Source organism: Triturus cristatus, chromosome 10, assembly GCF_964204655.1.
Source record: "Triturus cristatus chromosome 10, aTriCri1.1, whole genome shotgun sequence".
NCBI lineage: Eukaryota > Metazoa > Chordata > Amphibia > Caudata > Salamandridae > Triturus > Triturus cristatus.
Genome location: NC_140593.1, coordinates 179311701 through 179383789, shown reverse-complemented (window position 1 = coordinate 179383789; position 72089 = coordinate 179311701).

Here is a 72089-nt window from a genome sequence, read left to right as displayed (position 1 = left end):
CCTGACACCCCAGGACTTCGAATTTATTCGTTGCAACAAATAGTCCCCCACCCCAGTAATGAGGAATTACATATATATTTTAGAACTTAATGTATTAAAATCTCCATGGCACAGAGTAATTTCCAAGCATTTTTGTCACAACTGCACCACAACTGCACTTAGTTGGAAATCCATGCCCAATAGAGCAATGTAGGTATCTATAATTCCCTTAAGCCACTGTTGACTATTCAAAGATATATATGCTGGTCTGCATTTATCGGTCTGAGAAATTGGGTTGTTGGTTGACTGGGGTGTGAGGCCTGGTCAAGCAACAGCCAGAATCCCTTGCAGGTTGAACCATAGAAAATCATTAAATTAACCTGTGCTCCACCCTGGGTAGCTTGGCACAAAAAAGGGCAGTCAGGCTTAACTTGGAGGCAATACTAAGAGTTTTTATGCAGCACACAAACAGTGATGAAGTGAAAACACAACACAATAAAAATTCCGAACCAATTTAGAAAAATAGAGTAAATTGTAATACATTGTTTGACATCAAACAACAAAAATCCAATAGGTAGAACCGGAGTTATGAATTTTTAAAGTTTTAGGTTCAAAATAGCACGTAAAAGATCAAAGCTCCAACCATCGACATCTTGTCACATGCAACCAGGTTAAAGTCAAAAGTTAAAGCTAACCGTGATGGAGTGCAGTTCAGATATAAGAAGTGGATTTTGCGCGGTCAACGCTTACCTTCGGACTTCGAAACGTCTTGAAGAAAAATGTCTGAATAGGTAAAGTTCAGCACGGAATGGCTGCAGGAGGTGACCGAGGAAGGAACTTCATCATTGGATGGCCCTCTGTCAAAGCCACGGTGAAGATCCCTGTGTACAGACTTAGTCACCAAATTGGAAGTCAAAAAACTCCAGATGGACAAAGCAGAGGGCTGTAGCTGAAGACAGTTCCACGAGGTTGGATACCACTTTGGCGAAGGACCACTGAAACAGATTTGCTGCTGTGGAGAAGAATGTAGCAGGAGAAGCAGCAAAGTCAATGCAACTGGCGATGCAACCTGGGCGGACAATGCGAGCAGGTTGGTGTTAGTCTCCTCCTGGTTCTCAGTGCACTTTTTGGCCTAATTTTGTCAGTTTGGGAAATTGGTCATCTGAGCACTTTTAGCACCACAACCAAGGGTCCAGAACTGGTGGGGCACCACTTCGTGATTCAGGACTCACTCAGGCTGGGTCCAGGTGCGGGTTCAAGATGGTGGGAGCCTGTTACATCCCCGTGGCTCTGAACAGGAGGCCAGCAAACTAGCCCTTGAAGTCACTTCTAGTGGTCCTGGGTGCAAGTGTTGATGCAGGACTCAACAGGAGGGCTGGCCTCTGATGGTTCCAGGTAGGCTCCATGCAGCAAATTAGTCCTTCCAGGTACAGCAGCAGTCTGGCAGAGTGCACAGCAGGTCACAGCAGCAGGTAGTCCTATGAGAGGTTTTCAGCAGGTCCAGTAGTGAACTGAAGAGTGGGTCTGAAGGTCTTATTTTTATACCCTGATGCGCTTCTTCTGGAAGGTGGAATAAGCTTATGGAAAAGGTTTTTGAAGTGCATGGAATTTCCTGACTCCCCTTCCCTGCCTCCAAGCTGACTGCAGTGAAACTACAGGGTCGTTAAGCCATTTGTGTGAAGGCAGAGCACAGGCTATTCAGGTGTAAGTGGGGCTTTGCTCAGCTCTCTACATCCATCCTGCCAGCAGATGGCCCATTGAGGCACACCTAATCCCTCAATTGTGTCACTGTCTGGGAGAAATTCAGAAAGTCTGTCTGCTACAACCAACCTTGGCCCTAGACAGATGGTAATGAAAAATCTGACTTTACCATTAAAGAAGCTTTATCACTACAATTTCATAGGTACCAAACATGAGATATTTACCTGCTCCTAGTTAGGAATTACAGCTTAATAAATGCAATTTATCTATAATGTATATTTGATGAGAGGCCGGTAAAATATACTACTGTTTTCCACTTGTATCGGAGTAAGACACTCGTTTTATCTGTAAAAACTAAAAATACATTTTAAAAAGTTATCCAGCAGCATGTGAGATGCATATTCTTTTGGTATGGTGGGACGCACATCTGTTGTTAAAGTATTGTTATTAATCAGAGAACTGAAGGTTTATCTGTAAACAGGTGAGCAAGAGAAAAACACCAATGGTTAGAAGTCCATTTTGTAAGAGCATATTCATTCTCAGTTGACTGAACAACCAAATTAATAACAATACTGCACTTCAGTATGAAGTCTTTTATTATATATGTACAAGCAGAACTGCACATTTCAAAATAGATATTGTAATGAACACTCAAACTATTGGCATTTTCTGTCTTTGGTCTGTGCTTCTGTTCCAATAAAGCAATCTTTTTGGAGGAGGTCTAGAGTTTTGATTGGTTCTCTGAGATAAGGGTTTCTATTGGGCCTAGGGCTTAGGATAAGATCTCTGATTGGCTGCTAGGAATCGGGCTGTGATTGGCTATAAGGGGCTGGTCTCCTATTGGTCCTAGGGCTTAGGGCTAGTGAGCTGACTGGTCAGGGTTAGGGCTAGGCTTTCCATTGGTTGAAGGGGTCACCTGATCATTAGGGCTATTTAAGGTCTGGGTTCAGGGCGTCTCAGCTCGGGTGTCGAGGCTAAGGGTGGAGAGGACAAGGACAGTTGTCTGTTTGGGCCTGGTTGGGCCTAGGGCCAGAAATGCTGCCCTTTTTCCCATTTGCCAGCACCCACCTTATCCCACCCATACCCACAAACATATTAACACACTGAACACAAATGTACTCCACACATTTACTACAAACAAACCCTACACACATTTCAATGTCTCAACTCCCACTACAAAACCCCACAAACCACACGTTTACATCATTCTACCCCAACTAACACATAATGGAACCTTCACTCACACACAAAACACAACTCTATCCCATACCACTAACCAGTCCACTCATTACCAATGCACCCAAATCCACACCATACATAACTATATCCCATCCAGGCTCACACTCCCTGCTCATACAAAGCACCAGCTCTAACCTCTAATTAGTCCCAACAGACCCCTACTCAACCTTCCATCTTTTCATCAACCAACACCCTCCTCCTCTTTTTACGAAAATAACACAACTACACAGCTCTTACACTCCATTCAACTACTCATATTTCCTCTTCCAACAATTAAATCTAACAAAAACACTCTGAACTCTTGTCTATTCCCCTCACACTCCACATACACTTGTTTCCAAAACACATCACCACCTCCTTTACCTTGCTCTTTCCACTCACCAACAATACTTGCATACAAATACTTCTCAGAAAATAAATACATCATTATCTCCTCTGACTACTACTCAAAACAAAATATAGCACACACACCAGCACAACAAAATCTCACACAAACACTACCTCATAATACTTTTCATAACAAACCAGAAACATATACCCACTCCACCCTGCTGGCTACAAAAACAATACACATCCTAAACCAACTCTACTGCCAAGCTTTCTCTCTACCTCCACACCTAACACATATACAGCAACTCTCTTTAAACTGCCTCTCATCGATATGACAGTTTAGAACATTAAAAAATAAGATACATGCTGCTGCACCACCACCTTTCACCATAAACAGACGCAGACAAAATAAACAACATACCACTCTTCACAACTTTGCATCTCCATGTCTACTTCACAAAAAGACAATTCTACAAAAACAACACAGCTCAGCAGCTGACTCTCAACCACCATCTCCACCAATTAAACAGGCAGACCCATCAAAATGCCTTCTTCGCCTGGTGGTTGAGGACTACGATACAGTACAGCAACATTATTGCTATCCTCACACAGCTAATACCAGCACTAAGGATACATCTGCTATAAGTCCATAAAGCACTGCTTCCTCTTCTACAAAACAAAGTCACACCATCACTAAAAGACATTCTCTTAACTGCCTTCTAATAAATGTTCGATCTCTGTCACAAAACAAGCATCACATCTATCACACAAAATCGTATAGGCAAAAGTGGAGGTGGCCATGCTGTTGTGTTGAAACAAACATTAAATATCACCTAAAGCTGACAACTTCTCCATACAAGGTTGTCAAGACCTCTTTACCAGATGTAACCCTACACCATCTTCCTCCTATAACTTCTTACTCCTTATAGACCTCCACCTAGCAATGAAACTTTCCCAGACACACTTCTAGACAAGGTTTCAAACCTGATAACACTACACTCCAACCTATGCATTCTTGGTGACCTAAACATTTGGTTTGCAAACAAAATGTGCCACATCCAAAAACAAGCATTACTGGCCTAAATGCACCAAACCTACATCAGATCATCCTCAAACCCAAATACATTGCTTGGCACATCCTAGATGCTATTTTTGCAAATCCAGAAATAGTTACCTTTCAAATGATTTCTCCAGTCACATGGTCAGACCACCATTTGCTTGCTTTCCAATATATTATACCACAAAGCAACACATCTAAAACCACTGTACATGCATCCACCTATTGACCATGGAACAAACTCAATTTGTAACAGTCAGAAACACAACTAACATCCAATACAAATCTAGAAAATAAATTCAGTTTAAGAACTATATGAGTGGCTACAGGAAGCTTTTGATGTCCGAATAGCACTCACAATAACACAAAAGAACAAATGAAAACAGGCACCTTGGAGAAATACAGAGCTAAAAGAGGTAAAACTGCAAATTAGAAAGCTATAACTTGCCTGGCTCAAAACAAATACCAATCAAGACAAGCTCTACATACAGAAACTTAACAGATTTTATAAGTCAATAATCAAAAAAGCTAAGAAAATGGGAAACGGCCACTACAACGCGGCCGTTTCCACGCATATCCATAACCACGCATGCATTACAACGCATGCGTGGTTACAACGAAAAGCCTTTACCACGCATACCTTTACTACGAAATTCATAGTAAAGGCATGTGTGCAAAAGTTAAAATAAAATAAAAAGGGGGGCTGTGGGGGTTTCCCCCCCCAAAAAAAAGTGGGATTATAAAAGAGGGCTGAGGGGGGGGGGGCACCCAAAAAAATAAAATATAAAAAACCGTACCTGATTCCGTCAATTAAAGAGAGATATGGAGGCAATCCACATTGTTAGAGGAAACGGAAGGACACTTCCGCTTCCTCTTAACGACGTGGAACGTCACCAAGGAAGATCGAGGAGAGGAGAGGTGAGGGGGAATTAGGGGCTGGTGTCACGCAAGGGAAAAATGTAAAGAGTAGATAATAAGTGCGATATCCTTTAACAAGAAAATGCCATTAACATGCATAATTTAACAACGAAAACCGTTGTAAAAATATGCGTGTTAAAGGCATTTTCGTGGTAAAGGATGTTCGTGGTGATGGCATTCGCGTTGTAATGCATGCGTGGTAAAGACATGCGTTACAACGGAAAGCGTTGTAAGGTCATACATTCTAAGAAAATACAGTATTTAGATAGAAATCAAAATGCTCAATGCACAAGTAAGGATTCTATCAAATTCTCACTCAATTTTGTAACCCAATTTGCCTACAAGTAGCTCATCCCATTACTTAATAATTCATAGACAAACTGCCAATTCATTACACAACCAAAGCAGACACTTTTGACTCCTATATCAAACAAAGAAAAGCCACCAGCACCAACCCTTTCCAAAAAAAAACCTCCAAGAGTAGGCTAACACAGCCTCTGCATTCCTTCCAAAGAATATCACACAATTAATTTATGGACCTGTGGACAAAATGATATATGGAACAGGGACACTCTTCATCAGGAATAAAATCAGGAAATACATTCAACAAAGGAACCTCTGCTCTAGATTGGCACCTTATCTCGCAAAATCGCACTATGCAAGAAAAAACCCATAGGTGGCACAACATTCTCTGTTCAAGCAGCCAAATTACGGAAATCTTTACCCCGAACATAAGATCCATGGATAACTACCTTATCCTCAGAAGATTACTCAAGAGTTAGCTGTTCTCCACATATTCACGATACTCAAACATAAATATACAGCATATCCCTGTGTATATAGGCAGTTATTTTGGTTGATATATGTGTACCTAGATATTTGTATTTCTTTGTATAAATTTGTATAATAATCATGTTCATAAATATACAGATTTTCATTAGTCTGCTTAAAAAATGTACATATTACTTATGGTTACATTATTCTATGTGTAACATGTTTTTAGGTAACTGCATTAATATTCATTTACAATTGCTTCACTATTGAACAAATTAGCTTAAAGTAGAGCATCACTTGAAAGTCTGAGTTTTTTTATTCCAACTTAAATCTAGATATATTACCTTACTTAAACATACATACCTTCCATGTGCTTATGTATCTTTATATTTATTACTTTAGTCCTAATTCAGCATCTCCAAAGCACTACCCTATATCTCACCCTATTCCTCTCTCAGTATATCCTCTACCTCAACTCTTTGACTCATCCCAAACCTCAATCTACTACTCTCTCCAATGCAATACCCTATTTCTCACCTTATTCCTCTCTCAATATACTCTCTACCTCCACTCTGACTACTATGAACCCCAAGACAACCCTTTCTAAACTCTTCCCTCCCCTACCCCTACTATGACCCACACAATAACCCTTTCTAGACTCTTCTCTCCTCTACCCCTCCTTGCATCATCTCAAACCTCTTTTACTATTCATATCTCCCAAACAAGCCTTTCTAAACCCTTCCCTTTGATTCTCCCCCCTCCCCTCTACTCATACCGAACCGCCTCCTGCTGCTACGATCTTCAAATAAACACTTTCTAGACAATTCTCTCTTCTATCTCGCCACTATTCTTATCAATCCAACTAACAGCCTCAAATTATTTTCATATTTCCCTACACTAATTCACCACCAAACCTGTTTGGGTTCCAGAGTGGCATGCTACTTTCCGAAAAGCACTTTCCTGCTTTATCAAGGGGTACCAAGAGCTATATAAATACCAACCCCTCCCTCTTCTATCACTCCACTATTTTTTTCAACCCAAATAACAGACTCGTATATCCACCGCTCAAATTAATTTCATAGTCCTGTATAGTAATTCACCACAAATCCTTTTTGGGTTCCGTAGGAGCATGCTACTTGCCAAAAAGTGCTTTAACGCCTCTATAAGTATAGTAAGCGCTATATACATGCAATTATGATTTCAATAAGGAACACCCCAATGTTATCTTACGGGAGGGGTAGGCCTCACAGTAGTGAAAAAAGAATTAGGAAGTTTTCCACAACCAGGTCATATAAAACTTAAAAGTACATGTCCTTGCATGGCTTAGTAAATACCAGCTGATGCACGGTGACGCAGGGCAGCTCTAAGTGCTCCCATGCGTTACATTTTTTTTTACAAATCCACAGAAATCGGGCTGTGCCTGACTTTGTAAATCCCCAAAAAGGTTTGCCTCGGGGCGGCGCCCAAAAAAATTAGGTAACCCTACATACAATCTTAGTAAATCTGTGCCTCGATGTGTGAAAACTGTTTTGGAGCCTTGACAAGCAGTGAAGAAACGCATCCCTTTCTTTGGAGGTTGGCGTGCCTCCCCATAATGTCTTCTATTAGCTTCTAACCTGTGCATCCAAAAAACATGCACAGGGCCTCCCATTCATTTATTTCTCGTTTAGCTGCTCTCGATGCTTCGAACTGTTTGGCTGGTGAATGTAGGACAGCCGCAACTGCTAAACCCGTCCTGCTAGTCATCGGTGGCTCCGGCATACATCATGTCAGCATGTTCACTTAAATGATAGATTGCCTGTTAAGTCGGGGATTTGCAGTCATATTCGGGCTGCACTCGCCGCCGAGGCAGCTGCCGCACGGGCTTTTTCCAAACAGCATTTATTGGAAATGAGAGAAGACAGTCGAGTCTGACGACTGTGTCCAAGGCGCCTGGAAATGACTCGCTGCTGACAAGGAAATAACGGCGCTCCTTGAGCGGGAGAGGCTGCGCCGCCTTCAGTGTATCAAGCACTAAAGTAATTCCCAGAGCAAAGATTACCCGCTATTTTTCAATTGTGACACAAATTCACAGCCTCCTGCTCTCCCCAAGCTGCTTCGGAAAAAACGAAAATCTTGGAACGGATATTCTCTACAACTCGAGGTCAGCTGGTTTCCTCGTTTGACGGGAGCGCAACGCTTGTTAAAAACTGCTATGGCACGACAACAAATACCAAAACAAAGAGTTTCTCTACTTCTTAAATGCCTCGACGTATTTGTGTCAATAATGGGATGACACGATTTGGGAGATGCCGTTCGATGACTGGCGCTTTTCCATCATTGGTTTAAAATGTGTCAACCTGTTTGGGTTTAACATATTCAATGCATCCAAAATTTGCAGTTCGATTCTCTGTTCAGTTTCTAATAAGGATTTCCCAGACAACATGAGGTTAACCGCTAGCAAGTCATGTGGTAGGGTCGCAGTAATGAAATGCCAGTGATTCGTCAGTGTGAGGTTGTCTGTACCTTGAAAATATGCAGGCTCGATGCCCCTGACAAGGTGTCTCAACTATTCTCTCATGGCCTACCCAATGGACTGGGATCACGATTATTTTTTTTTTTTAAATTCTTAACATAATGCACGCATCTTCACCAATGGACAATTGGCATACAAAAAATACAAAAAAACACCCTTCAATCTAAAAGACGATATTGCAATTGTGACATTGGCGCCGTAGTTATGGTGCTGATGCAGGGCTGGACTGAAAAGCAACATCAGCCCTGGCAAAAATGTTCAAAATCAGAATAGAGCTATGACAACTTTCATGGTTGCGTTCTAGCAAATCACCCAGCTTTAAAAGCAGTCTACTAGCTTGCAGCCCATCAGCGAGAGCTGTGGTCTGTCCTTAGGGCCGAAGGGCCACACCCCCCACCGTTTTCCCCAACAAGAAGAGTGTCTGTCAGGCTGAACAAAGGTCAGCCTGACAGACACTATTCTTGTTCAGGTCAGGCAGCCAGGAGATGTAAATGTGTCAAATGCGCAGGCTCTTGTCTGCCTGAGCTGAACTTTGACACGCTTAGTATTTTGCAGCGCTGTGGGTGGGACTTCCTCAGCCTGGAAAATGTGCCTCAAGGCCCTTGTGACAAAGGGGAGCGTCACTGATAGACTTGGACCTGGGCGCTTCAGTTTTAAGCCCTGAAGTGCCCAAGGCAGAGTGTTGTTCAGTGATGGGTGAGGGACTGCTGCCTACCCTTATTGGCTAACTGAAGTTCAGCCAATGCGAGGAAGCAGCAGTCCCAACCATCCTGGGACCTCCGAGGCTTCCCTCCCAAAGATCTGCAGTGAAGGTAAGTATCAAGTTTTTTTTGTTTGGTGCGTGCGTGCATGGATGTATGAATATACGTATGCATGTGTGAATATTTGTGAGTGAATGTAGTGAAAGGGTATGTGTTTGCGAGTTTGTAAATGCATGGGTGTGAGTGTGTATGTGTGGTCACCCTGCCCCCATCCCCACTTTGCATGCTAAAATTGGGGAACAACCTTTACAACGCAACTTTTACAACGCACTACACTTACAACACATTTTTTACAACGCAAAATCCATTACAACGCATGACATTACAACGCATGACACTACAACGCATTTTTAAAAACTACCTTTACAACGCATTCCATTACAACGCATACTACCTTTACAACGCATACCATTACAACGCATAATATTACACTACACTATCCAACACTTACCCTACTGTTGCACCCCCTGGAGTTAGAATAGTAATTTTTACCCCTATACTATCCAACACTTACCCTACTGTTGCACCCCCTGGAGTTAGAATAGTAATTTTTACCCCTATACTATCCAACACTTACCCTACTGTTGCACCCCCTGGAGTTAGAATAGTAATTTTTACCCCTATACTATCCAACACTTACTCTACTGTTGCACCCCCTGGAGTTAGAATAGTAATTTTTACCCCTATACTATCCAACACTTACCCTACTGTTGCACCCCCTGGAGTTAGAATAGTAATTTTTACCCCTATACTATCCAACACTTACCCTACTGTTGCACCCCCTGGAGTTAGAATGGTAATGTTTACCCCTATACTATCCAACACTTACCCTACTGTTGCACCCCCTGGAGTTAGAATAGTAATTTTTACCCCTATACTATCCAACACTTACCCTACTGTTGCACCCCCTGGAGTTAGAATAGTAATTTTTACCCCTATACTATCCAACACTTACCCTACTGTTGCACCCCCTGGAGTTAGAATAGTAATTTTTACCCCTATACTATCCAACACTTACCCTACTGTTGCACCCATGGAGTTAGAATATTAATTTTAACCCCTATACTATCCAATACTTTCCCTACTGTTGCACCCCCTGGAGTTAGAATAGTAATTTTTACCCCTATACTATCCAACACTTACCCTACTGTTGCACCCCCTGGAGTTAGAAAAGTAATTTTTACCCCTATACTATCTAATACTTACCTTAAATGCAATTTAATATTATGTGTTGTAATGGTATGCGTTGTAAAGGTAGTATGCGTTGTAATGGAATGCGTTGTAAAGGTAGTTTTTAAAAATGCGTTGTAGTGTCATGCGTTGTAAAAGTGTGCGTTGTAACGACATACATCCTCTAAAATTACTAGCTGCCACTGAAGGCCAGAGGGACAGAATAGCTTATTGGGTGCTGTTCAGATGCAATTTGTATTGGAAAGGCATTTTTTGGTTTGTTAATATATTTCGCAGCATTTGAAGAAGCTCCTAAAGCCATTTTGGAAAGTCATGTTTTGTGCAGATCAATTAAGAGAGAAAAAACCCTTAATGAGCAGGTTAATAGAAAAAAACATATTCCATTTTAGCTTTCATAGACAATTCAGCTTTCTTTTATAGCAAACAAACATTGAACATTTTTACGCCAAGCTTGGCATGAAAATAAAAATGTAGTCAGAATGTGTGCCTTTTGCAGTTGCACAGGTACCAGAAGTGGGTAAGATTGGTGGAGGCATGCAAGGTAAATAACAGCAAGTTTGTCATGTAGTTCCTACCAATCTATATAGGATCTGCCCGTTTAGACTACATAAACTAATTGATTGGTGTCCAGCCTTATTCCAGACACCCCCAGAGGATATGTTAGGCTGTAGACCAGCTAGCTCACAGTGCCACTATAAGTCCCCTAACCTTACCAAGGACCGAATAGTTTCTGACAGCTATCGAACATGACAACCCTGACCCCTCAGGGATCGTGGAAACAGTACAGTACTTTTCGCTCAGTCACTCGTGCTCACTTATTCTCATAGATATACACAGAATAAACGGTGGGGAAGTTTTCAATAAGCATTTATTGAACCAGCGTCATTCTATTATAAAATGCGTGTGCTGCAACAACCATGAGACAGAAAATTATAGAAACATATATATACGGTTATAAGCACCAGCAGAGTAAAGAAAAGGTAGAATTCTACCATAGTGCTAAAACAATGAATATATGCAAGCATATAGATACATGACAATAATAACACTTACTCCTATGATGCAAACCCTAACTAGATGTACCCAAGTGTACGTAGCATGTATGTGGGTGGATAGAACCAACCCCATTACCTGATGTGGGAGAGTGAAGGACCCCGTCTTGGCCTCGAGATGGACACCCCGTGAGGGATGTCAGACCACAGCGTACTGGAGTGTCGGTGTGCAGAGACCTCAGTGTCTCACGTCAGTGTGTCAGCAAGGAAGTCTTTTCTGCTAGGATTTGCCCAGCACAGATGTGGTGCTTATATACCCAAAAGGTACCCTCAGGGTTTCTATGTAGATGTGTACTATGGGCATGTCAGCCAAGATTGATGATAATGGTGACCCTTATACAGAGTTATTATGCAGAAGATGGTAATCCTGCTGTGCTACTAAGAGTTCTCATGCATAATGAATGAGGCTAGATTTCGGAGAAAACCACACAACATTTATTCAGCACCTAACTAGTAAAAGGTCAGCGCCAGACCCGTTATGTAGAACAAGGGCAGGACAAATGTAGGTAAAGGGTCTTGCAACTGCCTAGGCCTATATTGGGGTACATTGGGGTTCATAACAAGCTACTATGATCCATCATTAACTAACTCGAGTGAGGACTCACTTGATCCCTAGGAAACACAGTGCCCGAAGAAAAGTGGGTAGAGTGCATCTCTATACTGTATCAGAATCCAAATATAAATGAACCATTACCAAGCACACTCAGTGGAAGACCCCCCTAATTTTTGTGGGACAAAATATCGAAGCAAGATTATGGGCCTGCAGAAGCAGAGCCTCTCCAGGCCTAAATGACCTGCCAACAGCAGTATTTAGAAACAATCATGCTTTTTGAAGCAGCAAACTAAGTAGAATATACAATACCTACCGAAAGGATAACAGGGTCCCAGACTCATGGAAAGGAGCAATCATACATCCTATTTGCAAGAAAGGGCAATATGGAAACCCTGACAGCTACCACATGATCGTACTCCTTGACATCGATGGAAAGATATTCTCAAGCCTATTACTTGAGGAACTGGAAACTTGGGCAATACATTCAAGTTTAATACCGCTTAACCAAATAGGTTTCTGCCCAACATCGAGCACCGTTGACAATTTTGCAGCCTTGGCCATGTTAACAGAAAAATATACAAGGAAAAAACTACCCTCATGCACCTGCTTTCTAGGGGAAACGGTACAAAAGGGGGTGGTGATGGACGGATGGATTCAAGCAAGCCTGGCTGAAGACGGCTGAAATGCCAGAAACCGGTCCTAGGAAGCTTGTTTCCGGTCCAGGGAAGACATGGCTTGGCAGTTCGGGCTGGACTGTTCCCATGAGGCACAGGGTCAGACTGATTTGCATATGGCCATGTCTGAACTGGGGTGGCAGAGTGGGCTAAAGAACAGTGATGGATTAAACCCAGATCAGTTGACTGGGGGTGAGTGCTTGCAATGTTCAACACTCCGTCCATCATTTCCTTTGGTTTTTGCTTTCTAGGGGAAACAGCATTTACAATGCTGGTAATACCCTGTGGGTAGGTTACAACGCGGACGTTACATCGTCTGCATTGTTACCACGCATGGCATTACATCGCAAGTCGTATCAACGACTTGTGCTAGATGGCGCGAGACACCAGGGAATGTGTTGGATTTTAAATCCAACACATTCCCTGCTGTTGCGCTAACTGAAGTAGGACTATTAATTTATACTATTCCTAAGTCTAGTGTGCCATCTAGCGCAAGTCGTAGAAACGACTTGCGATACAAAGTCATGCGTTGTAACAACGCGGACAATGTAACATCCGCGTTGTAACCTACTGTGGGGTAATGGATGGCATAGTTACGTAGTACATTCGTTTTCTAGACCTGTCAAGAGCATTTGACTCGGTTGACAGAAACCGCATGTGAAGAAAGTTAGCAGAATGGAATATTCCTTCAAACCTGCTAAAAGGAATTCTGATTCTACACTCGGGGAACTGGGCCAGGGTCACACTTGGGTGTAATAGGAGTGTAAGATCCCAAATCCATATAGATAGAGGTAAAAAACAAGGGTGCGTGTTTGCCCTGACGTTATTTAACTTACACTTGGCAGTCTTGTGCTCTCAACTGCATTCCACCAGCTCCCATCCTCAAAAGCTGGGTCAACAACTAATCACTTCACTAATATATGTAGACAACATTGTTTTACTGAAACCTTCTGCCATAGCCTTGCAAAATCACTTAACCTCCCTCTACCAATATTGCCCACCCAATAAGATATCTATCAACCTTGAGAAATCAAAGGTTATCATATTTGGTAAAAGGATAATGAAGAAAAAGACATGGCATTGTTGGGGAAATCTAGTGGGCAGAAGTGGAAACTGCAAGACCTAGGTGTATGGCTCGAGGACTGCTGTTCCCATCGACTGCACCTAAATACACTGAAAGCAAGGGTGGTGTCACAAATCTTAGCACTCCAAGTCCTGGCAACCAAATTGCAAAGTCCAACCTGGCACCCACTGCTTACAGAGATAAAGGCAAAGTTCCTACTAACGCTAACATACGGCTTGAAATCTTACCCTGAAAGTTTGCAAGCTACTTGATCATGGCACAGAGCGAAGTCTTCCGCCTCATCTTTCTACTGTCACAAAGCCCCTTTTCAGCTCAAATTAGACTAGAATTTGGCCTCCAGGATCAAGAACTGGTAGAAGAGGGTTCTTTTCTCAAACATGAATCCCTGCTGAGGTAGGCACAACCAAACTCACTAAGAGCCTTGTTATGATAAGAAATTGCATCCAACACGCACCCAAATCCAAATTATTGGTCAGAGGAAATAGCGGTGTCAGTTAAACACCTGCGGGCAGAGCAACTTTGGCAAAAAAGCCTACCTAACCAGGCTTTAAAGCTAGCATTCAACAAACAAATCAAGCAACTCTCCGACGCAAAGACAAAGCAAACTTTAGACTGCATAGCCATGTATGGACGACCATCAGTACATACAAGGCACTGACCGTGCGGTCCTACGTGGATGCCTGCTTAGGAAATCACATAAAAATAAAAGTGCTCCACACCAGATTTGGGCTTCTTCCCCCACTCAACACCGTTACAATATGGCTCCAACCTACAGAGGAAAACAACTGCAGGTTTTGCCAATATCCCAGGGAAGACTTCTGGCACATGCTCTGCATTATCCCAGTTTTATTACCTTGGCGCAAAATCTATCTTCAAAACTTCTTCAATTCAAATGGCATCCTATCTCACCGCTAATCAATTTTGTTCTACCTGAAGGGTTCAGCGCCACAAACCATGGCATGCTTTGTAAAATTTCTTATAAAGGCGGACTCCTGCATCAAACAATCCGCAACCAAATCTTTGGAACCCAAATAGAGCACACTTATAACCCACTTATATGACTGGCCTACCACCCCCATTTGTTACTGGATCAACACTTGACAAATGACAAATGCACTGCACTTTAGCAGCTTATTGTGCATTAGGCACGTCATATATTTTGCACTTTGGCCCTTGCAACAAAACAAAGGGGCGATTTCAGAATGCATACTGCAAGGACTCACTAGCATACACCCCTCCGTCGCATACGATCTCAAGTGGAAGCACGGCACTGTAACACTTTATTATTATTGGTTTTTGACCTAAGACATTTTAGGGCATTGGCAAAATGGGTTCTGGCCCAGAGCCCCAGACTTTAAAAGGGGCCCCTAATAGAGTTAGGTCTGTTCTGCAGAGAGTCTTGCTCAGATGAACTTGATTAATGAATAAATATAGTGTTTTAAATACAGTTTTACTTTAATTAATTTTTAATGTGGGTGATGTGTGAGAGTCTATTACAGTCATTTGCAGAGAAATGTTGAGGCTTATTTACAAGCCCCTTGCACCGCCGGTATGTCACGTTTTCCCATATTAAAAGTGATGCACTCTCGACCATTACTTTAGTTCTCACAAACCGCCATGAACCTCGTTACCTATGCTCACGGTCCCGCTCTATACTGGTCTTCTGGATACCCCTCCTGCTATCGCTAGCGGATGCCACCATCTGAGGGGCATTGCACTGATACTACATATGTTCGATACTACATATGTTTTATTTGTTTAATTTGGGATGTAACACTATGTCATTTTGGTTATCAATCCCTTCTGCTGACCATTTAATCATTGTTTTACCCTCATTGCTTATTTTTGTATGTCTATTTTGTATGCTCCTATTTTACCGCATAGTATGTATTGCCTTATTTGGAAACAGCCAATAAAAATCTTTTTGAAATCAAAAGTGATGCACCGACGCTGCAATGGCCTAATCCTCGTAGGGTTTATGCTCCACATCCACAGGACAGATGCCAATGAAGGCGCTACGTAAAGATCTAATTAACAGGCAAACTCTGTGTTAAGTTCTACACTCGCAATGAGGTTTTTCTAACTCATGTATAGAGTTACAGTTGCAAATTTCATATCGACTGATGCTCCATATTAAATAAAGCAACAAGCGATTTAATATTAGAGTGACCTTTGCAATAGTGATGTCGCTTGGTGGAATTGTCTCCATACCAAGACTCGTTTGTGTCCCATTTTATTATCGGACCGCTACAAAGGGTCTCTGTTTTATGCAAATCAATTGAATGTCCTGAAGATGGTCTGATGGACTAATGCCACGACAGACCGAAACGTCGTCTCCCTCATCTATTTCTGTAACATTTATTGTGTATTAGTAACTGTACTGTGCATCTTTAGACATGTTACTCTATCTTTTTTGGAATAGATGTTTACATTCATGAATTGTAGGTTGATTGGGACATTCCTCTGAATTTTAATCTATATGAAATTTTTGCATTTTTTGAAAAAAGATATTTCCGTGTTTTCGATATTATTTTCTCAATTAATTGAGTGTTAACATTATCTAATTTGACATATGCTCTGATGGTTTAAAGGTCCAGGATCAATTTGGATTGAACCACTAAGCAATTTTGTGTATAGTACACTAAAGTAATAAATTTGAAACAAAATCCTTTGTAGGCAACCCTTACTTATCATTAACTTGACTGCCCAAGCCTCCAAGGCTATGTTGGGTTTCCCCACATCTTTATCCTGCCTTGTAAATAAGGCCCCCTTTCACTTTATGCTTAGCGTGGAAGAGATGGGTGATGGGTGCTGCGGTGGGCATTCCAACGCAACACACATTGATTTTGACGCTGTCCCCTATTTACAAGGGCAGCGTAAATAGGAGGCAGCGCCAAAACGAGGACCAGGGAAATCCTGATCGTAACTTGTAAAACGAGGAGAAATGCATTATTTCTCTTCATTTTTGCTTTTTCCATGTGTGCTGCCTTGTGCCGCACACATGGAAAAAGCAAAATGCCTTGGATTGTTTAAGTACAGGAAGGACCCCTTCCTGTAAATAAACAATCTTAAAATGAAAATGCTATTTTATGACTTCCATGTGTGCTGCATTAAGCAGCACACATAGAAGTGACAAAATGGCATTTAAAGATTGTTTATGTACAGGAAAGGGGACCTTCCTGTACATAAACAATCTTTCCCCTGCACACAGACACACTTGGACTATGGTGCAACGGTGCCTGCGATGGCGCTACACTGCTAAGTGTAGCGCCAGTGCAGGGGGAAACTCAAGGCTGCACCATATTTTTGTAAATATGGTGCAGCCTTGCGTTTCTGAAGTGGCGGAGTGAGCTGTTAAGCCATGACGGCTAACGCCTCACTCTGCCACTTCCTTGAACATATGCCCCTGAGTTTGAAGCAACTGACTATTGCAACCTGGGCGCATGTGGAGGGCCCAAAAAATTGAGAAGAAAAATAAAAATCACAAAAAAGCAAGACTGGGCTAAAAAACTGATACAACAAGAGGTGATACTGATATAGGAAACAACTCCTTGCAATGAGAAACACTGTTAAAAACAACTAACACAAATGTGTCTAGTTATGCGGCACTACTGTGGCATCACACCATCTGCCCAAAGCATAAGCTGACAGGGGAATGATTGATGTTGCAAGAGCTGTGCCACCATTTACTTAGTGGGCGTCAGGTGTGGATACAACAAAAGGATGTAGAATAGGTGCTACAGGTGATAAAGCTGCAGTGGATGCAGCCTATCTTGTCTCATGATTTGAGACAGGCATTTGGACCTTAAGGAGGTGTTTGGACAGGGTATTAGTGGTGGTGAAATACTTAGCTGCCTTTTAGTGCTTGAGGAAAGGCTGTCAGTGTTATGCCAGAAAATATAAAAGAACATCATGTTAAATAGAGAAAACAGTACATTTTGCAAAGGATTGACTGGATAAATACAGATCAGCATCATGCCAGTTTCACAATTACAAAATGAATGTAGCTAAACTATTAAGAAAAGAAAACAGAGCAGAGATCAAAGGTTGACATAGCAACCCTTTCTCTCCAGCAGGACCCTGATGTCCAGAAGATGAAGACATCATCAGGATCATATAGGCACTCTTTTACGAAGAGAAAACTAAAGAAATAGCACATCAGTTAAAGGACCAAGAAGGGAACCACCAAACGGGTTGGATTGTTAGCAACGTAAATGAATAAACAAAAGAGATGATAGGCTAGACGTTTTGAACATGTAACTGTATTTAAGCAAGTCATTAGAGAAAACGTAAATTTGAAAGTGAAAGCAGCAAAATAAACAAAAGGAGAACCATTTTATGGACAAATCTATTTAGAAACGGCTGTGATATAATAGACAATAAACATCTTCATTTAAAAAATAAAACAGAGAAGTGTATAATCTAAAATGGATGTGACTCAGTCCTTGCTTGCTTTTATTGTTTTCAATTAAATTGAACAATGGGGAATGCAGCATAGTCTATGCCACATGACCTACAAAGAAGTCCAACATGGAGACAGGGTACACACAAGTGGTACTTACAAGAGAGCACTTGAAGCCTATGTTTATAACATCTGCATAAGCCACCCAAGTTTAATGACTTGGAAGGTTTACTGTGACACGGAGTGTAATTGATACTTGAGGGGAGTAGTCACCCTCCTCAACTTACAAACCTTGTAGATGAGGAGAGTGACTGCCACTCCAAGCCACTAAACTATCCTGAGCTCAAACCGCTGGAAGCTATGCCACAGAGCAGACAGACTTAACTTAGGGCAATGTGCAGAATATCTATGCAGTATCAAAACAGTAATAAAGTCAAAACACAACACAATAAAAATCCCAACTTGAATAAGAACATTAAGGTAAATCTAAATAAACAAAATGACACTTAAACAACAAAAATTCAATAAGGGGGACCAGAAATCATTAACTGTTTAAATAAATATATTGCCAAAAAAGCTATCAGTGCTAACCATGGTCAACTGATCACAATAGACTGGTTACTAGGTACAATTTGAGGTTGACTGAGATGCAGTGCAGGTAGGATAGAGGAACCATGTTTGACTTGGTTGGAAGATTTGCCTTGGGACTAGCCTAAAAAATAAAAGTCCAAAATCTTCAGCAGGGCAAAGCAGCAGTATGTAGCTGAGAAAGCCTTCATGAGATCAGATAGCCATTGAATATGGTCCCAGTGACGCTGTTTTTGGCAAGAAATCTCGATGCGGGACAAATTTGAAAGACTGGTTCACTCGCTGGCTGGATACTTTTGGCGTGCTCGGTCAAGATCTCTATGTTTCTCCTTGAGGCTGGATATCTTCTTGAAGTCCCACTGAATCAGATTTGCTGCTGCAGAGAGGCTCCAAGCAGGAGAAACCAGAATCTTCAGAACATCAGCAAGCACCTTGGTCAGATCAGCATGGTAGGTTTGTCCTGGTCCTCTGGAGATCTTGAAGTTGAATAGGTTTCTATGTCCCAGGTTTTAAGAGGTGGTAGTTGAAGTCCAGCCAGACAGAGCCAAGAGTTCCAGGAGCTCAGGATCAGCACTTGAGGGTCAGGACTTGCTCCAGCAGGACCCAATAGCAGGGTCCAGGGAAGGTCTAGTTGGAAATGGTCAGCCTGGCAGTTGCGGGAAAGGCCTCTTGTAGCTTTTTGTATCCCTGTAGCTTGAACTGGAGGTCAGCCTTAAGTCCCTTGCAATCCACTCATTTGTCCTGGGTAAATGAAGGAACTGGCCCAGTCCTTCAGGGATACTTTCAGGCCACAGACTGCAGGTCCAGTCCATCTTTTTCTGTTGTTCCTCTTCTGAATACAGGCTGCCAGAGAATGCCACATTTATGCCTCGTAGTAACTTGAGACTTGGGGGTGACGCCTAGCCCCACCTTGAGTAATTGGCAAAAGGTCCCAAGAAAATCCCTGCCCACATTTGTAGTAGTTCCTGTCTGCACTATTGGAAAAAAATCCATAGTGCCCCTCTCTGGTGAAATCCTTCTCTCCTTGTGCAGACCCTGTGTGGCCACCCAGAGGTGTGGTCAAGGTAATGAGCAACCCACCTCTGTGGTCACTCCAAACCAGTCTTGGGGTCAGCTCTCCTCCCATTAGGATTGGTGCCTGCATGCATGGGGAAAAAAGAAGGGCTCAGTCCAGGTGTCATCTGATATCTGCCTGTGATGGGGAGGCCCCTTTGAAGTAATTTAAGTTCTTAGACACACCCAAAATGGTCATTCTTCCAGAGGAACAAAAACACCTCCCCACACCCAGGTCTGCTCTGGGATCAGTATTAATATGCCATCAGGGTTTGAACATTCAGAGGGATGCAGTTGGAGGCTAATGTAACCCCCAGATGCTTCAGGCAGGAAAAGGGAAACTTTCTAAAAGTTACTTTTCTTTAATATTTATCAACAAATTCATTTCACTATTAAATTAGTCTTTTGATAACTATTAAAGATCATTCCGAATCGTACTGCTAGCTGGTCCCTACACTGAGATAGTAAACATTTTATTTTTATTTTGCTTCCCACTGTTTATCTATGGGCCATTCGGCCTTCCTAACGTGAAAATAGGTTTTTAGTGATAGCCACTGTAAGCTCATGCTAGCATTACATTTCTACGTTTTCTGTTTTCAAATGCTTTGCACCCAGCCTCGTGTGTTCCAAGGCCTACTTGGAGTTCACTTATTAATATTTCAATGGAAGGTCTAGACCTGTCAAAATGGTTTATTTTTCAAAGGCAGGGACGCACTGTTTGCTGGACACCAACTTTGCCAAAGGGGACTCATAGTCCTAGGTTCCTTTGCTCCCTGGAGGGAGAAGACTGCTGCTGCCGTGCTTAAAAAGCGCCATCATCTACTGCAGCGCGGGACGTGCTCTTTGCTGGACACCAACTTTGCCAAAGGGGACTCCTAGTCCCAGGTTCCATTGCTCCCTGGAGGGAGGAGACTACTGCTGCCACACTTAAAAAGCGCTGTCATCTACAGTAGCGTGCGATGCGCTGTTTGCTGTACACCAACTTTGCCAAAGGGGACTCCTAGTCCCAGGTTCCTTTACTTCTTGGAGGGAGGAGATTGCTGCTGCTGCGCTTAAAAAGTGCTGTCATCTACCGCAGCGCAGGACGTGCTGTTTGCTGAACACCAACTTTGCTAAAGGGGACCCATAGTCCCAGGTTCCTTTGCTCCCTGGAGGGAGGAGGCTGCTGCTGCCGTGCTTAAAAAGCGCCATCATCTTCCGCAGCGCGGACTGCGCACGGGCTGTGCCCGGGCTAAGCCCGGGCCAAGGGCAAGCCCATCCTTGCCTATCATCGCCAGGAAGAGGCAGGGCAAGGCCACCTTCCTTGGCTTGCCATTTTCCGAAGATATAGTGGAACCCTGTGAGACTCGTGGACTTGTGGATTGTAGCTGCTCATAAACTGTGAGTTATATATGCATAAACATGCACAAACTCTGTATAGGTGGTATTATTCCATATCTGCCCACGAAAAGCTGGATATATTGGGCAATTAAAGATCTATCCCAGTCTCTGACCCAATAGCTACCTGTTGTTATGGGGAAAAGGAAAACAATTGTGAGCGACAACAAGGAGGGTGGGTCAACTGAGGGGGGGTGCAGGAAAATTAGTAAAGCCAAAATTGCTCGCAAATCTGCAGCCCAAAACTGTGTCTTGGATCGCATTGACGATTTATTGGTAGAATTTCAAGACATCCTAGCTCCACCGTCTAAGCCCTCCTATTATCACATCTATGTTAGGGGAACAGCACTCTACCATTGAACCAGCCCAATCACGCTAGTAAAACTAAGCGAATTCCGTCTATATTCACTAAGTGCACTACACAAAGCACTGTCCCCAAGGTTCTTGGGCATAATACTGACATGTAAGGCGCATCTGAGGAGCGTGATAGGGAGTTAGGAGCTTTTCCTCCTTCCACCCTAGGGGCAAGCATTAATGCCGATAATAGTAGGAATGACATTTATATAGACACTACTATTCCCTTATCTAACCGATTTTTGCTACTCCAAGACCAGACAGAACTAGCGGTGGATCGGCAGGAAGAAGTGCAGGGAGATACCCCGCAGTTCAGTTAAGGTGTTGTATGCACGAATAGCCAGAACGAGGTCCTTGGGGAGAGGGGGGAGGTTTCCCGACTACAGCATCCAACCGAAGAAAGTAACACCTGTAAGATAATTACTGAACTAAGGGATGACGTTAATTCGTTGAAATCGCAAATTTTAGTGCTCTCAAATCAAGTGAAGCTCCTTGTAACAAATGAGCAATTGAGAGCAAACCCTAGTGACCTGCCCACTAGTCCTTTATTAAATCATGTTCCAGCAATAGATAGTAACTCCTCTGTAAGGCTTATAAGTAATCCAGTTCCCCTAATGTCCATCCAAACATGTCGCCCATTAGAATATAGAAATACAAGTCCTCCCAGAATAATGTGGGTGGTGAATAGAGGCCACCATACTCCAAGGCAGATCCAGGATCATGAAATAAAATGAAATGAAAAGTGCGGCTTGTATAGCGCGACTGTCACTCCTAATGGAGTCTCCTGGGGCTGCAGATAACTAAGAACGATTGTAACAATATAGGCTAAATCAGGGTCAAGGAGCAAACATCTGTTAATCCGAATATCCAAGTCTTTAGGGCTCTTCTAAACTGCTCTTCCTGTTGAATCGCTCTCAGTTCCTTTGGCAGGCTATTCCACGCCTTTGCACCCAAGACCGTTCCTGATTTCCCTCCTCTAGTTGACAATTTGAACCTAGTTATTGTAAGTAGATTTGCAGAGCTAGATCTGAGCGTCCTTGTTGTGGTATATGATTTGAATCTAGTCGAAAGATAAGCAGGGCCCAAACAGCGAGATGCTCTAAAGGTTGTCAACAATAGTTTGAACAAGCAGCAGAGGCAGACGCTCTATGTGGAAGCCCTAGGACCAATCTGGCCGCCGCATGCTGAACTACTTGAAGTTTCCTCAGGGAGGCTTTATTCATCCCTGCAAGGAGGCTATTACAGTAGTCTAGCCGTGATAATATAAGAGCTACTGTTACCGTTTTCCTTGCTGCAAGCGGGATTAGATTGAAAACATTTTTTTCAATGTTTTAATGAGGCCAAAGCAAGTCCCTGTTAGTTTTGAGACATGAGGTTTGAATGAAAGGGAAGAGTCAAACAGTACTCCCAGAATTTTTGCGACCTCTACCGTTGAAGGGGGGCTGCAGTATCATCTGGCCACCAGGCCTCAGGCTGGAAAAAAATATTTTTTCCAATAGGAAGGATTTCTGTTTTATCAGTGTTACAGCAGAGATGGTTGTTGTTCATCCATTTGATGACTGCCGTAAAACAAGCCTTAAAATTTCCTTCGGCTTTCGTCGATCTCTCTTCCAATGACAGAATTAGTTGGGTATCGTCAGCATAAGATGGGATTTCGATCCCAAAGGACGAGATCAATGAGATGCGTGGAGCCATATATATATTAAACAGGAGAGGACTAAGAGAAGCCCCCTGTGGGACACCCGTAGATACGTTACGTTCAGATGATAGACAGGAGCCCAAAGAGACAACCTGCTCTCTATTTGACAGGAAGGATATAATCCATGCCAATGCAAGGTCAGAAATGCCACATGATCTTAATCTGGCTAGCAGGATGTCATGGGAGATGGTATCAAAAGCGGCAGACAGATCCAAAAGGATCAGGACTGCCTTCCTGCCACTAGCCGTTATGAATTTTAGGGTGTCTGATATCTCAAGTAATGCTGATTCTGTTGAGTATTTTGGGCGAAATCCAGACTGGCGGGGATGAAAAACAGATGTAGACTCAGAAAACCTGGAGAGTTGTTTGTAGACTATTCTCTCTGTTATCTTACCCAAAATTGGTAGAAGGGATATATGCCTATAATTAGACCGATTAGATGGTTCAACATTCTGTTTTTTCTTGAGGGGCTTCACGATAGCAAATTTCCATTCATCAGGTACCATGCCCAAGGGTAGGGAGGAATTCACTATTCTATTGATCAGCGGATTCACAATATCAATGATATGATGTAAAAAAGTTGGGGGACATGCGTCCAGTGGAGAACCTGATTTACAGGCTAATATAGCCTCTTTCGTTTGAGCTAATGAGGCAATTTGAAATGCTTGAGGGGCGGGACTGTCTATTCTATGGTCTAATACCTTTCCATCGGAGAGGTCCTGAGGTCTATACGTCTCAAAATTCCTTTGAATGCTCTTAACCTTGTTTTCAAAGTAGAGTGCAATTTGATTACAAAGTGTAGGTGACGGAGGGATCACGGAGTGTAAAACTTTAGGATCTGTGAAAGATTTTACAATTTTAAATATTTCTTTTTGATTATGCTTTGCTATGGTGATTCGATTGTGTAAATATTCTTTTTTTGCAACTTTGATAGGCAAATGATATTGTTTCCTAAATGATGTAAAAATGTGTAGGTTAGTTACTTCATATCCCCTTCGCCACTTGCGTTCAAGCTGTTTACAATGCAGATGGAGATCCGCCAGGTCTTTTGAGAACCAGGGATCATTGTGGTTTTTCCTTTTGGACGCACGAATACCGCACTTGGGAGGATCTGGTAGGATCATGGTCCCACTAAGAGTTCTAAGAGTATTTATATGATTAATGTGCCTAAAGTCCAATCGGTAGGCAGACAAGAGGACCACCATTCATTACTCAACAAATCAATCCATTGGATTCATAAAATAAGGGGGTGAAGGTCCATTATTAGGGACGCTATTATCTGGGCAAAAAGAATTTCATATGGTGCCTCCCTTACAGATTCCATCGAACTCCACCTAAGAGATGAAAACCTAGTCCACAATTTAATTGCTCTAGAGGCAAGAACCTGCTCCCGACAACCACTAATATTCAGATGAAATATAGCCCCTCTGTCTCAGCACAGCCACAAGTACACAGAAGAGTTAATGCCTTGATTGGGTCTCACTCCTCTTTATCTTAGAACGACTGACTGAGGTGTTACAATATTACACGCTGTAAGACCCCCAGCCACTATGATAAAAACACCAATTGGGCTCCGAAGTTACACCAACTTGGAGCCTCTTCAACTGTCTCCCTCACTACAATGCCGCCTCCTTGTTCTGAGCCCCTTGATCCATCTCATTCTATTGTTGGAACTCAAATATTGGCAAGGCCAGACCAGCAAATCACTCCCCGAGTTCTACAGATGTGCAATGTATCAGAGAGATGTCCTCATTCCATCCATCGAGGACTAGAAGAAATTAATTCAACATTTCGTGTACTGACGTGGAATGTGGCTGGAGCAAGATCTAAGATGGTACTCCCCCACTGGATTGCATATATTGAACAATTCGATGTCTGCATTTTTCAAGAAACGTGGGCGACAACCCCGGTCTACATTCCTGGGTATGTTACTTTGTATCGACCAGCTGTCACTGGTACCCCAGGAAGACCAGCGGGGGGCTACTGACCTGGATTGGAATGGATCTGCTATGCACAATTAGAGAGATTAAAACCAATAGTCCCAACATACATGCAACTAGCCTCAGGGGTAGAAATAGTAGGATGATTGACATATTCAATGTCTATGCTCATGGGACCAAGGCATTAGTTCAGAAAGACAGTGGTCTGGTGAGGTCAAGGATCCTCAGGTAGCAAGGCTACATTTGTTAAGTTTAAGAATAATTCAATTACATTCATTGATATATTGAACCCAGTCGGATCGAGTTCAGAAATGTATGCAAGGACACAGAAGAATAGAGGAAGGCATCACATTTTATTTAACATCATAAAATGGAGTAGCTTCCGTTTCTGTAATTTTTGCATTTCAAGAGTATACATTATATACAGTGCTCACAGATACATAAGTGAGGGTGCGTGAAGTGAAGTGTTTAGTGACAATAAAAACTTTGCATCGCATTGAAAAAAACAGATCAAAAGAACCCAGATGGTTTAGACAGTTTGAGGGAACTTTGAAATTGTAGTCGACGGGGTTTCGATCTTAGTAATTCAAGATCATCATCAGGACAATGTAAAGTGCGAGCACGTAAGATTACGTGAATATTAGCAAGGGTAAGGTCCGAAGAGCCAGACTTATTTGGCCGAGGGATCCTGAACGGGAGATAAGGGCCCATGTTGACATAGGGACACGTAGGACCACCTCGCCTTCAGGAAGCAACTCAAGACCTGGCTGTTCGAGCAGTAGCGGACCCCCCTCCCCTAGCGCCTTGAGACCCTCTGGGTGAGTAGTGTGCTATATAAATGCTTTGATTGATTGATTGATTGATAGGAAGAGTCAATAGTCCCGGTGATGTTGGAAGAGGGATTATTCCGGAGTGATCAAATCCCGGAGTGAGACGCGCTGGCAGCAGTCCGTAGCGTGTCTCCGCTCAGGATCCCCAGGTCACAAACGTGTGGGGTCCCCTTGTTTTTGAAACGCATGGGACCAAGGCAGGCACATGTTCACCAACCCTCAGTTAGAAAACACTCTTGAGGAGAGGGAGTCATCATTACTTCTGATAGTTGCAGGATATTTTAATTGTACGTACGAACCATTATGCACAATAGATGTATCCAACAGCGACCGGTTAGAGGCATATTGGCATGTTCCCCCCTCGATTTATCACCAATTGGAAAATGGACACAAACTGCCCTGCAGCTCCAGGCCATAACTCTTGGTTACAGGCCTAGGGCAGCAAATGGCCGTACTAACTCTGATAAGATGGGAGCCAATACTTTTAATAGGACATCTAATATAAACCAAATCGATATGTTTTGATAGATATTAGGTTGTGGCCAGAAGTACTGGATATGGTGATGGGGGAAACAATTGATAGCGGTCATAACCCGCTTGAGCTCTCCATGACCTCATTCTGAGTAAATCCAATGATACGTCAGAGATCATGCTCTTGTCTAAGGATCTATATCCCACGAATGATAATAGATGATTAAAGTGGGCACGGGTAGCGATGGACACTGTTAAGACTGAAACTATAAACCAAACCCTTCAAGAAAGCATCAAAATGCTTCATAATAGAGGCGAACAGCAAGATGAGCTTAAAACAGTTACAGGCATACACTCGTCCTTTTTTATACAGTTAGATTCCCATTTTACCTGGCTGAGATCTCATTGTAAGAAGACATTAGTCAATTCACAGCACTCCTGGTTTAACCAAAAATGCAAGGAAGCACGGTCATATCTGGCAGCTGAGATTAAAGCCAAGATTCCTATCAATATAAGATCAGCTAGAAGAGTAAATAAGAAAAAGGGAAGCAAAAAAGGAGTGGGTGGAGGATCGTTGGTTGCAGATCAATGTCGCTTGTAAACAGAAAGATCAAAAGATCACCCACTAACAATATCACAGAGGCTGCCTGGTTGGACCATATTTTCGGTATTTTTTCTGGACCAGGTGCGACCATCACTGGAGGCTCTTCCCTAGAGTTAACCAATTTGCAGCCAAATGTTGATTTTTTTTTTCTGTAGCTGATATTACAGAAAGTATTAACTCTATACTTAAAAACAAAGCATCAGGTCTGGATGAAATACCTGGAGACGTCTTTCTAGCTGATATTCCTAAATTGTCTAATTATATGTGGTTACTAGCAAATGGTATCGCTGCTGGGACCCTATACCTCCTTCATGGCAAGGAGCGGAGAGCATCCCGGTTTACATGAAGGGGGACCAATCGTTGCCTTCAAATTACAGGCCGATAAGTTTAGTAGATGGGGTGCAGAAAGTTTTATTCCATGCCCTGCTTACCAAAATCACCGATGGGATGGAGGAGAACAACATACTACCCCCTTTCCAAGCAGGGTTCAGGAGAAAAATTAGTACTATCGACCAAGTCTTCCGCTTCACCCTATTGGCCTGGAAGTCTGTGATATTAGAGCAGGGCAATCTTTATACTGCTTTTATTGATCTGAAGTCAGCCTTTGATCTTATCCCTAGGGCCACACTTTGGCAAGTCCTACAAGATCTGGGGCTCCCTCATAACATTCTGGCACTTCTAATGCGACTCCATGAGGGACATTTGCTAAAGTATGATGGGGAGATCAAATGCAACTGACGGACCAATAAAGGTCGTAAGAGGGGTGAGGCAGGGCTGCGTTCTAGCCCCCACCTTATTTTTGCTTTTTATAAATGGGGTGGTGAAACCCCTCGTGGAATTCCATACAGATCCCTCATTGGAGAGTGTAAAAATAACTACCCTGCTGTTTGCGGATGATACGCTATTAGTGTCTAAAACACTCAGTGGCCTTCAACTGCTTCTTGATCGCTTCATGTCTTTCTGATGAGAAGATTAAAAGTCAACTCCTCCAAGACAAAACTCCTGCTAATGAATCCCCACAAATCTTTTAAAGGGAAATTATCATTGGGGGGATTCCACTGGAAAGGGTGGATTCCATTGTATATCTCGGTGTAACTCTCACAGAGAAAATTGCATGGAAACAACATTTTTCGAAGCAAATCCTACAGCAAAGGAAGACGTCAGGGGCCCTAATTCTAGAACATAGGATATCACAAATGAGACCGACTGCAGCCCCGCTACAGATATATGACCAGAAGGTGGTTGGCTCGGCCCTGTACAGGGCTGAAATCTGGGGGTCGCCTCACGATAGCATTTATGGAGTTTAAGGTGCTTAGTGTGTATGAACCTTATATGGATTTCATCACTGTCCCGCAAGAGAGGAAGTTATTTATCCAATTTAGATTTGGATGTCTCTCCTTGAACTCTTTTACTGCGTCATAGAACAGGGGCTCTTTAGACACACTTTGCTACTGTCCATGCTGCTTTAAGACAGAGGAGACGACCAAGCATATTCTTTTTGCATGCCCTCTGTATAAAAACCCAAGATCTAAATGGTTAGCTCCTGCCTGTAGACAACTAGGAACCCATAGTCATTTAGAGGCACTACGTATCCTCAGAACAGATGCAAGGCCACTAATAGTATGTGCAGTGGCTAAATTCCTGGGGAGAATGTGGTTTATCAGGAGGCAGATGCAAAAAATGAACTAAGCACACCCTCAGATCAAATATCAATCCTCATTTAGTATTTAGTCCACATCCGATATCTTTTGTACATATTAATACATGACTCATGCCTAAATTACTGAGAACTTGTGCAATATTGTATTCTAGCACGTTATGCACTAGCACTTTATGTATATCTATGGCTCCATTTTTTTGTTTTTTTCTATCCTGTACTAAAACTGTGTCCCCTTCAGTGATTTATATGAACTGTTGTTTCAGGAATTCTTTTATGTATTTTTTTCTTTTTTTTTACCCTCTCAAACACAGACATGGTTGGTTGCATGTATTGCTCTCATGGTTTTACCTTGTCGAAGTTGTCATTTTAACCTGTTTCTCAGTTTTTAATGGTTTGGTTTTACTATGTTCTGCTTTTGTGTAAATAATGTCATCCATCTTGGCCCACAATACCTAACATGAAAGTCTTTGTCTTATCTAATGTACTGTATTGCCCGCCTATGCACTTTGATGGTCGAAATGACGGAATAAAGTTTGATGATGATGAGAATTGCAGTTTTTACATTGTTCCCATCGGGCTACAATAATAGGTCTGAAGTTTGCATGTGCTGCACTACACTAGGAGCATTTAACCTTCAGGCCTTGGCTACTCTTTGTACCACATACTATAGAAGTGAAATGTGCCAATTAGGAGTATACCAATTTAGCAAAGTTAAAAGCGACTTTACTGCTGGTAAGCAGCGGTAAATTGCACAGAGCTCTACAGTCAGCAAAAAAAAAAAAGGCAAATATCTGGGGGGAGACCACACAAAAGATGGTCATTTACTACAATGTGATATTATTGCAATTTTTAAGACACTAAATAATAAATTAGCACAAGAAGCATATGGGTATAATACATTTAAAGGCAGCGTGAGGGAGGGCATGAGACAAAATGAGAGTAAAATTATTTCTATCTTCTGAAAAGGTGGTATAAACAACCTTTGATCACAACTTTTGTTGAATTTGTCATATTTTCAAAGTCACACTGTTAAAAATAAAACATAACAAGCTAAAAGGGGGCCTGCGGAAAAGAGGACTTGGTGGATAGGAACAAGGCTAAGCCAAGTGTTGCTCGAATGTGAATTTAACTTGAAAGAAACAAAAGACTAGAAATCTTTGGCAAAACAGGAAAAGTTGGTTTAATTAAACACTTTGGCTGGGAGCACAGGTACAGAAGCGGGTCCGAGGACTGTCTCAAAGTACAATCAATCGTTTTTATACATTTCTGTGAGTATCATAAATCACTTCCTTTTATCCTTTTTTTGGTAAACGAATGCAGGCCTTGTCTGTGGAGTCATAAATAAGGATCTATCAATAAATAGGAGAAGGGGGGACTAGGAGCTATTAAAGGTCCAGTGGCTGTGCTCTTGGGGTTGAAATTAATACAAAGATAGGGGTCACTGTTCCTCAAGAGGAAGGAAAGCAGGAGTATCCAAGAGTTGGCCAGACTGTGAGGGACAGTCAGCTAGACTGTTTCATCTTCCCTTCACACATCCTGAAGGATGGCATGCTTCATCATAGGGCAGTTGCTCCTCTTCGGTCCGGCGCTGCAATGCCCTATGAGTCTCCCGAAGGGTCACTTTAGAGGAGATCTTTTGTTTATGCCATTTGATGAGTTCAAGGGATGTCTTGGTGGGTTAGGGGGAAGTTTTGGTGTGGAACGAGCTAAAACTGATATGTGTATATTGCTTATACCTTTAATATACAGATTCACCTGTCAGGTTAAAACACCTAATCGGTTAGTGCTACTTGAGGGTTTATTGAGGTGCCCTCGTAGTCTGGTTTGTTATCCTTGTTAGGGTCAAACTTTGGTCAACATGTTTTGTGCCCCTTGTGGTAAAAAAATGATCCATGGCACTTCTTCAGGACCTTATATACGGGTGAGTTTCCTACCCCACACTTGTGTCAAAAGGTAGTACCCTAGAAATGGTACCTACTTGTCTTATCGTTGAATGTCCAAACTAGATAGAAAGAGGGAAAACAATGCACATAGTGATAACAGTATAATTATAATGTTTCTGGCATAAGACCTTGTTATTGACCAGAATGTCCCATATAGTGGACCAATGTGTGTGACTGGAGCTGAAGTGGCCACTAGGCATAGACAGACAAACAGATCCACGCACAACAATCATGACGATGCATACTGGCATTTGATATCACAAGCAGTATTTTACCATTGTATCATCTCATAGTGTCTAATCCCAACCCCTGCCAGCCCTTGTCATTTAAGAGACATTACTGTGTAAACTCACAAATGCTAACAAGCCAATCATAGATTGGCGATGATAGCGACATGCCACCTTAGGGCCTGAGTGAATGTATTGTAGTAATCGCGACATGCTTATATCTTTAGACTGGTTGTTTTCCCATATCTCATGGCATTGATATAGGAGAAACTGCCTTACCTAAATTGAGGTGTTATAGTACCCCATAGGATGAAGCAGAGGTGCCACATACTGGCGTGTTCAACTGAAAAATGGGGAGAAATGGACCTGGTAAGTTTACTTTTCAAATATGTTTGGAACCGAGCATCGACTCTTGGATTAGTTTTGTCTCATCAAATTAGTGTCCGCCCCCAGTACTCACATTTTTTTAGTGTGAGCTGCTTGGCGCACCTACCTTGGTCCTCCGTTCTCCTGAAAGATTCTGACAATGTAGTTTTCTCATCTGCAGCATCCATCCAGACTGCAGAGGGAAACCCAAAAGTGTCTCAATTCGCATATCTGGTGGCCATGATGGAGTGGGTACTTGCCGTTGTCTAGTTGCTAGATATCGGCAATGTACCAAATACAATGGCCGGAATCATATGTGTATGTTATGTATCCCAATGGACGTAGGTATTAATAATATCCATTTTTATATTGCATTTTTTCAGATTGCAAAGTGAGATTCCCACCTCTACCAGAGGATTATGACAATTATTTTGGGAGAGTAGTTCTCCGTCGAGATATGGCACTCCCTATTGATTCTGTTAGGGGAAGAGAAAGACATGTGTATATTTTCTAGTGAAAGGTCATGACAGGGCAGCGTTTTTAGGTAAAAGTGCTCACTGAGCACATGATGTTGTGGTTATGCACCTGTCTTATAGTAGGTTTGGCTTGTACTCATAGATACTGATGGATAATTAATAACTCCTGAGCCCATCTGGTAGATTGACTCCCATAGTTGGCTGCTGATTATGTGGGTTCGATGTGTTAATTAAACATATTCAATTTTCATTGGGTAGTTCAGAATTAGAGACATTCCTGATGTATCTATACCTCGATCCTAGGAATGTCATCATTTAGACCATTGTGATTAGCGTGAATATGGAAAACCCATTGTTGTTCCTGTCTGAACAGTGCGGTGGTGCTCCGTGTATGGTTTGCTTCTAAAATCATCCACTTCAAGTCTTCAGTGCAGTGTCTCAATTTGTTGCAGTGGATACACATTTTTGTGGCATTGCGTCCACATCTTATGGTACTCTTGTGTTTCCCTATTCTTATTTTATCTGGCCGGGTTTTCATCCCTTTATAGAACATTTGACTCGAGCATTCAATGAGAATAGATTCAATTCTTAGTATTGCAGTTTTGTGTTGTTTCCATGTCCATGTAAATTTGCCCAGTTGTAGTGTCTTAGAGTGTTTAGTTGAAGTACAAGCGGTGCAGTTCCCACAGATGATTATGTCCGTTTACGGGAGGTAAGTTCCATAGGATGGTTTAGGGTGTGGACTTCTTAGCCCGTGTTCTAGTGTGCACTACCTTTATCCTTCAAATTAGATGTTCTCTTGAAAGCGAAGCATGGATACTCTAGCTCTACGTCACCTGTATTGAGGATTTTCCAATGTTTCGTAACAATGTTTTTAACCTTGTTAGATAGAGGGGTGAATGTGGTTAACTACGTCATGATGTCTTACGTTGGGCGTATCGTGTTTTCCAGTAAGGCCTCTCAGTTGTTGTTGCGGGCTCTCTTTTCAGCCTGTCTAATTCCTCTTTTAGGGAAGATTCTATCAAGTAAGTTCTTAGGAGGTCTTTAGCCTGTTAATCGAAATCTCCAAGGATACTGCAATTCCTCTGAAAGCATAGGTACTGGTCATAGGGGAAGTTCTCACCGGATGCTTTTGGGTGGTGACTATCGAAAGATGATAGGCTATTACAGTCAGCTCCCTTGACCCTTTTTTACGTTTCACATGGTTGATCTCTGACAGAGATTCCATCCCTGGACCTTCTTATCCGAATTAATCAAGGCCAAATACACGTAAGAACCTAAAAAAGCAAAACTGACTGTAATAGCCTATTATCTTTCAATAGTCACCACCCAAAAGCACTCTGTGAGACCATTTACACTTTATGTATGCTATGTAACGTAACTGCTGCAATTAGAGTGGGTTAGAGTACCATGTCTTAACTGGCGATTTTCAGGGGTTTGAAATTAAACTAAAACATCACTTTCATTGGATTATTTCAGTGAATTTCCTGGGTTTGTTTTCTTTTTCAAAGTTTTTACTGCGTTTAGAGGGAGCATATTCAAACAGCTACTAAATGGAAGAAAGTGCATGCAGTATGCATCTATAGGTAAATGATCGGACCTGATAGACAAACCTGCTAGGGAGTGTCTCACAGAAGCATAGCTAAGATATATTAAAATTAGTTCTATGCAAAATGTATATTACACCCTTGAAAAACAAGAAAATGAGAATTTCATGTTATAGAGTGCACATTTTCTCCTCAAACCAGTCCTCCTGCCAGTATCTCTGACTTTTAAATGTGAGGTATGCCCTCATATTTAATTTTTACACAAGATACGGTGAAGTAAATATTACACAAATTTGTGTACGCTGACATTATTGTGAAGTGATTTTCCCAAAACAAAATTTTGCACAACCCTTATGTAAGAAACCAATTTCCATATTCTTTGATCCTGTTTACCAAAACTAGAGCAAATGCCACGATCAAGAGAAAGAAATGTGTTCATCGTTGATCTTGGTGCCACCCTGGGACTGCCGCAACTGACTGGAATCAGGGAACCCTGGTGGTGGCGCGGCAGTCTTGAGGCCGCGCCACCACCAGGTTTCCTCACTTTTCATGGCGGTGCGGCCGTGATGCGCTGAGCTTACAAAGAGGGCCCTACAGGCAAGCCCCATAGGCACCTCCCTGGAAACGCCAAAAAAACGTCCGCCAGACAGGAGAAAACTCTGCATTCTGTCAATCAACTGTTGTTTTTGCATTTGTCACCCCGAGTGGGATAGGTATGTTCAGACGTGAGTCCTGTGCTCTCCATGCCACTGGAATCAAGCTATCCTGGCTGAAGAGGGGTGAAACCCCGAAACCGGTCCTAGGATGGTTGATTCCGGTCCAGGGAAGACATGGCTTGGCAGTTCGGGCTGGACTGTTCCCATGAGGCACAGGGTCAAGACTGATTTGCATATGGCCATGTCTAAACTGGGGTGGTGTAGTGGGCAAAAGAACGATGGATTTAACCCAGATCTCTTGACTGGGGGAGAATGTATGCATTGTCAGCATTCCGTCCATCATTTGTTTGTTGTAACGCTTTTCGCCCTAAGTGGGATGGGTATTCCCAGACGTGGGACCCGTGCTCACTATGCCACTGGAGTCAAGCTATCCTGGCTGATGACGGCTGATAGCCAGAAACCGGTCCTAGGATGCTTCATTCCGGTCCAGGGAAGACATGGCTTGGCAGTTCGGGCTGGACTGTTCCCCTGAGGCACAGGGTCAAGACTGATTTGCATATGGCCATGTCTAAACTGGGGTGGTGTAGTGGGCAAAAGAACGATGGATTTAACCCAGATCTCTTGACTGGGGGAGAATGTATGCATTGTCAGCATTCCGTCCATCATTTGTTTGTTGTAACGCTTTTCGCCCTAAGTGGGATGGGTATTCCCAGACGTGGGACCCGTGCTCACTACGCCACTGGAGTCAAGCTATCCTGGCTGATGACGGCTGATAGCCAGAAACCGGTCCTAGGATGCTTGATTCCGGTCCAGGGAAGACATGGCTTGGCAGTTCGGGCTGGACTGTTCCCATGAGGCACAGGGTCAAGACTGATTTGCATATGGCCATGTCTAAACTGGGGTGGTGTAGTGGGCAAAAGAACGATGGATTTAACCCAGATCTCTTGACTGGGGGAGAATGTATGCATTGTCAGCATTCCGTCCATCATTTGTTTGTTGTAACGCTTTTCGCCCTAAGTGGGATGGGTATTCCCAGACGTGGGACCCGTGCTCACTATGCCACTGGAGTCAAGCTATCCTGGCTGATGACGGCTGATAGCCAGAAACCGGTCCTAGGATGCTTGATTCCGGTCCAGGGAAGACATGGCTTGGCAGTTCGGGCTGGACTGTTCCCATGAGGCACAGGGTCAAGACTGATTTGCATATGGCCATGTCTAAACTGGGGTGGTGTAGTGGGCAAAAGAACGATGGATTTAACCCAGATCTCTTGACTGGGGGAGAAGGTATGCATTGTCAGCATTCCGTCCATCATTTGTTTGTTGTAACGCTTTTCGCCCTAAGTGGGATGGGTATTCCCAGACGTGGGACCCGTGCTCACTACGCCACTGGAGTCAAGCTATCCTGGCTGATGACGGCTGATAGCCAGAAACCGGTCCTAGGATGCTTGATTCCGGTCCAGGGAAGACATGGCTTGGCAGTTCGGGCTGGACTGTTCCCATGAGGCACAGGGTCAAGACTGATTTGCATATGGCCATGTCTAAACTGGGGTGGTGTAGTGGGCAAAAGAACGATGGATTTAACCCAGATCTCTTGACTGGGGGAGAATGTATGCATTGTCAGCATTCCGTCCATCATTTGTTTGTTGTAACGCTTTTCGCCCTAAGTGGGATGGGTATTCCCAGACGTGGGACCCGTGCTCACTACGCCACTGGAGTCAAGCTATCCTGGCTGATGACGGCTGATAGCCAGAAACCGGTCCTAGGATGCTTGATTCCGGTCCAGGGAAGACATGGCTTGGCAGTTCGGGCTGGACTGTTCCCATGAGGCACAGGGTCAAGACTGATTTGCATATGGCCATGTCTAAACTGGGGTGGTGTAGTGGGCAAAAGAACGATGGATTTAACCCAGATCTCTTGACTGGGGGAGAATGTATGCATTGTCAGCATTCCGTCCATCATTTGTTTGTTGTTATGCAATGTTGTATTGCCATGTTGTTGTTTTGTCGAGTTGTCCTTTTGAATTCTCATTGCTTTATTGTTACTAAACCGTGTTGTTATGTTGTGCTGTATTGCAGTTATTGTAGTACGCTATTGTAACATATTATTTTATGTGGTGTTTCTGTACCTTAACCTGTCTGATTAAACATGCATTAACATTTTTGTCATACGTTACTACCTTCTCATAAATGTGCTTTATATATATTGTGGTAAAAGGTGTTTGCATTAAGCACTGTCTTACTTACCACCAAGCACATGAAGAACTGCAGACAAAAGCTTTTGTGCTCGAGCCCGAAATGGCTTGATGGCACTAGCAGTTTTTGCTCTTGATATCTAATGAATAAGAGAAATTACAGTAATTTAAGGAATGTTTATAAAACTGGATAAACTAAGGTTTTCTTTAAAAAAATTGTTGTTTCGGGTGAGAATAAAAGAAATAATGAATTGTTCTTCCGTCCCACATAAAGGGCATCTTTTATTTATTCTGCATGCCCTGCGTAGGTAATTGTATTGTCATTAAGAGTGGTGGAGTTTCTGTACTGTAAATGTCACTATGTAGAAATAATGTGTACTTTCAGGCATCACGGTGCGTGAAATTTGACTTATAAGCTATGGATGCGCAATGTCGTCATTAAAATCTTCCTCTTCCACACTCAGGGCCTCATTTAAGGGGTTTTGACGTAAGGCAGCGTAGCAAGTCACCTTGCTGCGCTGCCCTATGTCAAAGTGAAAGTGAATGAATGCACCGTATTTATCCAATACGGTGCAATCCTGTCCTTTCCCCGTGCGCTGGTGCCATTTCGGCAGCCTAGTGCCACACACAGGCACCCTTGCACTGTGGTTCAAGGGTGCCTTTGTTGTAGGCAGGATTATTTTTGTGCAGCAAGGGGCACCTTGCTGCACAAAAACAATCCTGGGAGGCATTTTCCTTTTTCTATGCTGCTTCAGAAGGCAGCACACATGGAAAGAGGAAAAAACAAGGAGCAATAAAGTTACTTTTCTTCGTTGCACCTCCCCTGGAGAGGCGCAAGGTATTCGCATCTTACTCCATATCTATGAAGCCATTCAGAACCATGCAAAATGGGTGTGCGTGAACTTATAAATATGATTTTGTAGTTTGCGCCACCTGAGCATCATAAAAAAGTGACGCGGCACAAGGGGCACATAACTATGCTCCTCAGTTTCTTGTTTGAGATATGAATCGTACAGTTGATGCTGTATTCTCCCCACACATAACATCTTCAGAGAAGACATTTCTGATGATTATCTGTGCCCATTACGATAGGCAATGGTAGAAGTTGCTACACATGACATGACCTTCGCTACCCCAGGCGCTGTCCTTGCTGTACTGGGTTTTTGGGATTCTAAAGGCAGTTTCAGCAACAATGTGTAAACAATAGATCTATAGAAGTCCTTGCTGTACCCCTAAAATCTCAGTTGCAAACTAGGAGCTTCTAAATGCAGAAGGTGGGTAGGGGGTCCAATCTCTGAGGTCTTCTGCATTGATTCTGATTCACCAAAATGCCAGGGCAATGAAAATGACATCACATACCCTTTGTCTTTAATGCTATCACAGGAAGTGACCTCATCTGAAATTTGATCCCAAATCTTCCCAAGAAGTGACGTCACAACATCTTGACCATGATGACACAACAATAAATGCCATTGTTTAAGTTAATGCCATAATAGGTGCAGGATTAATATAACTACTCAAGAGTTACTAGCACAGAAAAATGTTAGTTTTAGATACCCCCTATAGTTTACTTAGGATGCTGGCATGATATCCCAAGAGAGCTAACATTACCCATTAATATTTTTGTTACATGAAAAAATGTGTGCTTCTTCTAACAGGAGGATAAAGTTCCATAAAACACAGAATGGAAAGGGAGCCAAAATTATTTATACCACAAAATATCCTGATTTTAGTGTTTCCCCAGTGTATACCTGAATGAGAAGGTTTATTGCTAAGTGTATTGAAGTGTATGCATAAAAGAGAATAAAAAACAATAAGTGTTATGTACACTTGTATTAATTTATATGGGCCATATATTGAGTATGAACTATGCACTGGATTATTATTTTTTTTATTGAGTGATAAGAGTTTGTAATGTACTGCTGAATTTATGTTTTTTTAGAGAACTGAGAAGATACTGTCCTAGATCCCAGCAGACACTGCAGGAGGTAAACAGTGCTCATAAGGACATTGCATGTATTCTTTCATTGGCACTTTTCTTTGCTACCTATGAGGTCAGGGGTTGCAAAGGCAGTGCCAGAGTTCACAAGCCAGGGATAGCAGTCCTTAGCTCTGGTGACTCCTAAATGGCATCCACGGTCTTCTGTAGTGTCTTCACTTCTGGAGCATAATGGAAATGAAGAGAAATAATCAACTGAGGCTAGGATCAGTGAGTGACTAATGTCACTTCTGTTTTTCGATTGAATTGAAGTCCGTAATGATAATGTCACCTGCTACGCAATAACATTTTAGATAAGCAAATTCAGCAGGAGGCGCTGAAAAGGAGAGTAGAACACTAGAGATAATCACGTTCCCCTTCAACAGAAACAGCAGTTGGTTAGAGAAGGCCATGTTTTCAAGTCTTGTCCCTCATGATGGACTAGTCTTGTGGCTGCTAGAAAGCTCTGGGCTTGACATAACCTGGAACCCCACAATAGGGCCCTGGGACAAAGGCTTTTCGATGTTTGTTTTATTGCTACTTGGGCCATCTCTTTTAGACTTGAAATAAATAGAAAGAAAAGTTAAACTAGAGAACATTATTAAACTATGGGCCAGTTCTAGAGTTGGTGGGTGGTACTCCATCAACTTATATGGTGAAGGATATTACGTCCAATGCCGTGATGAACTACTGTATGCCAAATTTAGAGATAACTGCAGGCCCTCCATCTTTGTGGTTCTTGTCAGGGTGCAAAATGACTGTCAGTTTTGAAAGCCATTCACCAAAATGTAACATATTTTATGCTCTTCATAAACAAGCTCTCTAAGTGGGAGGTTGTTATTGAGGAAAAAAACTGATGACCCCCACACCCAGGGTTGTAGGGGCGTATAAGTCATTATTTATTTTTTCTGTACCTCACAGTGATGGACAGAGAAAAAGACATGCCACCATCCTCCCTATTTGGGCCGTCAGGGGAAGCTTTCTGTTGCCGGATAGCTGAAGGTCCTCATAACCCGAAATAGGGTAAGTAGACTAGTCATTTTGTCATACAGGGTACTTTGTCCTGTTTGGTCACAGTATATAGTACACCAACCCATAATTCACCCTCATATTCTTTCTCTTACCTTCTCTGGTCCTTCATATAATGAACATAACAATAACCAGCATGTTTCTAGAGGAACAGGACCAAGTCTGATTTGTATATGTCTGGGTCTATTCTGTAGTGGCATGGTGGGCAAAAGAAAAATGGGTTGGGATGCTACCCGAGCAACTGCCAGTGGGTAGACTTATTGCAAGCTTTCCTCCCATCACCTTGTTTGTGTTTGATGTAACGCCTTTAGTGGCCAAGTCTATACCCAGATGTGTGTCTCTTGCTCACTGTGCTCTGGAACCAAGATTTTCAGGTCTTGGGTCCTTGTTTCTGGTTCAGAGAGGACCTGGGTAGGCAGTTCAAGCTGGCCTATTCCTATTGGAGCAGGACCAAGACTGATTTGCATATGGCTCGGTATAGTATGAGGTGGCATGGTGGCAAAATATTAATGGATTGGGTTGGAATGCTACCCGAGCGATTGCCAGTAGGTAAACTTACTCCAAGGATTCCTCCCATCACTTTTTGTATGTTTGATGTAATGCTTTAGTGGCCAAGGCTATACTCAGATGTAGGTCCCTTGCTCACTGAGCCACTGTAAAGAAGCTATACCCAACTCAAGAGGTACAATAATGCCGAAATCCATCTTGAGCTGCTTGTGTCCCAGTTCAGACAGAACCTGGTTTTGCAGTTCAAGATGGACTGTGCCTATTTGGAGCAGGTCCAAGACTTATTTGCATATGACTGGGTCCAATTGGAGATGGTAAGCCAAAGAACAATGTTTAGAATGCTATCCTGAATGATTGCCATGGGTTAGACATATTGCAAGTGTTAGAATCCGGATTCTCTGATTGGCACAGGTAGGTACCTGGGACAGGCAGAGGGTCCTTCTTCTAGTCAGGGTAGGGGGCACACTCTAGAAATAACCCCTGCTCACCCTCTAGGTAGCTTGGCACGAGCAGATAAGGCGTTATCCCAAGGTGTTTAGGCTAAGCATTTATGAATACCCACACAGTAATACAGTGACCCTCCACAGATGGACTCCACACTGGGTATATATCAAAAAATACTTTATATCGATTTATCAGGCTTAGCACAAGACCAAAATAACGTTTTAACCCCTTCGACGCGCATGACGGAACGGTTCCGTCATGCACGTCGGTTGGGCTGGGCTTATGACGGAACCGTTCCGTCATGGCCCCGCCCGCGCTCAGAACCTTCAGCGTGGCGCGGAAATCCGCGCCGCGCTGAAGGGGTTAAATGGCACACAATACTTATTGGAAAGAGTTCTTGGTTACAGCGTAATTTTCCAGTTCTGAGCGCGTCGTCCCTCTTCGTACGGGTCGTACGCGGTAGACTCAGGCTTTGGGACGGGTCGTACATGCACTGCAGGCGCTTCCGATGAAGCGTACACCCTACGGTGCGAACGGGCACAGTACCTGGATTCTTGGTGAGTTTGTCACGGACACTTCCTCGGCAGCAGGCGCACAGTACGGTGCGAAGTCCTCCGGGCGGTGCATACTACGGTACGGGAGACCTTGGGCGTGCGCGGCTCAGGGGACGGGCGAAAGTACAGCTCGTACTGCCAGACGTTCGGGTACGCGACGTACCGGGATCACTGGGCTTCACTTTGGCTGCTGGGACAGGCGAACAGTACGCTCTGGACAGGAGACGTACGCGACCACCACACGTACCACGGCCTTTCCCAAAGCAGGGGAGAGGCGCGTACATTAATAATACGGTCCGTAGGGGGGTGCAAGCTGGTACGGTGATGTCCTTCAGTCACGGTGCGAGCTACGGCTCGTAGGGGCGATAAATCGTGTTGCTCAGGCTGGCAGTACCTTCCTTTGTGGTGCGAGGTACGGCTCGTAGAGGGGCCACAGACGCGTTGTTCGTGCCGGACAGCGCGGAATCAGCTTACAGGGAGTACGCTGTGATCAGGGAGACGTACCCAGCAGTTCGAAGCGAAGATGCGAGGAAAACGGTCCGTTTTCCAAGGCGATTCCATGGCGGTGAAGGCCACTGGTATTGGGACTTCGTTCAGGGGGCAAGCTCACTCACAAGCCCTTGGAGATCTTCAGCACAAGTCAAATAAAAGTCTTTGGGGTCTTTTCTTCCTCTTCTTCAGCAGCAAGGCAACCACTGCAGGCCAATCCCCCAGGTCAGGGACAGTACTCCTCCATGCAGCTTTTCCAGTTCCTTCAGGTCGGACAGAGGTTTCTTCTTGGCATGACAGGATCAAATTTCTTGGGAGCAGGGCTCCTTCATTTATACAGCAATTCTTTTGTTCTGCCAGGCCAGGGGGCCTTTGCCTAGTCCAGTCCGGTTTCTGAGCACTTTGTTTACGCGATGCAGGCTGCTTCTTTCAGGGTGCAGGGCAGAGTCATCAGACGCTCCACAGGGGGTGGAGCCAGCATTGTGGTGGCAGAGCACAACCCTATTCAGAGTCCAGGTGTACTCCTCCCACCCATCTATCTGTCAATCTTCCTATTCACCACCAGGCTACCTAGACCCTGCCCATCTGGGTTTACCCAGCCCTGTCACTCACACAAGCCAGACAGCAGATACACATCACGCAGAGGCGGACTGAAATGGTTAGGCAAGCAAAGGCCAACTTTCTAAAAGTGGCGTTTGCAAACGCAGAATATTAAAATAAACCTTACTAAAAGATGTACCTTATTATTCTGAGTTCAGGCATACTAAACTCGATTTTTTACCATGTTCCTGGGTCTGTTAGGATCATAAGATGTAACAATCTTAACAGCCCATTCTGGCCTATGAGAACAGGTAGCCTTACAATAGTGAAAAACGAATATGGCTGTAATTCACTATTAAAACATGCCACACACATCAGGGCTTGTCCTACCTTAGGCTACAATGCACCCTGCCCTTGGGCCTACCATAGGGGTGACTAACATGAAGTTAAGGGAAGGTTTAGGGACTGACAAGTGTGTGCACTTGCCGGTCAGCATGTCAGTACCAGACTGCACGCAGGTTCTGCAATGGCAGACCTTAGACATATTTTACCAGGCCGCTTCTGTGGGTGGCACAACCAGTGCTGCAAGCCCACTAGCAGCATTTGTATTTACACGCCCTGGCACTCCTGGTGCACTTTACTGGGGTCTGATAGTAAACCAAATAAGCCAATCATGGAATCCAACCAACATATACATTTTACATAGGGAGCACTTGCACTGTGGCACTGGTTTAAAAGCTAAATCCTTTCATTCTGGGGCAAGCAATGATTGTGAACAAGTGAATTATTAGCTGGGATGGATGGAAGTCCACCACAAGTTATGAAGTCACTATCCTGTTAGGCCCAGTAAAAGGTATCTATATAATTTAAATCAGGGGCAGAGTTATCAAACTTTCATGCAGCATGTTACCATGCTACCTTGTGCTGTGTGAAAAGGAAAGGAAAGGAATGCACAGTATTGAACATTATATGGTGCATTCCACTCCTTTCCTAGCGCTGGCGCAGGTTTGGCTGCCTATCGGCAATACAGACACCCATATATGATGTTGCAAGGGTGCGTGCGTTGTAGACTGAGTTGCATTTTCCTCTTTCTATGTGTGCTGCAGAATCCAGCACACATAGAAAGTGGAAACAACTAGGACAAATAAAGATATTTTCTTCGTTACTGCTCACCTGGGGAGGCACAGCATTTTGACATATTCCCAGGTCTACCACTAATGGCAAATCTGGGAATGCACCAGCATCCATGGGTGGATGAGTGGGAAGACCCATGCCCCACCCATGGAATGCCTCCCTGGGGCAGAGCAAAGCAAGACAGTGAATTGAGCTGTCTTCCGTTACTCTAGATTTATCAAGCTATGCAGGCCTTGCGTGGCTTGATAAATCCCACTTAGGTTTTGTGTCGCCATTGCACCCCTTTATGTGGTGCAAGGGTGATGCAAAACCTTTATAAATATGAGCCCTGATAACTCACAGAAAATGTCAAGTATCAAAACAATTATAAAAACAAAGTCACAACACAATAACAATTCCACTCCAATTTAAAAACATACTGAAAAAAATTACTAAGCAGAATTACATCAAAATGATAATAACCCAATAAGGAGAACCGGATATATGATTTTAGATTCAATTGAAAATAGTACCAAAAGTACAAAGGGTAAATGGTAGTCAATGGTCATGGTAGACTGGCACCTAAATACTGTTAGAGACTGATCGCTATGGAGCACAGGTCAGATTCACCAAGTAGATTGGCCCAGTAGGGTCTGGAAGTAAGGAAGTTCAAAAAGGTTTCTATGTTCAAACTTCGAAAGGGACTTTGTTGTTTTTCAGATTAAATACTCTTCTTAATATGGGACAAAGCTGAACCTCAATCTGATGATGTGGAACTGCTGTTCGGATACTTTTCATGGTCGGCCCCCTTGTAGCTGTGGTGCAAAAGTTTCGAAAACGTTCACAAACTTCTTTTGGTGCCCAAACAATCATAGCAGTGCACTTCCTAGCCCCCAGGACATCAGGGAGAATACCTAGAGACTCTCATGTTAGGGCAACAGCAAAGTTCAGTCCAAATCCAGTTGCCACTGGTTAGATGGGTTTCTTGCAGAAATGTCCTCCTATGATTTTTCATGTTTCTGGAGTCACACAGAGAATTAGACTAATGATCTTTGGAGTGCTTTCTGTCCTTGGATATTAAGTTGAAGAGAGTCCAATCTCCCCAGGCCCTTCTCCCAGGTCACAGATTCCAAGTTCAGAAGGCTAAGTCATCCTGGTATCATTTAACAAGCCAAGCAGTGAGGAATGCTGGGTGATGGGCCAGCATTGTAAGGTTCACCAGACTCTGGGTGTGGGAAACCATAAGGCACACCTTGGTCCTCTCTGGCCAATGAAGTAAAGGTTGCCAGGCCCTGATCTGCCTATGTTTGCAGTAGTCCCTGTTTGCTTTACTGCAAGCAAGACCAAAATGCAATGTGTCAGGCCAAATCAACAATGGCAAAGGTCTAAACTACATTTTGACTCTGAGTCTTAGGGGAGAGTGTACTATGGCACTCCTAGTGTCCTTCCTTATCTAACACTAAAATAAAATTTGAAGCAGTCGCTGCACCTGCAACAAGCCCAGAGACAAAAGTCTAGTAGAACAAACTCAGGGTCCTACAGCAACTAGAGAGGGCATACCCACAAATTGTCCTGACATTCTGTTCTTTCCCTTTTGATTATGCTAAATTGTTACAGACCTGTCTCACACCTATTTCAGACCACTTCCCGGGCTTAGCACAGGCTAGGAGATGGCAGAGGGTAATGGTAATTAGACCAATGATAGCACAGGCAGACAAAGGGTAACTTTAACAAAGTTACTTTTCCCTAATATTTATTATGAATCCAACTTCCTATTAAACCTAGGGTTTAAATATTTTTCTAGCTGATCCCATTCCTGGGATACAGTATTAGTATTTTAATATGCATGCTGGTTTTCTGCATAGGACATCTATGCCTGTCATAATGAAAATAGAGTTTTGAGCCTTGTCACTGTATGTACACAATAACATTAATTTCCTACATGCCCCACTTTAAAATACCATGTACCCTGCTTTGTGGGCTACACAGAAGTGGCTTACTAATATTTGGATGGGTGACTTTTACCTGTTAAAATGTTATTTTATTAGGTTGCATTGCAGATGTATTACCGCAGTAGTCAGGCTACAAGTATAGGCTTGATGTCATGTTTTCCTAGTCACACTAGTGAATGGCACACTACGTGCCGGAGTCCACAGGTGACATTTAACTTTGCATGCCATGGGTACAGTTTCTACACCATACACTTTGGACTTTCAGGAGAGTTTTGTAGGCCAATCGGGGATTGGCCAATTTCTACATATTTTAGGGGTCAGAACAGTTACACTGGGCAATATACAGCAGTGTCCATTATGCAGAATCTAAAAACCAGCAATAAAAGTCAGCAAAAAATGGCTACGCATCAAGCAGCATTTTCTCATAGTAATGCAGTTTTAAATATCAGACAATCTCAGAGGACTTTATGTCAGTACCAGGTTTTACAGCTTTTTTAAAATGGCATTGCAAGCTTTACCCCATTTCCCTTGTATGTCATCAGTGTGTACAAGTCACAATGTGGAATACTACCAAACTGTTTTTCTGGCTACGTAATATCGGAAAGATATTGATAATTTGAGGCAGCCCTTTTCAGAGCAATCCTAATAACCCCATCATTACTGTCAGTAACTTTTTGTGTGTGCCATATTAAGGTAACTTGCCTACACTGAGCACTCTTTGCATAACACTCAGCTTTTCATACTCTCTGGAACATGAGCCCTCCACTATGTTGAGAACCACTGATTCTGAACACATTGGTTAGCAGACATTGCTCTGTGTGTTTCAGGTGACATTGAGTTGCTGCTCACTGGACTGGTTGCAAACTGGAACTTCCACATTCATAGTAATGCAGTGAGTAAACCTAAACAATGCTGATATTCATAATTTCAAAGTACATCATTGCTAATTTGTGAGAGTCAGATCACTGCAGGGATTGTAACCAATTGCCCCAGGTGTGGACTCATGCACCTTTGTGTTCATTGTACCAATGGGACCACGTTGATGTGTTGCACACTGGGTGGACTGTGTACTCCACCAAGTGAGTAATGCCTCAAGTTGGCTGCTTACACACAAAACTGAGTAAAGCATGCTGTTTGGAGCTGGTCACATGGACTCTCCATCAATGGTTAGTGTACTGAAGCTGTAACTCTTGCAAAAGTGGTTTGAATCAATAACGGACAATTTCATAATCTCCCTTGCTCCCACTGACAGATTTTCAGTGTGTGGCATGCTTCTTAATGTCTAATACCAATAAAAATAGTACCTCACAGTACAGCACAGTAGTTTATTTATAATCATTTGTATTTATAAATGAGCTGTATTTACTATGTCAAATGAACTGCTACAAAAACTCTCAATACAAGATCTGCTGAAAAACTGATGCAGTAAAAGCAAATCTGGACCCAGATTCTTAACGGTTTAGCGTTGGGTTAGCATTACTTTTGTAATGCTAATCCAAGGCAAAATCTTTTTGGGGATTCACAAAGCAACACAAATTGGTATGGAAAAGTAATGCAAAGCAGCGCAAAATGCTACTTTGCATCACTTTGCATCAAGGGGGCATCTCATGGGTGGTTCATGAGCATACCCGTGCTACCATCCATGCTTTTTGACACTAAACTCTATTCTGAAACAGGGAAATGTTTTCATTTCTCCTTGCTTTTCTGTCTTTGCATGTATGCTGCACTGTGCAGCACACATCGAAAGTAGGAAAAGCTTTTTGACTTCTCTAAGCATAGCATTTTGTACAGGATGGATACCCTGCTAGACTCACACACCATAGCGCTATGGTGCTAAGGTGTGTGCGTTGCCGCTCGGCAGCTGAAATCAGTGCCGGGGCTAGGGAGAGGGGAGGAGAGAGCCATTTCTATGTGAATATGGTGCCCTCCTGCTCCCTCCCTCTCATGTAATGCTGTGCAGCATCTTTAGGTGCTGTGCTGCATTGCCTATCAGAATCTTTAGTGTCCAATAAATAAAAATCATTACAATAAAAACAACAATGTCATGAAACAAAGCTATTACATATGTTCATTGCAAGTATTGGGGTATTAATAAAATACCTTAATAACTATTGAAATTGCATAAAATATCATAAAACAATATTTAATTCATAGCCTAATAACAACATTTCATTTCATTATTGATCACCATGCATATTGATAAATCCATCGATAATATTGGTCTTAAGAGCCTCTCTCAGCCCACTAATTAAAGTGTCTTTGTGCAGTCCCTTAAAAGAAGCTATACATAAAGCAGACATGTAGTGTCTACAATTATAATCTTGAAACTTAATGTATAAAGTACATTCATGCTTCTTAAGATTTCTTTATGCCTCGGATATTATATCATCAATGATAATGGACATAGTGAAAAGTTTCCAGTTACGATACCTGTGTAGATAAGTCAATACAGTTACTAACATAGTCACTTTATCTTATAGCATGACCAAAGCATAATCCTGAGTCCGTTTTTTCTCAGCTCAGGATAAACTTAATGAGGTAAACTTCAAAATTAATAATATGCCCTTGAATGCACAGTATAATCGCTTGGCGACACATTCTCACCCCAAGTGCCTTAAATATCGGTTTTAAAAGTGTTAACCTTTCTAGATGCAATCTGGGGCAAATACATACAATATGCAAAAATATATTTAATTGGGAAAGCCACATAATCTACAATTATCTGATTGCCAATCTCGTACCCATCTTGGGATCCCATCTTTTGTTAGATAGTGGCCAAACCTTAATTTAAGCAATCTATCCCTTACGGGCGGATTTAAATAAGAGGTCAGATAAGTTTGGGGCTCGATTTTATTATTAGAGTTAATAACTGACCAGCCATGCTTTTTTTTGCAATCGTCTCCTGGTCCAATAAAAATGATGCAAAATGGGTTGATTGCTTTAAAATCAGTTTTAAAACAGTCTTATTTCTATCCATATGGTCAAAAGATGGGAGCTTGAAGATATTCAAACTCTCAGTTAAACTGTTCATGGAACTAAGTGAGATAAAAACTTTGCCCGCTTATACCATTCATTCGTCAGAAAGCAGCTAACAGCAAACACATTTAAAGTTGAGGTGTTGCTTTTCAGAATCCTCTGGGAAATTAGATTGAGGGTCAAACCCAAGTTCAAACACACTGGACGTATCCACTTCCAGCAGGAACCTAGATATTCCGGGCTGAAGAACAAAATGTGCCTCTCTGTCTCAGGAACCAAACCACAAGCTAGACATAGATTAGAAGCCTGGTCTCTCGTCCATCTGCTTGTGAAAGAGTTCCATCTGCTTGTGAAAGATTTCCATCTGCTTGAGAAAGATTTCAGTGGCAGATTAACCAGCCAGAAGTGCACATACAAGCTCTTGGCTAGTGATGGTGTAATAATGTCCAAGAATGGATAGATGCACAGGGTGTTCTTAAGTTTGAAAAACTGGTTTGTTAGATACCCTTTTGACCCACTCACAACATATTGTTCATAGACGTAAACCTAGTAGTGGGAATTTCGACCACCAACCACTGCTTTACAAATAGTTCTTGGATTATTCCATAATCTTTGCAAGCCTAGTCTTTTGAGCCAGCTCAATACAAATTTGAGACAGGGAGATTGCATTGCATTATTCATGTTCACTAATTCCCCTAGAGAATCTCTATAATCCTTTAACTCCGGCATAGACCAGAAGCATACCCAAAAAACTAAGGGCTTCAATGATACCAGATCTGAAATTCTGTTTATACCTAGGTCAAAAAAGAGTGGAATAAGGGGGATGCTAACCGGGACTGAAACAAGCAATCTTACAAAATTGTTTTCTGCTCTGGTCAAGTGCTGGGTATGAACATACCCCCATAGCTTAGCTTCAAAAAGTGCAACACTCTGCTCTTTAACTCATTATGTTTCAAGTGCAGGGGATACTGAGCGGGAACATGTTCTCTTATGCAGTCAAAGAATTGCTTTATATCAGTGTTGAAGTAGCAATTAACTTTTGTTAAGTTGGGGTTCCCACTTAAATATATCTGATGATTTGACCCCTAAATAATCAAAGCTATTAGCTCTTTCCAAGAGTTCATTGCCAGTCCTTACTGTATAGTTCCTTGTTACACCATTCACCAGTCCCAAACACCATGGGGCTTATTTATGAGAGCCATGTGTCACTTTTGCACCACGTAAGGTGGTCCATGCATGAGGCAGGGCTCTCCAGCTGATTTATGAAGCCATGCAAAGCCACCCGGCATGACTTTGAGTGGCCTCCTAAATCATGAGTAAGGTAATGCAACACAAATTGCTGTGTCGCCTTATTCTCCACCCAGGAGGCATTCCATGGGCATTGCGGTGGGTCTTCCCATGCAACACACATGGAATGTGGCGTTGCCCCAGATTTACGAAAACATGAAAATCTGGGGAACTGCCAAGTCCACACACCTCCCGAGGTGAGTCGTAACAAGGAGCAATATGTTTATTTCTCCTCGTTTTTTCTCTTTCTATGGAAAGAGGAAAGCTCCTCTTAGGATTGTTTTTGTGCAGGACAGTGCCCCTTCCTGCACAAAAACAATCCTGTCCTGCATGCAACAGAGGCACCCTTGCACCATGGTGCTAGCATGTCTATGTTGGTGCCAGCAGATGGACAGGAATGCAGTGTATTGTTAAATGCGGTGCATTCCTGCCCTTTCAATTTGGCGTAGAGCAGTGCAGCAAGGTGCCCCCCATGTATTTAGTTTTTGTTGGGTAACATGTGCCCAGGAAACTCACCTATGATTATTTGCTAACAAAAGTTCTGCTACTGAAGTGTAACAGTCAATTGGAGCCCTTCTTAGGGCTTCCACAAAAAGAAATATAATCAAAGGATTATGATTGCATGTCTGTATGGCCTTCAACTTCCATGTTAAATAGCGGTCTAGAAAGTAGTAATCAATGACACTCTAATAGGTCCCTCTTTTGCACGTGGATGCGCTCACAGGATCTGAATGAGTGTGTTTGTTGCAAGCCCTTAGACCCGGCCAACAGACATGCAGGATAGTTGAAAGGCGGTGGCAGTAAAGTTACACTGATATTTTCCCTTCAAGTGGGGAATGTTCCATTGTTCATCCTCCATTTCTATTAACTCACTAATGTAAAGGGATGGCTCAGAGGAAACATTGCAATCTCCTTCCATTATTAACTTTGCATGTTGTTGGTATGATTCAATTAACTCATCTAAAAAAGCTAAAACAGGAGACTCACTGCTGGCAGGCAATGACCTTGCATGAGCATTTATTGGTACCAAATTTATGCCAGAGAGGAATTTAAGTGTGATTCCCAGGAGAGTCAACCATCCCGGCTGTTTGCAAACACCGTTCTTTACTAGGATTAACTATCCACCAAATTTTCCTGGGGTTTAGCTTCCACACTGTAGGTTGTGAAACCAGTGATGAACACCCTCGGTACTGCCCAGGTTTTCTGGATTATACAAACATCGTAATCTCCTATATAGGTAGTCCATTCAAAGTTGACTAATTTAAGTTTAACACCTGCCAGGTTACATGAGATCATAAAAGTGCCAGTTTGAGGAATATAATCGCCTCTTAGATAGTAGTTGTTGCCTGATTGTACCTTGCAAACCAAACCAAGGCCAGCTACATTGCCATTATTTCCCCCTGATTGCGTCCTTATGTTATCATGCCCAATTGTTATAACATTACTGACCGGGGCTGCATTTCCTGGCACAGTACACTGTATAGCAGACTCAACGTGGAGGGTCAGTCAATCAATTGCATTCAGGTTAGATGCCTCTGATCGTGTAGCAAGACAGGGCTATTGGAGGCAAAAAGTAAGGGAGATGCGTCAAATTTTCAGGAATAGATTTGGTAATTGGAGGTGATGCTTATAACTTAATTTTAGTCGAGTAGCCCCATGAAATGGCAAGTGCGCACTTCAAAATTTATAATGTTTTCAACCAACATTTCATTGTTCGATGACATAAGAATATTGATTAGCTAATTAGGGCCATGGTTAATTTGGTGACCTCATCTATTTTCTCTCCCAGTACCATCCTGGTCTTTTCCTCATTTTATGCACCTCTCCCAAGAAAAATTGTTTCCGCTTGTCACAGAAGAAGTTTATTTAAGGATTGGTGTGTGCTCGTATGATTGTGTGCAACATTAACAATGAGCAAAATGTATTTTCACTCTTTATGACATGTGTACACAGTAATATATTATTTTTTTGTTTGAAACAATTTTTCTATGATGTGTAGAAGTGTATTTTTTCGGACATTTGTGAATTAGGCTTCAATTTAGGCTCAATCACAATAATTTTCAAAATAGATGTCACACTTGTCACTCTTGTTCTCCCTGCATATGATACTGCCTGCCAATTCTGCAGAATGTAGTCAAGAAGAATAGTATTTGTTTATTTCCATTGTCCTTGTTCATGCTGTCTCGAATTAACTTTTCCCCTCTCAGTCATAAAACTGCAACTATTTCTTCGAAGTCTTTCTGCTAGATCTGTCACAAAACTGCAACTATTTCTTCAAATGTTTCCTGCTAGATGTCTGTGCCCTATTCATTAATTTAACACATAGTTGTTTATGAATCCAGTTTATGCTAGCATCTCCAAATGATATTAGCATAGAGGGGGCAGAATAATTATTCATGCAGTGAGATAGTGCTTCAGCGCTAAGGTAATATGACGTTAAACATTTCTGTGATCTGATTTGTTAATAAAATGATACATTTGCTCACAACACACTGATTCTGCAGTTCTGTTAATTTCATGTGTTATAATAATGTATAACAACCCTAGGGGTCAGCCAGAGACTTTCCTGTTCTGCTATGCATTCTGGTAATTTCTCTCCTTATCTTGCTGCCCTTTTGGGACTAGTTTTAGATTTTGCATTTCTCTGTATTGCCTTCATGGCATTGAATCTGTAGTGCCTTTTTTCTGAATATTGTAATTAAACTATTTAACTGTTCTGCTGACCTACAATTCAGTTAGTGGGTGGAATTTTTAATTAATTGACTGTATTTTCATATTTTCGATGTGTGGGGAGATGCCTTACCTTGGGAACACATTGCCTCATGAAATCTAGGTTTACCACCTTCTCTAATTCCTCGAAAACTGTTGGGGTGTCAACATTTTGGAGTCTCCCGGGCACAGAGTATGTCAGATGAAAAAACAAAAGTTGCAGCATATACCGTAGATTTTATAATCCAGATTTTGGTGGGAAATTCATAAGTGTCAAAGTGTTCAAGGATAGCTACACACTGCATGCATTGACTAAAACTGTATTAAACTATCTTAACAAACAGAGAGTCACACCACTCAGTCAGTCTACTCATCCTTGGTGTGTTATTCCTCCAAACTTTTTATACCCAGGACTTGTAAATTAAATGCTACAAAACTTGTCTCTGGCCTGCCACCGCAGTGTGTAGTGTAGCTTGACACTGCCAGTGTGACCTGGCAAAAAAAAAACTTTTGCCAAACGTAAACCTTTCTTTTTTATTACATCTAAGTCACACCTATGGTGGGCCCTAAGGCCCATAGGGAAGGGTGCATTGTATTTAAGAAGTAGGACATGTGGGTTTAAAATGTACATGTCCTGGTAATGAAAACATCCTAAAGTTGTTTTTCATTACTCTAAGGCCCATCTCTCCCATTGATTAACACTGGGTTACCTTATTACATTTAATCAATGATAACTTTGGATTGGGAGCAGATGGGTATGTACTATTTACACTCAAATGGATTGCAGAAAAAAATTGTTAGTGGCAACATTACAATTTTAAGTCACATTTCGGAAAATTCAACTTTTAGAAAGTTGGCATTTTCTTTATTTATCTATTTGTGCCTTCTGCCAGTATTCTGGGTCACATGACTGTGAATGACTCTATTGTTTGGGTTTGTTTATTTCTCCCAGACAGTGGCACAAAATGGACTAGTTGTGGGTAGATGGGCCATCCTGCCAGAATAGCTGGGGAAGAGCTGTGCCCCATCCCACTTACACTTCAAAGGGCTTGCCTTCAGCACAAGCAAAGGAAAATGACACCAGCCTTTTGTCACCTCAGACTGTTTGGAGCCTTTATAGGAGAAGGGAAGAACATTCCAGAACCAGATGTGATGGTAGAACAGGGTGTTCCCCAACACAAAGGCTGGCACCAGGCATACACATTAGACCCTCAGAACCCCTCTTCAGAACACTGTGGCAGTTACAGAAGGACTGCCCTGATGCTTGATTGACTGCCTTGGTGTCTGAGAAGGAAGACAGGACCTGCTTGCCTTCATCCCAAGCTAACCAGAATGACTCCAGGGGTCAGTTGGCTGACCTCCTGTGTGAGGTACAGAGGCCTCCCTTCAACTACCTAGTTGACTTGCTGCACTGGGCCTGCCTTGACCTGCAACTGGATCTGCCTGAGTCCTGTTGCTGGCCTCTGCTTGGAGTGAGTCCTGATCTCCAAGAGGTGCTCACCAGGTCCTAGACCCTTGGCTGGTATTTGAGTGTACTCCTCCCTGCTTATAGCAGCCTCATTGGAACTGACACAGCATGACACAACTCCATACAGGACTCATACAGCAGCCCTTTGAGTCTCTTGATCAGCTGCCTCATCAGAACTGACGCTGCACAACGCAACTCAATGCAATACATTGCATCGCAGCACCGAACAGCCCCTGATTGGAACCAAAGCCTAGCAATGCAAAGCTTAACATCAAGGACATGGGGTACAACTCTCAGCATGACTAGCCTGGTCCGGGTGTCTGGCCCACGCTCCATCACAATTGACCTGCACTTGGGACTTTGTCCTGGTCTGGCATGACTAGATAAATGCAATAGTCGCTTTGTGCTTTTGGCGCTATTTTTACTAAAATCTTTCAGAGTCAAGATCCCTGGTTCTACTAATTGGATTTTTGTCATATCAGTACAATTTTATTTATTAAAATGTATGTATTTTTCTAAAATATTTTGAGATGTTCCTAGTGTTGTGTTTTCACTTTACAACTGGTTGTGTGCAGCATGAATACTTTGTGCCAAGCTACCAGAGGGTTAATGTAGTGAATTTTGGGGTTAACCCTTACCGGGATTCTGGCTGTTGCTCATGCAGGATTCATCCCACCTCAACCAACAATTTCTCACAGTCATCCTAGCTGCTCTTATATCAGTCCAAATATGTTTCTGCAACCCAATTTTGATCTCTGCTGAGGGCTCAGATCTGTATCAACGCTCATTTGTTTTGTTTAAATAGGCCAGTCCTTCCTACCTTTATAAGCCATTTTTGAAAAAGGTGTGAGTAATAATTTAGGCCAGTTTTGTTGGAATGTACATTATTACCCTACTTTCAATACAATTGTACAGAGTAAGCACTCTGCAAAGTATTATGCTTCCATTAACATGGGTAGAGGACAGCCTTATCTTTTGGTCTAGATAGAGATAGTTTTAGTTGATCTCCAGCCTCAAATAATAAAAACAAAATTAAAAGATACACACGTTTACATAAACAGAGGGTCTTTTGGGTCATTCTCATCCTCTATTTACATTTTGCTTCCACTCACTACAACATACAATGTAGGGCAAAGGAGGGCCCTACTTCACTGATTGGCTGCCCTTCACTGTTAATGACACTGTTTTGCTTGGTCTTTTGCGCATGCCCGTGTGAATATCATAGTGCAGTGCAAGAGCTTATTTAAGTCAACCACGTTAAGTTTGTTGTAGGTCTGCTTGGGGAATTAGAGTCTACCAGTATTGCAGATTTGTTGTCTGCCACACTAGTAGTAGACAATTTACTGTAGCAGTGGTGTTTTCACTCTAAAATTGTCAGCCTTTGCTTTGGGTGGTGGTAGGTCAGAGGGTAGTTTATGGCAGAAGATATGAGAAAACCAGTGCTGGAAGGTTGAATTCCTTCCTGCTAATGTTAGCAGCTGAAATCTACCTTAAAAGTGGTGTTACCACGTTAGAAACTACGTATCTTGTTTTCCTCACAAGGTGGGATTGGTTTCCCTCCTCAGAATGTTCACCTCTTATTTATTGGCTATCACTCTTCCCATGGCGGTCCTTCTATTAACTACACCAAGATAGTGGTGAATCTACTACTGAAGATTAGATGTGTAAACTGCCGCCTTCTTTAGCAGAGTTAACATTACATCTTGGCACACCTCATGGTGCAATTGTTCCTCCTAGTGGGGTGTAAAGGACTTTAAATGGCCAGATGAGATTGGTGCATTTTTGGTACCCTTCTATTAAAAATCAATCTTAATAAGGTGTATTTTACACATTGATGAATCTATATACTTTGGGACACATTTAGGTCCTTCTGAGTTATCCTCCAGCCCTGCCCCTAGGTCGATAGATGCCCTGGCCTTCTCCACGCTGGTGGAGGACCTGTCAACATAATTTCAGATATTTGTCTGCCTAGCAGGGATCTTACTGCCTACTAGACATCAGTCACTGTGGGGGCATGTGTTATAAGAAAAGCTATGTGCTAATTGGGAGGCATGCTTTTTAATTTTAGCAGCTCTTTTGTTTTACGCAAAGAAACCCCCATTACAGGAGTTTGTTTCAGAAAAAAGTAATAGTGCTCTGTAAAACATTGCATTGTTGATTGGGGTGGGGGACTCCCCACCTCAAGTTATAATCATATGCTTTTCACTGAATAAATATGAACTCTACCCCCTAATAGCTATGGCACAGAGCAGACAGGCTTAACCTATTGGCAATGTGTGGGGCATTTATACAGTAACAAAACAGTAATAAAGTAAAAATGCAGAACAATTAATAGCTTAGCCAAATAAGAAACGTTTAGTAAAATTTAATGAACAAAATGAATCCAAAATTACATAAGTTATATAAGAGGAACCACGGATTAGATTTTTCATAGTTTTAAGTAGGAATAGGTCCCAGAAGCCCAAAGGGCCAATGGTTGTGGTTGACCATGATGATCAGATACACCAACAAGGTTCATCCTGGTCAAAGATTTAACTTTCTGACTTTTGTCCTTTAAGTCTTAATCCACCACAGGTATACACTGGTAAAGCCTCCCCAGAATCCCAGGGGAGGAACCGAGAGACTCACAGCATGTCAGGCAGAGGCCAACAGCAGCGTCCAGTCCAGGTCCCTTTGCCACTGGCCAGCTGGGCAGTTGCAGGAAATATCTCTTGTAGAATGTTGTCTCCCTAGAGCCATGCAGGAGATCCGCCAACTGACCACTGGAGTTCATTTCTTGTCCTGTGTACAAGTGGGAACAGCTCCCGTCCATTAGGGCTCCTCTCAGGTCACAGATAGCAAGTCCAGTCCTCTGCTTTTCTACCTCAGCTCCAGGACTCTTCTGAAGTGGGAGCCTGGAGTGGCGACTTTTATATCTTCCATGAGCTAGTCAGTTGGAATGACTCTTGGACAAGCCCCAACCAATGGGGGTAAAAGTCCTAGGGACCATCCCTTGGACATTTTCAAGATGGTGAAAGACTTTGGCTCTGAGGGTTGGGGGATGTGAGGAGCGTACTATGGTAATCCTAGTGTCCTCTCACATCTAACACTAAAATCCAGTTTGGGGCAGCCACACGACCCTCAATACACCCAGAGACAGAAGTCTGGTAAAAGTGAAGTAGGAAAACCAATATTGTGTGCACATTATGGCATGACAAGTAATCTGAATGATTTGTTCATAACATAATCCATTATTTCTTTCTTCTATGACTCTTTGTGCCTCTTTCTTCAATATATCTCCTCTAGCAAACACATGTTTCATCATACTTAATTTCCTTGACAACTTCAGGGCTAGAAACCATATCCCAAAATAACTCTTTAACTCTACTCATTAGTAACTGGTTGGGGGTGTTCCCATCACTAAGTGGTTAATGAATCATTCATGGAAGTAATGATCAATTAAAGACTATGGTTGAAGTCTAAAAGTGACATTTTTTAAACACAGTTTCAAGTGTTTTTCTCAAGGTAAGAGCCCTCTAGTAACTATATCAGTCGTAATGCTAATTACAGCTGTGAAGTTAGGCATTTGGGGCCATATGTATCAAACCTTTTTCCCGTTTGCAAACGGGCAGATTCTCAGAATCGGCCCGTTTGCGAATTGGAAAAAGCCTTTTGGGATGTATCATTCCAAAAGGGCATTGCAAAATAGAGAATTGCAAAATGTGTGATTCTCTATTTTGCGAATGTAATTAAGGAATTGCAAATTGCGATTCCTTAAATGCAATTCTGGAAGCACCAGAAATTAGCTTTTTGGATTTAAGGAATTGCAAATTAACACCAACTTCAAGTTGGTGGTAATTTGAGATTTTCTTTAAAAAATAACTTTTTTGATCTTTTAAAAGTGCCATATGTCGCACATACATGCCCTAAGGGCATGTATGTGCGCAAAATGTGCACACATGCATATTTCAGGGGTGCAACAGGGTGTCCTCCTATCACCCTTGCAACCTTGCAAAATGCATTCTCAATTTACTATTCTCTATTTGGTAATCGCAAATTCAGAATGTCTTCCCATTCATTCCTATGGGCCTCCTAGCCCATAGGAATGAATGGGAAGGTATTCCCTAATTGCGAATCTCAATTTGCGATTCGCAAGTAAGGAATATGTAGGATTTGCAAATATTTTTGCAAATCCTACATATATTGCATTACATTCTCAAATTGCGATTCGCTAAAAATCGCAATTTGTGAATCGCGAAACTCTTTTTTGATACATATGGCCCTTGGTGAAGGCTTCAAACAAATTGTTGTTAGTAATTTATAGGTGTCGCCCAAACAGAATTTGTATGTGCATTGGATAATGGTGGAATAAGGAAAAACCTTAAATTTATCCAAAGTGCTATATAAGTCTTCTCAATTCCTGTTAACAATGCCCAATAAGTAGACAATAGTAATCTGTTTACAACTAAATGCCAAATGAACATATAACAAGTCAGGGCTCCTAAACTATGTTTACTCCTGCAATCTAATCCAAAAACAAACAAATGAGCCATTAATATGTCCATCAGTGCATAAAATTCTATTTCCTGTCCTTAATTTCCCCGATATAAAGCCATGTGGAAATACCAAGAAGCAATAAGGCAGGAATACCCTCACCTAAAGGTTTAATGTGAATATATCCTAAATATTCTCTCAGTAACAATAAAACACCAAAGAGGAAGATAAAAGAAACAAGCATTGGCATAGCCAATAGGTCTCGCCTTTGGGACCTTATAAGCGTTTAGCCATGCAGCACATTATCCTGGACTCCTGTGATTGAAGTGCTATGCATTTACTGCACACTGGGCCATGCAGTGTGATTCAGGAATACACGTTTGAAATCCATGCTGGATGCTTTATTGTAGGTATCCTAAGGTAAGCCGATCCTGATAGGTTTCTATACTAGCTGGTTAGTGAATATCTAAAAAAATGAATAAGGACAATGTTGCTCTCCCTCTGACATGTTTTGTGGAGACGCCTGTAGTGCTATAGTTTTAGTTCGCTCACACGGTTTGGCTCACTTGTAATCGAAGAAGGTAGTGGATGGGAAGTGTTGGGAACAACGTTCTCAAGCATTTTTTGTAATTTTTTTTTTTAATAAAAGCACTTCCTACACTACTCCTGAACGGCTAATACTGGTTTTGTGAGAGAATGTGGGTGGGGGATGCAACAGAGTGAAGGGGATTGGAGAAAGAGAGCATTAGGACACGTAGCCTGCAGGGGACGGATTCAAATCTAACTGAAAACTTATGATTGAGATCTGTGTGTATCCTGCAGGCCACAAATGCAAATCCCAATGAAAATGTTTGGTGGGTTAATGTATCTACTGCAGAGATTTGAGTGAGATACTGGTCCCAGGTTCCAATTATGAGACAGACCAGTGGGCTATAGCACCTACTGCAGAGACCTTGTATAACCTCAATGTCACTGGCTCTAATCAAGGTAAGGTAGCCCTTTCGAAGGTACAGAGACCAAATATTTTGTATGCAGTTTTCTGTAAGAGAAAACGTCACAAAAAAAAAAGTATTTTGCACTCCTTTCAGCAATGTCGCTGACCAGGTTCACACTTCCACTGACCCGGTCACCAGTATCTTCTCTTGAACTTTGGATGACAGTTCCTAAGTATTTTTATACCCTTTGACCACTGATTGTAATGCTAAAGCAGACTTTTCGCAAACATACATGCATTACAAAAAGGGCCGATATACAAGCTGGCCCTGTTGAATTCAATAATTATCACATTCAATAAAAATACAACATCGAGATGATTGGATTTTATTGCACGCGTGAATTATTGCATATTTAAAGTTTTATGGAAACAGCCTGCGGATTTTGGTGTTTACTTCACTAACAACCTGCATTTCTGTGTAAATACTGTGCCATTTCCCCTTGTTCAATTCCAGCATGTTTGAAATCCTGAAAGTTAAGGAAGGGCACCTGGTCAGCCATGCCATGTTTCCTAGGTCCATGCGTGCTGCTGCAATTTGGTAAACCAGACCAATACAGCATCGATAGGCAAACAAAGCCACAAACACAGTTCTGATTTATAAAAATGCGTTAATAAGTATTTGATATAAAATATTTATCCAGAACTTTACAGTAAAATACATTTAACTCCACGTTTACCTGTGGAAGGGGAAGGATAGGGGTGGAAGGTCCGATAATTTTGATGGAAACATTATAGTGGTCAGACCCTGCCGTAGGCGCTGGGAGAAATGAATAAAGAATGATGAAAAATCAAGAGGAAATAGCCAGTGCTATTACATTTGACAAGTAAAAAGTAAATTATGAAAGTGTTTTCCCCCAATTTTCAGACGGTCAAAGACTGTCTAATTTACCTTCAACACTCTTTAAATCTAACTCAGCAGTGTGCAGCCTCACATCCTGGAGCAGAACTACGACACAGCACTGGTTACATAGACACACCCATCCTCAAAATCCCAGTGAGCTCAATATGTATGTAGGAGTTCACCCGAGTGAGGTCTGATAGTCGTGAATCAAATCGTAACAGTTTTATTGGGAGAAAAAAAAGAAATAAAAACTGTTCAAGTCAATGAGACATCTAGGATTGTGGAAATTAAGACTCCAACAGGACTTGATATTTATAGCTAAATAACGGAGACTGCCGGGCCACCAAATTGCAACTTTGTACATTTTCGGAATATGAACCACTGAGGTAAGGGTGAACGAGGTAACGTAAAGTAAAATGCCAGATGTCTTTAATATGGCGCTACAACCAACAAACGATTAGATTTCCAACAGTAACAATTTTCGCAACGTCCGTAACCAAACTTCACTAGGAAATTTTCCGTCACGAGTTCCCCTTGAAAACCCATCCCTAACCCGCAAACTCCACTCCAGCCCACTCCCACCTCACCCGTTCCAGCCCTCCTCTGAACACAGTGAGCCACGGACCTGCACCATGAAGTAACCAGAACAGTCTAAATGCCAGCGAGAAGCAAGTGCGAACAGAGGCATGCCGGGATATCAAATCCGCCTTGTATGTCACAGAGAGGACTTTATAACCAAGCATTGAAATGCAATAGGACTCGCATTTACGCAAGACCTATTGCATTGGAAATGGAAATGCGGGTGGGAAAGATGGCACGAACAGGAGTGTGGGGGTGGGGGGGGCGAGAAGTCATGGACTATGAGAGGGGGAGGCAGGGCAAGAAAATTGTGTTGGATGTAAAGGGGCCAGTAACCATGGAAGGATACAAAGTGGGGGGGCGAGAAGTCATGGACTATGGGCGGGGGGAAGCAGGGGAAGAAAATAGTGTTGGAAGTAAAGGGGCCAGTAACCATGGAAGGATGCAAATGACAACATGGCCGTCATGAGGAGGAACTAACAAGCCTCAAACCAATTGGAAGGCAGCATTTAAGACAAAAGCCAATGAAAAAGATAGGCGGAGAGTGGGAGGAGCTTTCACAGAGCTTCCACCTAAAAAAGAAAAGAGAACATTTGTGCCAGTCTGTGAGTATGAGATTATCAGCTCCAACAAGAGCTTTCTCATTTCCCATACCTTCAGCAATTTTCCTCTTTGAATCACGCAGTTAGCTACAAAGATAGCATATCAGCATCTTCTTAGTCATTATAGGCAAACAATGGAGGGAGGTCACTCACATAGAGTGCATGTGAGAGGATGCCATACACCTTAATTATGAAAGATCAATATTATTTAATCACTCCCTGTCGCTGAATCACCATGTATACATCGCCAGCTAAAATACAAGCAAAATCTATCAAATGAATATCCATTTCATAATCATTTCAAAACCTGCAATTATCCTGCAGGTAATCTGTCAACCTTCCACTTACTTTCATATTTGTGTGTTTAATCATCTATCTTTACAATCTTTAGTTCGGATAAACAATACGGCTGTGTATGAGTCAACAAATCTCTATACAACACAAATCCATGCATAAGGAAAACAGGATCCCCCCCGCTTGACTTAATTATCATCAAATAAAAGTATTTTGAGACCCTTATAAAAATATCACTCATATTCAAATCCAAGTACCCACCTCCACACACCGGGTGTCTGCCTGGTGATCTCGGTGTCTTCATTGCCATGTTGTACGCTGTCACTGCAGTTAACGTCACAATAGGTGTTTCAAACCATTAGTGACACTCAATTTACAGGCACTGGGAGCATTATGTACCATACACTGTGAACTTATATGTAAGTTAAATATGCCAATAAAAAATATGCTAATTTGACCATGTTTAAAGGCTGAGTATAGGTACTTTACTACATGTTAGCTAGGATAAAGTTCACAGAGTTCTAAAACAACACAGCAAATATATGGGAACAGCAAAAGGGGAAAAATATCGGGTGACCACAGTGATAAGGCAGATTTACTACACCCTGATGCCTGGTGACTTTTTCCGTCATCAGACCCATTAATTCATTCCTCTGCTAGGGTTTTGTATGCATCTCATGGCAATCCTGAGAAGAAAAAAACACAGTGTTGGTTGCCCAATCCTAAATAGGACAGAGAAAACGTTATCATGATGTGGTGATCTAGTGGGTAGTACTGACTGCTGGGTTAAGTGTTTCTATAGGTGAGGTCAGCTTAGGCTCTGTGGGAAGAAATTTTGCAGAATCCCTAATTCTCAGGTGAGGCAGAGGAACAACAGGATGGTGAAGGGGACACCAGCCCCTTATTTATATAAGTTTGCATTGGTAAGTTTGTTGTATGGGCTAACCAAGGAATTATTGTGTTCTTTTGCCCTATATAGATTATTTATGACTGTCCAAATGGTTTATGAAACTTAATCACATATGAAAAGAAAGATAATAACAATTGCTATGATCTCCTTTAATGTAATGTGATTGACTTTCATCATGAACATATTAGAAATGATATTTTTGAAATTTAATGGATGGAAAGTATCGTTTGTATTTTCTCTCCAGGTATATGAATGCCAACCTGTTGGAAATTACCGTCTTTGCATAGTATACCATCAGATATTTACCTTTACTGTTTCTGCGGGATGTAGAACTCTGTCCACTTTACCCTTGCTACCCTTGCTAACCGGTGGAAAAATGCCTGTGCTCCTCCTTTTAACATGAAAAAGCTGGCGATAGGTCTTTTTAACTTAGCTCTAAACCCCTAGAATATAGTAAGTGTGTACACATGGCCTGTTAGTTAAATGTCACAAGTCATCTGCAGCACCCATTATGTCAACCACTGTAGTGACAGTGCAAAAAAGTCAATGTATAGCCTGTCTGTGCAGTTTTTTAAACTACAATTTCTACATGCCAAAATATCCCCTGCTGATTGCTCAAAACTGTCCTTTTAAATATGAATAAGTCATCCTGAGTAGGCCTTATTGCCCATAATTGAAAGCTCTAAAAGCTATTTTCATTTTAGAAAGTCTGGCTGTGCCATAGAAAAGCACTGGGCTATGATATTAAATGTAATAATGTTATCTCCGGCTCGGAAACACCTACAAGTTTTATTCTTGGACTTTTGGACAAACCCAATTCACTGGTAAAGTCAGATTTGTTATAAATATTTTGGAAAAGGTACTTTTAGAAAGTAACTTTTTCCTCACCTATAGCCTCTAGAGGCTCATTTACGAGAGCTTCAACTGTTACATGGCAGCTGAATAGCTCCTTTCATGAGTTTTGAAAACTGCTTCTAGAGGAGGACTAAGGCTTTGGGTGTGAGGAAGTGTGTTTGTTCCTCTGAAGGATGCCCATCCAGGCTATGCACAGGAATTTGATTAACTTCAAAGAGGCTTGCCCTGTCATGGGTAAAGATTTGCTGATAACTGGCAGGACCCACCTTTATTCCCCCTGTCAGGCAGTTAACAATCCCAGGGGGAGTTGCGCTGCCCCCAGAAATGGTTTAGAGTGACCACAGAGAAGTGGTTGCTCATTACGCTGGTTATACCTCTGGGCTGGGCACTAGAGTTCTACTCAAGAGAAGAAAGATTCCGCCATCTGGGTTTAAGGTGGTGAGGGCCCTGTGGGATTGTTTGTAGGAGGGAAATGCTGTGAAAGTGGATATGGCTATTCCCTGGTAACTTTGATCCCTTTGGTTATGGATTAGCCGAGCGTTTCCCCCATCCACAGGCTGCAGCCAGGCATAAATGTGGTATCCTCAATACCCTCCTCAGAGCACTTTCGGAAACTGTGGAAGAATAGAAGAGAACTGAACCTGTGTCTTGTCACCTGAGAAGAGCCTAGTACTCATGATAAAGAAATAGACTCCACAGATCTTAAGGCTGACCTCCTGTTCAAGCTACAGGGATACAACACGCTACAAGCGGCCTATTTATGCAACTGCCTAGATGACCAGTTCCAACTGGACTTGACCTGGACCCTGCTGCTGGCCTCTACTCAGTGCTGCCCGGGGCAGACCACCCCTGTCTCTCCCTTGCTCAGCCGCTGCCTCTACTTGGGGGAGTCTTGACCCCCAAGTCCCACCCTTAGGTCCTGGATGCTTGGCTGATGTCAAAGTGTATGCCTCCTATCATTGCCTGAAAACTAGGACTTAGAAACCTTTTAGCTTTAAGAAACTGCGGAGGACTGGGACCGACTTTCCAATCCAATTTGATGAAGATTTATTACCGCTAGGCCCCAAAAATCAAGTTGCTCCTGCTCAGAGTTTGTTTGTAGCAACAATTTCGATTCAGCATGACCATGTGGAGAAGGTATCCGTCCTCATGGAGCCCTTTTCAGCTACAACCTGCAACCTTCCTCTGCTGGAAGAATACGAATTCTGAAAAAAGTGACTAAGGGCCACATGTACGAAGCTCTTTTGAGGTTGCAAATGACCTGATTTGCAGAATTTGCTAATTTCAACTTCAAAAAGGCCTTTTCTGATGTACAAACACCACACTGCAGTTCTGAAGAATCGAAATTTGAATTTGCGATTCAGTTTTTGTAAGCGGCATGTTTAGGGCATCCCTTCCAAATACTGAATTGTAGAGGTATGTATTCATGTGTTGTGACTGAATTAGGATTTATTGACTACTGAACGGTAGTGGTAATCTTTTGCAAATTGAAAGGGGTCGCCATGGGACCCCATACTATTTGAGAATGTTAAAAATATATTTTTTAAGAGCAAGCAGTGGTTAAAAAGTAACATTTTTTTTTTTTTCTGAAAAACATTCAGTTTTACTTTAATGAAAACAAATGTGTTTCTAAGAAACAAAGATTGCTTCATTTAAAAGCAATTACAGGCATGGTGGTCTACTGACCCCAGCATGCCACCATTCTTGTGATCACAATAATTCCTAATGGGTGGCAAACAGTGACCTACCTCATTAATATTCATTAGGTAGGTCAATTTGCGATCCACCAGGAATCCCTTTAATTTAGTACATTAAGAATAGTGACTATCAAATGACAATTCGGGAAAAATCGCTAATTGGAAATCGCTATTCTTAATATAAGGACGTCTTGCCCTTTGTCCGAAGGCAGAAATCTTCACCGGGCAAAGGCACTTTAAGTATCTGATCGTTCCAGGGACTTTCATTGGGCGTGAAATTCAAATGTCTTCCACTTAGATATTTCCTTCCAAAAGTCAGGAGCTTCACTGGGTCGTCAAACAGTTTTCCGATGTTGTGGGGCCCTCATCGGCCACAGCATTCTGCTTGCCCCACAGAGGATTTTTGACTTTCATTTCAACAACTAAATCTGAAGTTTAAACTTTAGGATGTGGATTTTTAGTCCAATTTGCTTCCCATCACGATCAGCCTTAGCTTGTGCATAGGTGTCAGTCAAGCACAACCAGAAGAACATGGTTGGAACATAGAGCTGTTTAGAGCTTTTTTATATTTAACTTAATTTTCAGGGATTTTTGTTCTTTTGGTGTAATTTAAAAAAAATTTAGTTTTCTTTTCTAAATTGCTTTTTATATTTTTCTGTTGCGTTTTTTGTGTTACACATTGCCTCTAAGATACTAGTGTATACTCTATGACATAGTTACCCTGGGGTTGAGCTCAGGTTTATTTACTGACTCTAGTGGTTCACTTTGACAAGGGTCGTGGTTATTATTTGAGGTCTGTACTGACACCCTCAACTAATACTTATTCTTACACAACCAATTTCAAAACTTTCATATTACTTTCTGGCCTCTCATTTCAAAACATAGGGGCATATGTACAACAGAATGATGGAACGTGGCTTTAAGCAAAACCTGCTAACGCCACTCTCCGCCATTCTGAAAATGCAGGGATGCACTGTGTTTACAAACGCCAATGCAGGCACCCTTGCACAAAAGTGCAAGAGTGCCTGAGTTGGGGAGAATAATTGTTTATGTGCAGGAAGGTGACACTTGAAGTCGATCATAGCATCCTTATTTTATCTATAGATTTGAAGGTAGACCAAAGCTTTAGGAAGCTCTTGAGTAGTTAATCTGACAAATGCCATATGCCGTCTGTGGTGGAGCGCAATGTTGCTCACTCTTAACATGTCACTAAATCCTAAATACAATTGACACCTGAGATGCAAAATTTACTTGCACATTGCACATAAGTACTAAGTGTCTTTATGATTCTTGCAAAAATTACATCTGACACTGCTGATGCAGAGTCGTTACCTTAAAATGTATGGTTGTTCATATGGAATACTGTTAGACCCGGGATCCCTGGTTGGCTGAGGTAGGTATCTTAGGCAAAGTACAGACCCGCGTAGCAACGTCAGGGAAAGGAATATAAATCCAAAATATGAGTTTGTGTACTATTTCTCCTGGCCGGCTGTTAGGCCAGCCAGCCCTTGTAAGATCTGGCGGTATTACTGAGCACTTCTAAACATTCTCCTGTAATCCTAATATCATGTCATACAGTTTGTAATGCTAGAATCAGGCACTTTTGCAATATAAAAATACTGTAAGGCGTAACGCAGCAATCAGACACTCTGCAATGTAAAAAGAATGCAATGCCTAACACAACAATCAGACACTTTGCAAGATAAAAATAATGCAATGCGTAATACAACCACTAGGTACGTCGTTATGCAGAAAGTTGGCAATGCGTAATACACTAATCAGGTAATTCGTTATGCAGGAATAATGCAATGCGCAATACGCTAAACAGGTAGTTTGTTATGCAGAAACAATGCAATGCGTCATACGACAATCAGGTAGTTCGTTATGCAGAAAAAATGCCATGCGCCATACACTAATCAGGTAGTTCATTATGCAGGAATAATGCAATACGTAATACTCTAATCAGGTACTCCGTTAAGCAGAAATGATGCAATGTGTAATACGACAGTCAGGTACTTCGTTATGCAGAAATGGAATAATGCGTAATACACTCAGGCACCGATCACTGTGCCTTAGGCGGTCTCTCCACCTTTCCTTCTGACTAGCAGTCCGCCTCTCAACAGTTGCCCCCAACACGGGTACGGTGTAATCAAAAAGTGCAGCTCCACACTCCTGCCCCTGTACTGCCACTCCCTTAGCAATACGGGCCACGATACGAGCCTTAGTAGAGGCTCGTGCTGCCAGAACGAGAGAGAGAGGCCGAGAGCGTCTCACTCTGAGCCCGCACCCCTCCCCAGAAGTCGACACACGTTACCTGGGGGGGCGCGAACTGACTCTCCTCTCGTCGTCCAGTGGCTGGCCCTCCAATGCAATCTTAGTGAATTGGCAATGGTGGGCTCAGGCCGGCGGCTCAGCTCCTCCAGGGCGGCTGGTCCGGGCCGCTACAGTTACGAAGATCTCAGGCTGCCACAGGGTACATGCACACAGCGTCACTGAGACTTCCTTGAGCTTCGGGTGCACGATCACTGGGCACACCACACGAAGGTCTCAGGTTGCATGAAGATCACGCGCACAGCGTTGCTGAGACTCACTTCAACTCCGGTGCACACGATAACAAGGCAAATCCTCACAAAGGTCTCACGGTGCACCACGCACACGCACACAGTGTCGATGAGACTCACTTGGACTCTGGTGCACACAATAAGAAGGCAAATACTCATGAAGGTCTCACGGTGCACAACGCACACTCACACAGCGTCGATGAGACTCACTTGGATTCAGGTGCACACGATAACCAGGCAAATCCTCACGAAGGGCTCACAGTGCACAACGCACACGCACACAGTGTTGATGAGACTCACTTGGATTCCGGTGCACACGATAACTAGACAATCCTCACAAAGGGGTTCAGGTTGCAAAAAGCACACGCACACCACGTCGCTGATCCTTGCTTGGACTCTAGGTGCCCACGATCACAGGGCACACTTTACGAGGGTCTCAGGCTGCAACAAGCACGCAAACACAGCGCCGCTGAGACTCTCATGGAAACCTTTGTGTTACTGTATTTCCGCAACAGAGAGCCAGCTCACCTCATGCCTTTGTGGATACGTTACGTCAGAACACAGCACACAGCAAAGTCCTTTCAAGCAGGGGGACACAGCACACAGCAAAGTCCCTTTAGCCTTTCCTTGGTTAAAACAGCAAACTGCAGGGCAGTCCCAGAACACACAGCAAGGGTAAGTCCTATCCTTCAGTCTCTTCAGTTGTTTCTTCCTTGGCAAAGGTCCTCTTGACCACGAAGTAGGTCCAGTCTTGTTAACAGTTGATCAAGCCATTCTTCAAAGATCAGGGGCTTCAGCTCTCATAGTTATACCCCTCAATGGCTTTGAAGTCTTTGTGTTCAGGAGGCACTGACCCCTGTTCAAACCAGTTCTGGGTGCCTCTCTGCTAGTGACACCTTCTTCCTTTGATTAGTGGGGGTCTGGATTCTCAATCACTCAGCAGGAGATGGGACAATTGTTTTATAGCAGCAACCCAGAGCTCTTCACCTCTAGAGGCTTCTCCTCCCCCTACACTCCAGATGTAGGTCAGCCTGTTGCTGTCTCACCTCCCCCCGGGTCAAGACATTCCTCAGATCCTATCGCTTTTAAATCCAGGCAGTCAATCCACAACCACGAAGAAACACACAGAAATGTTGGAGCACAAAAACTCAGCCACTTCTAAAACAAGCATTGGCATAGCCAATAGGTCTCGCCTTTTGGACCTTTTAAGTGTGTAGCCATGCAGCATATTATGATGGGTGCTGTTTCGTGTCAGTCATTATTCTATGACTCTCTACATCTCTACAGGAGCCAGTGAGAGCAGAAAAAGTTTATACAGGAGCCAGTGAGAGCAGAAAGAGAACATCTCTCCAGTAAGAGCAGAGGAGCATGTGAACCAGTGAGAGTGAAGGTGGGGGATAGGCTGTGTAGAAGCCAGCGAAAACAGAAAGAATGGAAGAGACTACCCAGGAGCAACGGGGCCACAAAGGGAAGAGACATCACAGGAACCTGCAAGAACAAAACGGAGGGAAGAGGCTGCCCACGAGCAAGTGAAAATAGAGAAGGGTGTGAGGGAACTTAGGAGCCAGTTGAAATACCACAGAAAGAAGAGACTACATGGAAATCCGTGACAGTAGATGGGAGAGACTGCACAGGAGCCATTGAGATTGGAGAAAAGGGAACAGACTGTATAGGAGCTATTGAGAGGAGGGGCAAGACTGCACAGGAGCCAGGGAGCACACTCAGCACAGATAAGATACTGTGAGAGGAGAGAGAGCAAAGGGAATAGAGTGCATATGAGTTGGGAAGAATAGAGAAGTGCAATTTGCTTCATGGGAAATAACACTGTTTGAACACTTGCAAAGTTTATAACAAGTGTGTAAACATACCCCACCATGGAAATGCTGCTATTTTCCAACGCACACTGTAACACAGTAATTCCTACACGCAAACTAGTACATTGGGCTTTTGCTATGCTTATTCCTAAACAACATTTAGTAAATTTACATGTTAGTGTTATTTGCCTCAAAGCAATTTTCACGTTAGCTGTGCCTTTGTTTTTGAATTCTGATAAACATGAGTATGTGTGTGTCAACTTCACGAGGTATTAAAAGTTCATCTCCGTAGTGAATGGCATGCCCACGATCCTAATCCGAGGGCTACAAAACAGGAGTGGGTGTGCGGAAGGAAGGAACGTAGCCGGAGTTCTTCCGGGTGCTGCTCTGTTTCCCAGGTGCTTCTGTTATCCCTGAAATGGAGGCTCTGCTGCTGCTGTCGTTACTCTGCCTGGGTGGATGTGGAGTGGGGGTGGAAGTGACCCGCCCCGGGGGAGTCTCACTGTCAAGTGAGTGCGGGGGTCAAACCCCAGCAGGATGGGGGTCAGAAAACCAGACTTGGGGGAGGGCCAAGCATTGGGTTTTGATGGGGTGAGGGGGGCTAGTACCCATTGCAGTATGATGAGCCTGTTGAAGTCAACTACTAGCTATAGGTGGTCGAGCCAAAATATTAACAGAGAATACCGAGCCAAGGGTCGGCTCTGGCTCCAAGAGCATGCCGATCGATTCTTGAAAATGTTTGGAATGTAATATTCGTGAAATAAACTTATTTTTTGAGTATTGAAATTGAATGTATATAGTGCTTACTACCACAAAAAGTTTTTGTAAAGCGCGAATCATGAACTCATAGTTGAAGGTGTTCATATGTGTGACTTTAAGGAACAAGTGTGCGCGCCTCGCTCTGAAAGTTTTTTAAAAAACAAGGAATGCGCATGAGAGAGAGGGGGAGCAGGAGGTGAGCCCGGGAGTGGTGCGCGGGCAGTCTGCTCTTTTTGGAAGCACATGCTCATGCTTGTGGCGCACCCCTGCGCGCTCCCGCAAGGTGTATGCCGCCACAAGCACGAGTATGTGCTTCGAAAAAGAGAAGAACGATGGCTAAATGTTCTCCTATGCAGCACATTCGCGCTGCGTAGGCGATACCTAAAAATGGCTTCTAAACGCACAATGCAAAAACCACCTTCATAAAAAGATGTGTTATTACATTGTGAGTTCAGGCATACTAAACTTCACCTTTCAATCTTAAGCCTTTGGGAAGATAGGCTGGAAAACGTATTACACAGCCTCCCTATTCTGTCCTATGGGCAAAATGGCCTTTTCACAGTGAAAAACAAAATGGAGATTCTTTCACTGTCAGGACATGGCACACACCTTAGTACATGTCCAACCTTTCACATGCACTGCACCCTGCCCAGTGGGTACCCTAGACCTACCATAGGGGTGTCTGATTTGCATAGAAAGGGAAGGGTAAGGTTTGGCAAGTGAGTGCACTTGTCAGAACAACATGGCAGTTTAACAAACTGCATGCAGGCGCTGCAATGGCAGGCCTGAGTTCCCTTTTTAAGGCTAATTGTGTGGGTGGCACAAATAGTGCTGCAGACCCACTAGTAGCATTTGCATTACCAGCCCTGGCACACATAGTGGCCTTTACAAGGGACTTTACTGGTAAGGCAAAAATACCAATCACGGACAACCAATTACCCTTAGACTTTATACAGGGAGCATTTGCACTTTGACACTGTTTAGCAGTGACAAAGTGTCCAAAGCATCTAAGTTTGCAACACCATGTAAAAAGGTTTAGGGGGAAAGAAAACAGTTTAGGGACTTTGGCCAAAAAGGCCAAGTCCTACAAATACTCACTAGGAATTGAAATGGAATGCTTTAAATGTTTAGTTCATATATATACTATACTCAATTTAAGAAATGCATTTGACGTTTAGCTTAGAAGCGTCCTCCATTGAAGGAAAGGTATTAATCCGAAAGAATTAGAAATAATAGAGTGATATGGATTAACAAAGTGTATTAGTAAAGATTATGGGCCCAGATGTACGGCTGTTTTTAGCAGAAGCAAAGGGCAAATTGGCACATTTGCGACCTTCAGGCCTCCTCTCAGGCCACAGATAACAGGTCCATTCCTCCTCGTTTCTTCCTCAGGTCCAGGAATGTTCTGAAGTGGGTGCCTGGAGTTGCACCATTTATATCTTACATGAGCTAGTCAGATGGAATGACTCCTGTACAAGCCCAACCAATGGGGTAAAAGCTCCCAGGGTCATCTTTTTGATATTTTCAAGATGGTGATACCCCTTGGCTCTGAGGGCTGGTGGTTATCCTAGTGTCCTCCCACATCTAACAGGAAAACTGCTTCTTGACAGGGGAGTCCCTCTGGGCTCCTGTTTAAGTCCCACCCTCTTTAATATATACATGGCCCCACTGGCACGAATTGTCGAGCATCTGGGTTTTGAGATCATTTCATATGCTGATGATACTCAGCTTATGTTTACCATCGGACCCAACCCAGAGCTCGACAACATTCGTTTTGCTTCCGGAATGCTTGCCATCTTCGAATGGATGACAAGAAATTGTCTCCAGCTTAACCCGGAAAAGACAGAGGTTATGTTGATGGGGAAAGCCATCAAAAGTTGGTCAGATGATTGGTGGCCTGTCGAATTGGGCCAGGCCCCCTCCCCTAAACAGTCAGTAAAAAATATAGGCCTAAAATTGGATCAGACCCTGACCATGAAAAATCACAATGCGGCAATAGCAAGCTCATGCTACTATGGTTTAAGGCTCCTCAGGAAAAATGTTCCCTATCTGTCTACCTCCCACCGCAGAGCTTTAGTCCAGGCAATGGTCATTAGTCGTCTGGACTATGGCAATGCCTTTCTAGCAAAAGTGGGACAGACTCAATTGGCCAAACTCCAAGTAATTCAGAACACGGCAGCAAGATTGATCTTGAATTGCCCGGCAGGATCGGCTTCGGCCCCTTTGCTGAGGGAATTGCACTGGTTAACAATAAAGAAAAGATCATTCTTTAAGATCTGCTGTCTTACACATAATCCAATGAATGAAAGAGGCCCTCTCTATTTGCGGAAAAAACTTCTAAAATATTCCCCCGGCAGGAAACTTAGATCCAGTACTCTGGATCTTCTTCAGCTTCCCAGAATTCGCCTTACCCGCACCGGAGGTAGAGCCTTTTCATATCTAGCGCCAAGTTA